Source organism: Apodemus sylvaticus, chromosome 1 (genome assembly GCF_947179515.1).
Source record: "Apodemus sylvaticus chromosome 1, mApoSyl1.1, whole genome shotgun sequence".
NCBI classification, from domain to species: domain Eukaryota; kingdom Metazoa; phylum Chordata; class Mammalia; order Rodentia; family Muridae; genus Apodemus; species Apodemus sylvaticus.
In genome coordinates this window covers 61,113,061-61,183,781 of record NC_067472.1, presented here as the reverse complement: position 1 = coordinate 61,183,781, position 70,721 = coordinate 61,113,061, and the positions used below count along the sequence as shown (strand labels likewise).

General features: G+C 47.6%; 2 protein-coding genes across 4 annotated transcripts; both read left to right on the top strand.

The window, feature by feature from the left end:
• Positions 1-2,877: 2,877 nt before the first annotated feature.
• Positions 2,878-20,728, top strand: Dhcr7 (7-dehydrocholesterol reductase). 3 transcript variants are annotated; one of them, XM_052194541.1, is made up of 9 exons: positions 2,878-3,055; positions 6,546-6,673; positions 9,500-9,591; positions 10,595-10,817; positions 12,999-13,089; positions 13,736-13,949; positions 15,782-15,986; positions 17,721-17,852; positions 19,356-20,728. In XM_052194541.1, exons 3-9 carry the CDS (start codon positions 9,506-9,508, stop codon positions 19,818-19,820), a joined length of 1,416 nt encoding a protein of 471 aa, XP_052050501.1. In that variant the 5' UTR covers positions 2,878-3,055; positions 6,546-6,673; positions 9,500-9,505; the 3' UTR covers positions 19,821-20,728. The 3 variants fall into 3 exon arrangements, with proteins under 3 accessions (XP_052050501.1, XP_052050516.1, XP_052050509.1); XM_052194556.1 differs by having other exon boundaries at positions 6,505-6,673; XM_052194549.1 differs by lacking the exon at positions 6,546-6,673.
• Positions 20,729-32,217: 11,489 nt separating this feature from the next.
• On the top strand, positions 32,218-61,026 carry LOC127677137 (uncharacterized). The gene is made up of 8 exons (XM_052172353.1): positions 32,218-32,334; positions 34,703-34,831; positions 45,656-45,766; positions 47,991-48,075; positions 55,047-55,208; positions 57,810-57,998; positions 59,999-60,180; positions 60,883-61,026. Exons 1-8 carry the CDS (start codon positions 32,218-32,220, stop codon positions 61,024-61,026), a joined length of 1,119 nt encoding a protein of 372 aa, XP_052028313.1.
• The last annotated feature ends 9,695 nt before the right edge of the window (positions 61,027-70,721 follow it).

Below are 70,721 nucleotides of genomic sequence, written 5' to 3'. Positions count from 1 at the left end.
CATCACAAAACAAAATAAAACTCCACAGATGCTGAGGAATGACACCCAAGGTTGCATTCCAGTCTACATGCATAGGAAACGCGTGCACGCACACGCGCATGTGTGAGCACACACACACACACACACACACACACCACCTCTTGACTGGCCTATCTGGGCCACCTTCTGCTATTGGGAGCCTGAAAACTCAAGCTACCAGCCTTTCTGAACATATGCATTTATAAAACCATGCTTTATGAATGCACACACAGGCCATAAGCCACTTCACCTCTGCCCTTTCCCCATGCCACTCACTGCCCTGTGTCCTACTCCATAAATATCTCTAAATCCTACCCTCCAGGGGTGGATTGAAGATCCAGTTACTCATCTCCACCCCCAGCTACCTTGCAAAACTTCTTTCAGTGATCTATCTATACACTGTATGGCAGACAATGAAGACCTAGTTTAGTACTGCTCTCAAAGAAGGCTAAGACATATTACTCAAAAGTAGGCATGTGACCAGTTAGTCTAGCCAATGGATGAGCTTCAGGTTCAATGAGAGACTCTGTCTCAAAGGACAAGATAGAAAGAGAGGAAGGTACCTGATATAGGTCTCTGGTCTCCACACATAAGGACACACAGGCATAAAGTCACACATACTCACATCCACATCTGCCCCTCACACACACACATACACAAACCCCCCCTACACAATCTAATTTGAAATGGCTTCACTGCTCATTTACAGGACTCTAGAATGCAGGGTCAGTAAAGGGAGAAAAAAAAAACAAAACACTTGTCCATCCTGATAAAAGTAAGTTAATGGTTTGGATTGGCAAGATGGTGCTGTAGGTAAAATACTTGCAGTGTAAACCTGGCTACCTGGGTTCAATTCCGGAAACTTACATAAAGATAGAAAGAGAAAAACATCTACACAAAATTGTTCTCTGATATCCACACATAGGTCACAGCATGTACACCTGACACCCCCCCCACACACACACAGTGAACATGCACACTCTACAGCAATGGTTCTCAACCTGTCAGCTGTAACCCCTTTGAGGTTGCATTTTAGATATCTTGCATATCAGATATTTACATTATGATTCATAGAAATAGCAAAATTACAGTTATGAAGTCGCAACAAGATAATTTTATGGTTGGGGTCACCACAACATGAAGAACTGTAGTGAAGGCTCACAGCATGAAGAAGGTTATGAACCGCAGCACTAGTCCGGTAGTGGGGGCACACGCCTTTACTCCCAGCACTTGGGATGCAGAGACAGGCAGATCTCTTGAGTTCTAGGCCAGCCTGGTCTACAGAGTGAGTTACAGGATAGACAGGGCTATACAGAGAAACCCTGCCTTGGGGGAGGGGGGGAAGAACCACATCATTATAGTAATAAATTTTTTCCTGGTTTTTTGAGACAGAGTTTCTATGTGTAGTTTTGTCTGTCCTGTAACTTGCTCTGTAGATCAGCCTGGCCTCAAACTCACAGAGGACTGCTTGTCTTTGCCTCCTGAGTGCTGGGATTGAAGGCATGTGCCACCACTGCCCAGCAGAATATTTTAAAGTTTATCAAAAGTTAAAGAGCTGAAGTTTTGATAGAAGACTATCAGCTATTAAGTTTTAGCTTAATAAGTTTGAAAGAATACTAAAATCAAGTCAGCTCTTCCTACCAAGAAGTATGGAAATGTCCCAAGTGTCCTCAATGAATGCTAAGTCATCAGGGTCAAAGGTTGTTTGGAAACATTGTATTTACCAGTCTCAAAATAACACTCAGCTCATTTACTTATTAATCAAGAGAAAGATGGGGGCAAAAGAGATGGCTGGGGGTTAAGAGCACTGACTTATCTCAATGAAGATCCAGGTTTGATTCCTAGCACCTGTGTGGCAGCTCATAACTTCAGTTCCAGGGGTGACCATGTATGTATGTATGTACATATGCATGTACATATGTAGGCATGCATGTCAAGAGCTCTAGATGCCTTGGGAATGGAAATACTGATAGTTGAGTAACCATGTGGATGCTGGGGGCTTGAACCTGGTCATCTGAATTGCAGCCAGTGCTCTGAACTACTGAACCATCTCTCCAGTCCCGACCATATATTCTGTATAACCTATTATTCTATCCAAATGTGTACCCTGACTGGATCCAGGGATTTGGAAAAAAGAGCAATAAAAGGCATTGTTGGGCATCTGAGGCACCAGCACGTGGACAGTAGCTAACAGCGTTGAAGTCACTTCCATTACCAGTTTGTTTCACTGTGGCTGCAGAGGAGACCCTCGTCAGGAGAGGGCGACTGTAACTAACGAATGTCAGGTGGCAGGGAGGAAAGAGGAGGAAAAGAGATGAAAAGAGTGAAACTATTCCCAGCTGCGTTGTTAAGGCTCAGCTAGCAGGAAGGCAGGCTGAGCTTTCCCCAAATACCCTTAGCGGACACGGAGGTGTGAGTGAGTCCTGCCCACCAGGGGACCCGTTTGGTTGTCAAGCTAGGGCCTCAGCTGCGTTCACAATCTGCTAGCTGTTTCTTCCTTATTGGTCTGGTCTTGTCTCGCGGTCTCGGCAATATCTGTCGTTCCGTGCACAAGATGCTCTCCTTCAGGTAGGAGCTCTGCAGCAGGATAAACTGAGGCACGGGAGCTTCAGGCTCGGAGCCTGCGCGGCAAAAATCCACATTTGCATCCTTTCTCCCACTTAGCGGAGTCAGTCCAAAGACCCCAGGGGCGTGGGCGGGGCGGGGCCGGTCCTGCTGTCAATCTCAAGCCTGCGGACGCCGACTGGCGGGCCTGGTGGGCTCCGAGTCAGCTCACTGCTTTCACCAATCACAGGGCGCGGCTCGCGAAATCCACTTCCGATTGGTTTTCTATGACCTCACGTCATTCGGGGCGGAGCTTCAGGCAGACACTTAGAGCGCTGTTTGGACAGCGTGGATCAGTCGCCTGGACCCCACATTCAGCTGAGTATTCTTGTGCACGGACCAGGCCTTTGTGCAGAAGGACGGTGCGCACAGACGTTGGAGGGGGAAAGCGTCGAGAGAGCAGAAGAGTGGGCTGTATGTACAAAAGAAGAGAGTGAGTATTCAGGAAGGAAGCAGTTTGTGAGATTGCGGGGGTGGGGGAGATGCGTATGTAGATGAGGGTATGCACGTTTGCACAGGTTTTAGGTAGATTGGCGAACAGATGTGCAGATTTAGAGGCACGTGCACAGGAGAGGTGGCTGTGTGCTCTGGTTTGGGGAGATGTGTGCTGAGAGAGGGGGCCTGAAGGCCAGGTAGGAGGGGAGATGCTTTGCCCAGATGGTCAGGTGCACCTGTGATCAGGTATGGAGGTGGACTTAGCTTAGCTGGGGCCTTTGGGCAGGAGAGGCAGCTATCTCCTGCGAGATGAGGGGCCAGCTCCCTGGAGGACCTCCGAATGCTGAGGTATAGAGGGGCAAATCTGAACTCACCCCTTGACCCATTCTCCTGTCCCAGAGCATATACAGCCTGGAGAATCTCTTCATTGGATTTGAATGATTCTGTTTGTTCTCAGGAGATAGATGGGTTGCCCACTGGCATGAGGATCATGGGACGCTCTAGGCATATCTCCAGGTTGTGGAGAGTCCCCTGTCCCCCTAAAGATCAAGATGGTTTTCAAAGGAAGAATTCAAACAACCGAACATCTTTAATATTTCAACTGCTTCTGATAGAATCTTCTTGAAATTGTTCTTTAAAACAAACAAAAAAGCAAAGTAGTTGATGGGTGTAGAGAGCCTGCAAGCTGCATGCTAGAAAGAGGTGCACCTAGTCATGTATGGTAAAATATACAACAAAAACCATTTGGACAGAAAGGAGGGACAGTAGATGTATGCAAATGAGAATTCGCGTAACAATCTGGAAGGGTAATGAGGCCTGGGGTGAACTTGAGGGAGGAGAAAACATTTTTTGTTTCACATCTGATAATAATTTGGAACTTCTGAAAGCAGAGCTCTTATAGCTTTGATTAGAACCAGAGATTATTCTAAAATTTTAGATCATTTCCTTCCTCATTGGGCTCATTTCTGGGGGCTTCAGGAATTGCTGTTCCTCCACAGGAACCTCAAACTTTCAAGATAAGTCAGTCCAAAGTTCTGTGTTTAGAGCATCAGAGGAGCCCCTGTGCAGAGCTCACCAGCTTTGGGTCACTCTGGAAGCCAGCCTCCCCAACCTGGGGAAAGTAGTGGGGCCCAGTGAACTCCCACATACCATTTAATTACAGAAGCTCTTTTGCAAGAAAAAGCGAGGATACCCCAACATGCCACCGTTTGTAATGCTTCTGGAGATCTAGAACCTCTAGTCTTCCACGTCCTTCCATGATACAGCAGGGAGGGGCTCGTCCTTGCTCACACCTGCAGAGCCGGCTCTTTCTAGCACTGGGTGCCAGAGCATCTGATTTCTTTGGTGATTGTCAGTGGGTGTGACATAAGTTTACGTGCCTATACAGAGCACTGCAGGAGGTTCTTGCGGCTGCCTGCTGCCACAGCCCCAAGTATTTTCCAGGATAAATTCCCATTGATACATGTAGGGGGATGTGCTTCTCGCCACACACCCATTTCCAGGAGTTCCTACCTTCCCATCTTAAAATCCAACCCAAGGCTAACAGATCTCCAGATTGGATACCCTACTGCTTCTGGAATATTCCAGCAACATAGATACTTCTCTATATGGAAGACCCCTGGAATCTGATATGCAAAGTTAGCCATGTCATCATTACTGTACGGCTTCCCTGTGTGCCACAGTGGAGCCCAGGCCCAGCCTTGTCTGGTAGGCCATGGGAGCAGTCACTGAATTGCCCTACCCTCTTCTTTTCCCAGTGTCTCATCTGTGAACATTATTCATTCTGGTGGGCTGGAAACCTGGCTCTTGGCAAATGCTGAATGGATTGTAGCTTCTGGCATCAGGTTGTGTCATCCTGTGAAAGCCTGCTCCAGCAGCTCTTATAGACATACCTTTTTGTTGTCCCTTTAGGGTGTGGAATGACTGAGCTATGGCCACTAGGGTCTGGTGATGTCTCTCATTCCTTCCAAGGAGAGATCCGAAAGGCTCACCTTCCCCAGCACTGTCCGTGTGAGTTTCTTACTGCCTTGAGGCCACCCATAAGCTAGGCCAAGCTAGCCCACTCGGGTCTGTGGGAAGAGTATCTACTCCCATGACACATCTTCACAAACTTCTGACCTACAGAAACCATGAGAAATGCTAAAAGGTTTGTTTAGATTTGCCATGCCCTGGCTTTGTGCTTTCTGCGGATTTAATAGCTGTCTCCTGACCTCCAAACATGCTCCCTTCCATAGGCTGGCTGGCTGGCTGGATAGATAAATAAATAAGTAAGTAAGTAAATAAATATTAGAAACCGACACATACATATAACCCCTAGTACATAGGAGATGAAGTCAGACGGGTTAGAAATTAAAGGTCCTTCTTGGCTACACAGCAAATTCAAGGCCACATGCCCCTGTGAAAGGAAGGGCCTGTCACCTTCCTCTGTGCTGGGTGTCACCCCTCAAGGCCACAGGTGTTCTGCTTTTAGAACCAATCACCCTGGCTGCAGCAGCTCCTGTTACAGGGTGTTTGCATCTCAGGCCATCTCAGGCCTTGGTGCCCCACACAACCCCTCCCTTTGAATCTACAGCCATCAGGTTCGAGGTGAGCACTGTTTGCTTTTTCTCTTCCTGAATTGTCACTGGAATCATCCCACCTCCTTAGGTGTGTTGAACAATTTTCCAGTTGCTGTGTGGCCATGCTGCCAATGGTGCCTTTGTCTGGTAGGCTGAACAAAGCCTTCAGTTTTCTTGACCCAAGTCATGTTATTTCCTTTTCCTTCCTTTTCTTGAGACAGGGTCTTACTTTTTTGCTCTGCTGACCCGGAACTCACTGTGTAGACCAGTTGGGCCTCAAACTCACAAAGATCTATCTGTCTCTGCCCCTCAGGTACTGGGATTAAAGATGAGAGTGCCACCATGCCTGGCCCATTGGTTTCTTTTAGCATATGGGGCATCGGTGAACCTTCCTCATCTCTCCTTTATAAAAATGACCACCACAAATCCTTAGGGACATAGACTTGGGGCCCCATCCATGGGGTATTCAGTAGGTCCCTGATTCTCTTGCATTCCCATGAAAACTGGTTCCCAGTCCAGGTTGTTCTCTGAGCTACTGTGTTCTTGGCATCTCAGTGGCTTCTAGTATGTTCTGGGGAAATGTGCCAGTTTCAGGGTGAATGCCAGAATGATTTTACATGTTGTGCATCTGCAGCTGTCAGCATCCCGGGAAAATCTGTTACTGCCAGGCCTACCTGTGCTGGCTCTAACACTCTTGAGCCTCTAGAAACTTCCATTCACATATCCCAGTGCAGCCCTTTTTGGCTTCTTCTGACATGGCTCAGTCACCCCTAGATGGACTCTGTTGAGTGTGCACCCCAAGCCCTGAGTCTGTCTCTTACTTGATATTAGCAATGACCTTGACATATAATGTGTGGATCCTTATCTACCGTTTACCTTGACATTTCAGTCTCCTGGGTGACGTTGGTGTTTTTGTGGCCTCTGTGGCAGGGTGTTGCCCAGCATACGGACGAGGATTGATCAGACCTTGGGGGACTTCTCAGCCTGGACATTTGGAGAGCCAGTTTTGAGGAAGACAAAGTCATTCTATTGTGAAACCTGTAGCCCAGAGGTCAAAGGTGGGTGTGTTGCCCACGGCTCCCTTAAGCATGGGCAGTAGAAGTGAGGCACTGTTTTAAAAGCTGAAGAGTAGGCTGGAGAGGTGACTGGGTGGCAGAAAGCACTGGCTGATCTCCCAGAGGGCCTGGGTTTCCCCAGTACCCACGTGGTGGCTCACAACTATCGGTAACTCACTCAGTTCCAGAGGATCTGATGTTTTCTTCTGCCCTCCATGAGTGGCGCACAGGCATACAAGCAGACAAAATCCCCTTGCACATAAGAGTAAAAAAATAAAATAAAATAAAGAAAAGCCACCCCCAAATGAAGGAAACAGTGTACCAGTCACATGTCAACTGTTGAGGGAGATTCCGGAGTGGAAGGGGATCCCCTCTCCCCAGCCACCACACATTTATATCTTTTTACAGAATCTGATGCCTGTGACAGAGGTATGACCAGATACCTGACCTCCATGTAAATTTAAAATAGTTACTTTTGTATTTTTTCAGGGGCTCATGTAGCCCTAGCTGGCCTTGAACTTTATGTGTAGTTTAAGATGGCCTTGAACTCCTGCTCCTCCTGCCTCCAAGTGCTGGGAACACAGGAGTGCACTCCCACACCTTTGGGCATGCTCCGCTCTGCCACCTCCACCAACAAAGCCACAGCACCAGCCCCACTTGTTCTTTTAATCACATTTCTGTACTTCTTTTAGAGGAGGAGTATGCCATAGGGCATGGAGGTCAGGTGGCAACCCATCAGAGTTGCTGCTTTCCCTCCGCCACAGGGGTAACCCGGGTTTGAACTCAGGTTGTCTGCCTCAGCAACAGGCACCTTTCCCTCCGGAGCCACCTTGCCAGTCTTTGTCTTTTTATTGTTTCATGGTGGGTCATACCTGTCATCTCAGGCATTGGGAGGGTGAGACAGGAAGATTGCTGTGAGTCCTGAGCCAGTCTAGGCTGCAGAATAAGTCCGTGACTCAAAAAAAAAATTTTTTTTTCCCAGAAAGCCTGTACTCTGGACAACGTGCTTTATGTTCTGGTGTATAGGTTGGAGGTTCTCTCCTCATGGGCTTGCATAATTTTCTAGCATCGTAGATTATCAGAAAGTAATGTTGGTGCCAAGCTTTGTATCCTTGGGGCTTATCTGTGAGTCAGGGCAAGAAGAATGCCAGTCCCCTCTTTTGAGACTCCTGGAAGGCATGTGGGCACGTGGCCCTGGGTTTACTGTGATTAGTGTAGACACTAGAGATCGGGGAGATAAAGGAACCTTTGGTAGTTGCGTGGGACTGTAAATGGGGCCCTACACCAGGCGCATTGTGTGTGCTGCTGGGCAAGAAGCAGTGTGATAGTTTTCAGTGGGTGGGGGTTGGGGCAGGGTGAGGATGGGGGAGTCAGGGGTGTGGCTGTCAAAAGCAGGTTGATATCCAGGCAGCACGGCTCTGAGGCCAGGACTCCTGGAGAACAAAGACTTCTTAGTGGTAGATCTCTCCTGTGCCCCCTTTCCATTTTTTGTGTGTGCGTGCAGGCGTGTGTGCGTAATATGTGGGTGGGTGAACTTGTGCCATGGTGAGTGTGAGTGGAGGTGAGAAGTCAACTTTTGAGAGTTAATTTTCCTCTGCCTTGTAGTCCTGGGGATCAGATTCAGGTTGTCAAATTTGGTGGCAGGGCATCCTAACCTGCTAAATTCTGCCAGCCCTGCTTGCTATAGCACCATTTCACTGATGGTGTGTGTGTGTGTGTATGTGTTTGAGTGTGTGTGTGTGTGTGTGTGTGTGTGTGGTGTGAGTGTATGTGTGTGTGGTGTGTGTGTATGTGTGTGGTGTGAGTGTATGTGGTGTGTGTGTGTGTGTATATGTGTGTGTGTATGTGTGTGTATGTGTGTGTGGTATGAGTGTGTGTGTGTGTGTGTGTGTGTGTGTGTGTGTGTGTGGTATGAGTGTGTGTGTGTGTGCACGGAGGCCACCGATGGTCAAGTGTCCTCCTTACTCTGTCTCCACCTTAGCTTTTCAGGCAGCATCTGTTATAGCTGAACTCTTGGCTGGCTGATTTGGCTAGACTGCCTGCCAGAGAACCTCAGAGCCGCTCTTTCCCTTCTAGCACTGGGGTTCCAAGACCTGTGCTGCTGAGCCTGGCTGGCTTTTTAACATGGGTGACTTCAGGTCCTTATGCTTGCATAGTTAATGCTTTACTGAGCCTTCTCCACTGGCACTCTGAGGACTTCTAAGATATCATTTAAATCCTTGATATTTTAAATTTTGCAAGCAAGACTTGTTTTTTTGGGGGGGGAAGTGCTGGGGTGGGGAGACCACCTTATCTATGAAGTGTGCCCTCCTTCCTCCAAGGCCCTGGACGGGATGAATAGTGAGATTCTTCTGCTGGAGGGAGAGGGACAGCACACATGAGTGCACACTCAAAACATGCCTGTGCAGTGAGCAGAGTTCTAGAGGGAAGCCACTTGCCATTAGCTGGTCACAGTCTACTGAGGAGGGGACCCGGGACCTTTTACACCAGTGCTATACAGGGACATCTGTAAACATACTCCGAGAAGTAGTGTGTACTACCAGGAAGGCTGAAAGCCCTATTCAAAGATGGTGAAGATCCTGCGGTCTGGAGGAGCAGGGCTGTGGCAGGCAGAGCTCGTCCACAGCTAGGGAAGATATTAATGAGCAAGGAGAGGAGGTTGGGTGGGAGGGCGCATAGGCTCAGCAAGCACCTTCTTTCCTTCTCCCAGAATCTATTGTGGGTAATCAGGTACTGAGAAACCTACAAAGGTTGTCTGCTCAGTCAGCACTTGAGTCCTGGTGAGATCTAGCTTTCTGGGAGGATCTGAGCCTCTCTTCCTTCCCTCAGGGCCTGATGGCTTCGAAATCCCAGCACAACGCTCCCAAAACCAAGAGTCCCAACGGCAAGGCTGCATCTCAAGGACAGTGGGGCCGTGCCTGGTAAGAGCCTTACCTGTTTACTAGCAAGAGGGTGAAGGCGACTCTCAAGGGTTTCAGCCTCAGGGATGATATGGATCTAGAAAAAAAATATTATTTTATAAAGACCAATAAAAGGTAAGCTGTTTCCCATTCCACAAAATAAAGAATTGGAAAGAAGAGCTTAGAAACTATTTTGGGTATGCTGTCCCTTATCCGAAGTGCTTGGGGATGGAAATAAATCTCATTTCTGACATGTGTGCGCATGTGAGCACACACACAGACACACACACACATTGAGATATGTGTGTGTATGTATTCTGATATGTCTTAGGGAGAGGATTATAAAAACCCCATGCTCGTTACATGAAGGTAACCTATTTTCATCATGCCTATGTTTCTAATGCAACTTATCACATGCGAGCAGGTGTGAAACTTTCCACTGTCTTCCCCTGCCAGGAATTTAGGTCTTTCAGATGGCCTAAGAGTCATCTGGAGCACAGCTACCAACCCAGGAAATCTGGGTTGGTGTCATGGTGTTTTCTCTGCCATTGAGCAATGGGAATACACGAAGTGTATTAAGTGGGTGGGGACTGGGGGAGCCACTGGCCCTGAGAGTCAGGAAGAGCCCCCTGCACTCATATACTGGTGTGTAGGTTTTTCGTTGGTGGTCACAGATAGGACACCTTCTGGTGCTGCCACAAGCAGCATGAGTGATCCACCCTGGCTGGAGGGATGTCTGAGCTGATACCCTTTCCCACCAGGTTCTAACTGGTGTGAAGGAGAGGGCCCATGTGGCCCAAGGGGATCGCAGGGCATGTCAGAGAGCCCTGTGGGGCTCAAGGGACAAATGAGAGTCTCCCAGGGACAAAAGAGTGTCTTAGGCATCCCCCCATCGGGCTTGAGGGGCAAAAGGGAATCTCAGAGTCCTCCATGGGGCCCAAGGAATGGGACATTTCTGTCCAAGGAACAGGAGGAGCTTGAGAACAAGAGCCCTCATGGTAACCACCCTCTGTCCTCTTCTCAGGGAAGTGGACTGGTTCTCCCTGGCCAGCGTCATTTTCCTGCTGCTCTTCGCTCCATTCATTGTGTACTACTTCATCATGGCGTGTGACCAGTACAGCTGCTCGCTGACTGCCCCCGTGTTGGATGTGGTTACAGGTCGAGCTAGTCTGGCAGACATTTGGGCCAAGACACCGCCTGTGACTGCTAAAGCTGCCCAACTGTACGCCTTGTGGGTCAGCTTCCAGGTCAGTCCACTGCCTTGGGGCTGGGGTGCAGTGGATGGAGTAGGGGGTTCCGCTGCCAGGGTCCTGTCTGACATGCAGGCTTCTGACCCAGAATGATGCTCAAGTCAGGATGTCACAGTTACCTAGAAGCAGATACACAGAGCAGGAAGCACCTTTGTATCCTTCATGGTCCATGTTGTGTTGTCCCTGTGCCACTCCCCCTTCTGGCTGTAGCTCAACAGCATGCCTGACTGGGCAGTGAACAGGGCTGCCAGTGGGAGGGGATAGGGTTCCTGAGAGAGTTCCTTCACACAGCTGGAATCTTTCACAGTAGCTTCTGGGAGGAGTTGTCCTAGACTCTATTGCTTCCACAGGTTTCCAAATAGTCCTGGTTGTGAGTGTCATTGTGATATAACCTCTCAGACATGAAAACTAGGAGGTCACACTAGGCAGGAGCAGTCTTCACAGGTGGGATGTTGGACACAGATGTAAGTCTATACCTTGGACAGGTTAGGGAGCCACATGGGAATCAGGTCACCTTCCCCGCCCCCCCCCCCCCCAAGGCAGAATCTTGCTTTGAGAGTTGTCTTTCCCAGGGCCCAAGCTTTTGTACTCCGGGGTCTTCATCTTTTTCATTACCTCCATCCTCTGGGTGAAGGGTAGCGTGAGTTGTGGTTGCTAAAACATGGCAAAGCCCAGATGTCCAGTCAAGGACTGGATAAACAATACATGGTCTGTCCATAAGTAGAATGCTACTGGACCATAAAAAGGATGGGCCTTTGGTATAGGCTACCCTTTGGGCCAGTGTTGGAAATAGATGCCAAGTGGAAGATGCCAAGACCAGTTGGAGCAATTGTATTCATGTGAAATGTCCAGATCACATTCACACACTGGAAAGATTGGCTGCTCCCAGGGACTTCGGGAGAAGATGATTTAACAGTTGACAATGGGAACAGGGTTCCCCCTGTTTAAACAACAAAAAGTATTTGGGAGTGGGGGTTGAGACAGGATTTCTTTGTGTAGCCCTGACTGTTCTGGAACTTGATCTGTAGACCAGACTGGCCTTAAACTCAAGAGATCTGCCTCTCTCTGCTTTCCGAGTGCTGATGTTAAAGGCATGCACCACTACCACTTAAAAAGTATTTTTTTAAAGATATATTTATTTTATGTGTATGGATGTTTTTCCTATATACATATATGTGCACTGTGTGTTTTCAATGCCCAGTGGAGGCCAGAAGAGGAAATAGGATCTCCTGGAACTGGAGTTACAGACAGGTGTAAGCCGCTATGTATGTCAGCATCATTGGCTGACAGACAGGTGTCAGCTGCTGATGCTTGGAATCTAACCCATGACCTCTGGATGAGTAGCAATTGCTTTTAACAGCTGTGAACAGACGCCATGACCAAGGCTACTCTTATAAGGACAACATTTAATTGGGGCTGGCTTACACATTCAGAGGTTCAGTCCAGTATCATCAAGGCAGGAACATGGTAGCATCCAGGCAGGCATGGTGCAGGAGGAGCTGAGAGTTCTACACCTTCATCTGAAGGCTGCTAGCAGAATACTGGCTTTCAGGCAGCTTGGATGAGGGTCTACCTACAGTGACACAACTACTCCAACAAGGACATACCTACTCCAGCAGGGCTATACTTTCTAATAGTGCCACTCCCTGGGCCAAACATAAATAATCACAAGTGTCCTAGAAACAGATTGTGGTGATGGCTACCTAGCCTTGTGAGCCTATTACATGTTCCTGAGCCATGATGTTGAAAGGCCTGAAAACCAGGCTTTTTAGAAATTACTGATTTTTATTTCATGTGTATTGCTATTTTGCCTGCGCATATATCTGTGTGAAGTGTCAGAACTCCTGGAGCTGGAGTTACAGGCAGTAGTGAGCTGCTCTGTGGGTGCTGGGAGTTGAACCTGAGCCCTCAGGAAGAGGAGCCAGTGCTTTTAACCACTGAGCCATCTCTCCCACCTTCATCTCAATGTTTTTAAATGACTTTGAAAAGGGGTTGGGAGGGCCCATGTGTCCTGGGAAACCTGCCCAGCTCCTGGAGTGCTAAGCTCTGGAAGAACAATAGTTGTTTTCGTATCTGTCCAGTAAAACCAGGTGAGGCGAAATCACACAGCTACCCCCACCCCCCCCCCACACACACACACACAGGCTGCCAGTTTCTCTACCTACAATTCTATTTCAGGTGCTGCTTTACTCCTGGCTTCCTGACTTCTGCCACAGATTTCTGCCAGGTTATGTGGGAGGCGTCCAAGAAGGTGCCATAACTCCAGCAGGTAACCCTTGCCTCTTGAGTTGGTAGGTGTCTTGCCCTTCCCAGTCTTTGTCTCTGGTCCCTGGAATGGCTCTCCCACACTGCAGCTGCATCCCAAATAAGAACCAATTTAGTTTGGATGCTGTCCACCGGGCCTCAAGGTTCTCGTAGACGTGGCATGTTCAACACTCAGGAATGCGGTCCCTGACTGCTGGCTTTCACTCCTACTGCATCACGGCAGTGGGAATGACCCCGGCTTCACGCTGCTAATAGCACGGGGTTGGAATCCCACCTGTGTCCCCAGCAGAGATCTCCCAGGCACTGCAGCAAACACAAGGGGAACCCGGGAAGAGAACATAGGGTTGACTTCGTCTTACCTGCTGCATGATCGGCCTTGCTCACACCTCCTAGTCCTGTCCTCAAGGACTAAATAACGAGGGTAAGAGGCAACACGGAGTAGCCACAGCCTCACAGTGTGAAAGGTGCTGCTAGCCTTTAAGTCTGGGTATGAAACAGGAGACACCCCCAACGCCACCCCCTGGGTCCTTTGGAATGGTACCTGGAAACTCTAGCCAGGGTCTACAGCAACAGAGACCAAGGTGTGAGGCAGGTACATGGTCAGGCTAGGTGATCCAACCAGAGTACTCTGTCTGATTGTCTCTCTGCAGGGATTGTAAACAAGTATGAAGTGAACGGGCTGCAGGCCTGGCTCATTACCCACCTCCTCTGGTTTGCGAACGCTTACCTCCTATCCTGGTTCTCCCCCACCATCATCTTTGACAACTGGATCCCATTACTATGGTGTGCCAACATCCTGGGCTATGCCGTGTCCACCTTCGCAATGATCAAGGGCTACCTGTTCCCCACCAATGCCGAAGACTGGTAAGTTTCTTAGTGTCCGAGCAAGCCTAGAATGGATGGTAGATACTTCTAACCAGGGCCTGGCAAAGAAAGTTGAGAAGTGAGATCTGCCTTTTGGATACCTGGATTTTCTTGCTTGAAGAACTGCTAGCGGTAGCCAAGGCTACCATGGGAGCAGTTAAACTAGAAGGTCAACTTCTGCTGGAGGAGGAGGAGGAGGAGGGAGATCTTTGCCTCTTTCTTTGGATTATTTCTTATGAAAGAACCTTAGAGAGACTCTTGTTGTCTCAGCAGCTTGACCTTAGCTGCTTCCTAGGAGAGCCCCTGCTTGCTTACAGCGTTTTCATGGAAACTTTGGGTTGGAGATCAACTATCCAGTCCATTCCATCTACCCATCGACTCCTCCATCCACCCAACCACCCACCAATATCTGCTTACTCACCCATCTGCCCACCCACTTATCTGTCCATTTACTTATCTGCTCACAATCTACCCATCTACTCATCCTTCTATCCACACATCCATTTTCCTCACATCTGTCTACTCATCTACCTCTTTACCCACACAGCTACTCATTGTCTACCATCTAACCATCCATTCGCTTCCCACATACCCACCCATAAACCTATCTTATCTATCAGCGTATTTGCCAACTTATCCATTCCTCCATCCATATACCCACCATACACCCATCCGTCTACTTATACATCTGCCTGTCTACCTGCCTATCTACCCATATACCCATTTATCTACCTATCCACTTATCCATTTATCCACCCATATACTCATCCACTTATCCATCTATCTACCTATGTACGCATCTAGCCACCCACTCATCATCCATCTATTCATCCATTCATCCATCTGTCCATCCATCCATCTATCCATCCATCTATCCATCCATCATCCATCCACTCACCCACGAACAGATAACTGGTGAATTCTTCTGAAGTTCTTAATTTCGTCTGGGATACAGATGAAAACAGAACATCTCTCCCTTAACTGTTGGCTTTGGCTTTGGGCAATGAGCCTCAGATGAGAATGTTGGATGGCTTGTGTTACCCTTGTTTACTGCCCTACTGCCTTTTATGACTCCCAGAGTCATTGCTGATTTTGTAGATAGAATCTTTGGTTCTTTCTGCTTAGACTGACTATGGGAACTAGGCATGAGAACCTGCTGTCCCAGCTAGCAATAATCCCTGTGCATGCAGAGTAGGCTATACCTAGGAATGGTCTTCACCTCAATTATCTCAGCTGATTCTCTCCCCTAGTTTCAGACGAAGGGTTTATTGTGGGGTAGGTGACCAAGACCATGAACTTGGTCACTGAACTGTGGAACAGGGAGAAACATGAAGGCTGTGAGCACAGGATGGTTGCCTCGTAATCCATGTGTCCCCGTGTCCTGTGTCTCTGCTGAGCATTAGCACAGTGTACTCTGAATGCAGATATGGGTCTGATTGCAGGGCTGCAGTGCTCTCCCCTGCGTGGACACTTTAAGGTCACAGCTGCAACCAGGCTACCTCCTTCCACATTGGTGTCCACAAAGCTGGATGAGCTATGTGTGACAAGATGTGCCAGTTGATTAAATGTGTTCTTGGAGAGCAGGGACTATGGCTCATTGGTTAAGAAGAACACTGGCTGCTCTTGCAAAGGACCTGGCTTCAGTACCCAGCACTCACATGGCAGCTCACAACTTTCTGTAACCCCAGATCCAGGGGATCCAGTTCCCTATTCTGGCCTCTGAGGGCCCTGTACCCACGTGGTACACAGACAAGCATGCAGATAAAACACATAAAATACACATAAAATAAATCTGACCCAAAATTTTAATGTGTCCTCCTTCCGTTTTTAAGCAAATTCACAGGCAATTTCTTCTACAACTATATGATGGGAATTGAGTTTAACCCCCGCATCGGAAAGTGGTTTGACTTCAAGCTGTTCTTCAATGGCCGGCCGGGGATTGTGGCCTGGACCCTTATCAACCTGTCCTTTGCTGCCAAGCAGCAGGAGCTTTATGGCCATGTGACCAACTCCATGATTTTGGTCAATATCTTGCAGGTAACTTGGTGTGCTTGCAGCCAGGGAGGGTGGGGCACCACTCCTGCTGGACTCCGAGAGAGATCCCAGCATGCCAACCTGTATAGAGCTGGCCCTTCCAGGTCACAGTGAGTGCATGCTGAAAATCTACCATTACATAGATGCCATTGTGCCAGCCCCCAAAGGGACACCATGCAGTCTGGCCTGGTCCAAGGATGACTCCCTTAGGTGCTGCCCTCAGATCTGAGAGTATATGAGCTTCTGTTCACCAGCTAGAGAAGAGAGGTGGCAGGCACACTCTGGGTTCAAGGAGTGACCTGTGTAGTCTTCAGAGTGGGAGAGGCTGAGACCCTGAGGAAGGTCCTCTGGCCCGAGCAGCCAGAACTAGGAAGCTCGTGGCCAGGTGGGATCAACATGGGGACCCTTTTGGAGGTTTCCATCCTTTGGTTAAAGGCAGTTGTCACTCAGGAGGCTGTGGCAGGAGTTCAAAACTGGCTGGGGGTACATATTAAGTTTGAGAGTAGCCTGGACTACAGGGTGAGACACTATTTCAAGAACAACAGTAAGACCAGGGAGAGGGCTCTGTGGCTAAGGAAGCTTGCCCTGAGAGCATGAAGGCCAGAGTTCACAACCATCTGTAATGGGAACTGATGCCCTCTTCTGGTGTGTCTGAAGACAGCTATAGTGTACTCAAATACATAAAATAAACAAATAAATCTTTTTAAAAAGGCCAAAGTTCGGATCCCCAGAACCTGTGTAACTCCATCCTTAAAAGACAGAGGCAGGGGAATCCCCAAAGCAGGCACAGTGGTGCTGGGGTGTGGCCTGGGTCTGGTGTGTCCAGCAGGGCTGCTGGATGCCAGGGAAGAGTAACTGTAGATGAGGAAGAGGCCACCGGCATAGCTCAGGCTGACTGACTGTGAGCTGGGTGGGGCCAGACTGTAGGTAAATGACTGGATGGAGTAAGTCGCTGACGCTCACCAGGTCTCATCATGTGGACCTGTGGACCAGAGGAATGGACCTTTGGCAGGGATCTATGGTCCTCCATAATGCTCCTTCTGTGCTGGGGCATGGAGATAGATGGAGAAGAGACCTACAGAGCACTGGGGTCTGGGCTCCTTAGGTCAGCTTCCTGAGCTGGGACTACTGTGTGTAAGTGTCATAGGCAAATCCCAGCATGCCTGAGTAATGTACCCCTTGTGCGGTATAAAGGACTGCCTCAGGCAGGGTGAGCATTGCCACTCTTGCAACTGTGACTAACACACTTAGCACCCTAGTGATAAATCTAGAGTCTCTGAAAGGCTCTCTGTGTCCCCACTTATAGCCCCATGTAGGCTCCCTGGAGGTGGGAAGTGACAAGCAAGGCCTTTGATTGTGTCCATCTCTGAATGGACCTCAGTCTCCTTGTATACCTCGTGTGTGTCATGGTTCTGATGGGCAGCTGACGGGCCAGCGCTGGGGCATTCACCATATGGATGTCCATGCTGGTGTCTACCATGGGACTCAGCACCAGCGTCCCAGGGACAGTCCCTGAGCTCCTCCATCATGAGCTACCCCTGCTCAGCTCCACATCTCATGTCAACTGTGGGAGCTATAGCTGGGAGCCCTTCCTGCTGATGACAGTGTCCCCTCCACCCCTCCAATGTTCCCAGCCCCACAGTAACTTAAGTTACTTAGCAACACCCCAACTGCCGGACTCCTATCCCTCCCTTGCATGGGGGCTGTGATGGTAACAGTGTTGTCTCTGTCTTGCAGGCCATCTATGTGTTAGACTTCTTCTGGAATGAAACCTGGTACTTGAAGACTATTGACATCTGCCATGACCACTTTGGGTGGTACCTGGGCTGGGGAGATTGCGTGTGGCTGCCCTACCTCTACACGCTGCAGGTGAGGTGGAGCAAAGGGGTGGGGCACGGTGTTACCAGCTTTGTGGGCATTGGCTATGTGGTCTTTAGGTGCTTCAGACTGACCTTGAGCTTGCCAAGGTGTTAGTCCTTGGGGTTCACTGGGTCAATGTCTTCTCCCGAGAGGGGAAAGCTCCTTGCATCACAGATATTTTTTTGACCCAGGATGGGATTTGGTTCCTACTCCACCCATCCTACAGTGAAAGTACCAAAAGTAGAAAGTGTACTTAACACACTCGGTCTACCAACTGTAGGTCACCCTTGCCTTTCCTAATGCACACATGGGCAAAGTCATCCACAAAAGGCTTGGAGGGCTGCTGAGAACTGTATTGAAATGGAACAGCAGATTGTGTGGAAAGGTTTTCACACTGTCTCAGGCTGATTCATGTAGCCACCTGTAGTTGGGCAGTGACTTCAGCTGGGCTCTATGTCTTTATTCCCACCCACTTGGATATGTTGGCCCCGTGGTGGCAGCGGGCCTGCTCATCAGCCCCTGCTGCTGCCTGGAGAGTCTGGAAGGAGCTCAGAGGCTGTTGGCCTCTCCAGGCGGGAATCAGTAAGGCGGGCCTCTGTTGGCTGGCCACATAGCTGATGGGGACGTGGGTTGTGGAAGTGGTCTGGTTCCCTGTGCAAGGGCGCTGGGAAAGCACATGGTCCCAGCAGAGAGGAGCGGGGAGATGGCCTCGGACTGGTGTCCACCCCAGACTCACACTGTGAGTCCTCAGCAGCCATAAGCAGCTCACATGGTTGGGCACCACCTGGGCACAGGCTCATGGGGTTCCTCATTGTGTCTGTAGTGCTAGTATGTGAACTGATGACAGAGACCACACTTACACGGGTCTTTCTATCCGGCAAGCCTCATTTCAGCCTCAGGATACAGTGGCCTCTATATTAAGGAGTCCACAGATTAAACCAAACATGCATTGGAAGTAATTTAAAAAAAAAAAAAGATTTATTTATTGTTACATGTAAGTATTCTGAAGCTGTCTTCAGACAGAAGAGGGCGTCTGATCTCATTATGGATGGTTGTGAGCCACCATGTGGCTGCTGGGATTTGAACTCAGGACCTTTGGAAGAGCAGTCAGTGTTCTTAACCACTGAGCCATCTCTCCAGCCCCTGGAAGTAATTTTTTAAAAACTTGGCTGCCAGGCCTAGGTGGCACACACATGTAATCCCAGCTTTTGGGAAGTTGAGGTAGGAGGGTGGAGCGTGTTCAGTCCCCCTCAGCTGCATAGCAAGTTTGAGGTGAACTTGGGCTAAGTGAGACCATCTCAAAAAAAAAAAATACCTGAGTTCTGGGATTACAGATGTGTGCCCTCATGCCCCTTCATGCCCCCCTGTATCTTACTTAACAGAAAAGGAAGCTGGTGTGAGGAGTCTGGGCCAGGGCCAGGGTCTACACTTCTCACCCGACACTGATGCTCTGACCCTGCTCCGCGATGGGGTGGCCCTTCACCTTTCTTCCCTAACCCTCTCTCCCGACAGGGCCTGTACTTGGTGTACCACCCTGTGCAGCTCTCCACCCCCAGTGCCTTGGGCATCCTCCTGCTTGGCCTGGTGGGCTACTATATCTTCCGAATGACCAACCATCAGAAGGACCTGTTCCGCAGGACAGATGGGCGCTGCCTTATCTGGGGCAAGAAGCCCAAGGCCATCGAGTGCTCCTATACATCAGCTGACGGGCTAAAGCACCACAGCAAGCTGTTGGTCTCAGGCTTCTGGGGTGTGGCCCGCCACTTCAACTATACTGGTGACCTGATGGGCAGCCTCGCCTACTGCCTGGCTTGTGGCGGTGGCCACCTCCTCCCCTACTTTTACATCATCTATATGACTATCCTGCTCACCCACCGCTGCCTCCGTGATGAACACCGCTGTGCCAACAAGTATGGCCGTGATTGGGAGCGCTACACAGCCGTTGTGCCCTACCGCCTGCTGCCTGGGATCTTCTGAAGGCCTTCCTGGGGAGCATAGAGAGGTGTCATTGAGTGTGTGGAGTTGGGTGCATGGGGGCCAGTATCTGGCTTTCCCCTGCAGGGGCCTCCTCTGTCTGCTCTTCTGGAGAATGGAGAGCCTGGTGCCCCACAGCGGCTGTGGGCAGCTGGAGAACTGAGTTCACACTGATGCCCCAGCAGAATGACTTGTGCTCTCTGTTCAGCATCCTGAGGCCAGAGGACCTTTCATGTCTGTCTGTTGGGGAACCCACCATCTATGCTGTCTGGATAGCTTAGGCTTATCAGATGTCTCCCATGATTGGGCCAGCCTGATAAACTGGAGACAATGTACGATCTAAAGAGTTGGGCAGTGTCGTCAGCCCCCACCTGCCCTGGCAGGCTAGGCCCCATTTTTGTCTGTAGCATGTGCAGTGTTAATTGATCAGCCAAGGGTTCAGGGTCCATTGAAGGAGGAAGGATTTTTGTTTTAGATTATCATTTGTTTTTAGTTTTTACCCCAGGAATGCCAGGCAGTGGACTGGGATATCCAGGGGGCACTGCCCATAGATAGCACAGTCCCTGGCTGACTTGATAAACAGGGTTCTGACATATGAGACAGGGTTCCCAGGACTCCTTGAGTACTCACCCAGCAGCTTATCCACCTGCCCTCTTCCGGAAGGTGCTTCTTGTTTACCCCTGAGACTTGGCTCAAAGGTGAACAGGCTTGGCTTAGACAACCCAGAATGTATCACCCGTCAGTGACCTTAGCCACACCTTCCCCAGCAGGAGACCCAGTGTTGGGGAAGGAACCCATTCTCATTAGGGACACTGCCTCCCCCTCCAAAACTCAGGGTATTCTGTGAATCTAGATAGGCTCATCTTAGCCTTGCAGGCAGTTCTGTGTATTAAATCTGCCTTGTTAAATGAGTCGTGTTGTGCTGTCTCCTGAATGGGCCTGACCAGTACCAGGGGTGGGGATCGGTGTGGGAGTGAGGACTGTTACATGATCTAGGATGGAACCCCAGGAAGTATTAGAGCTAATGACTAGGGCACTATCAAAACTTCATGTGCAATTGAGTATTGGGGTGAACTGTACGCCATCTGCTGTAATTCCTCTATCAGTCCAGAACTCTGCTGGGCCATTTGCTTGCCGGAGGTGAGGAGTTCATTCCGTTTGCCAGTAATAGGAAGTCACACAGTGAGTGGAGAAGTCACACAGCTGGGCCTGGACTTTTCTTATTTCTGGAGAAGTAGAGGGGAACAAGAGGTGAGTGGTGCCCACAGCCAGGGCACAACTGGTCTGCTTCCAGTTAGAGCTTGTTGAACATTGAACAAAGGATTTCAGGTATCTCTGTTAGTCACTGTCGCCCCTTCATTTCTCCCTAGGACAAAGTCCTTTTAAGGAGGCTGGGTGTGGTGGATATAACCTTAGACACCAGGTTCCACTGTTCACGTGTGAACTCTGGCTGTGCCTTCTGAAGGCTGCTATCAGTACCCTCATTTGTCTGTGCTAAAGGCCAGTCTTCTGCTCTTCCTACATCGCTGGAGAAAGACATTCAAGCACGTGGTAGGAGGTTCCCGTGTTACTAGTGCTTGCCAGTTGGCTATGTTTCTTGTCTGTTTTAGCCTGGGAGCCTAGTTAGTTTGGTGCGTGGTGCCCTCATTCCTGGAGCTCAATGTCTGCTGGGCTGCTGTTCCCTGCTCTCTGCCAGCTGTGGGCCTCCTGTCTGCCACCAGCAGATGAAGCCCACTCTCCCCTCTCTGGGGTAAAGAACCACAGAGTCCTGGACTGTGGACTGTGTTAGTCTCTGCCGGTCACCTTCTGCAGTTCTCTGTGCAGTTTCATCCCAGGCTTTTCACAGCCCTTCCAAAGTGGGGCCAGCTGAACTGTGCTCTGTGTGGAGCCACCCTGACAGTCTCCTCATACCTCATCAGACAGATCTAGATGGAGTGCTAGAAACATGAACACCTTCAGAGTGGCAGGAAGGGTCCTTTGTCCTGTGTCCCTGGAGTAAAAAGAGGATCTACCCCGTTGGTTCTAGCAACAGGGTAGACACCTTTAGAACACAACTCCACAGTCAGAGTAACACCTCCGACCTGGCCCTTAGTTACTCATACCTTCTGTGACAACATTGGGTGATTGAGACAAATGAATCTAGGGGATGAGGGCATGGAAACAACTTGCCTGGAAGAATGTGCCGACCAGGTTTAAAAGTGGGTGTCTTCTTTCCAGCCCCAGTGCAAGGGAAGGGCCCGGGGACCCGGGGCACAGTGCATGTAGTGCTCACACACAGGAGATCTGTCTCGCAGCATGGAAGCCATCATTGTTAATACGCTGTTTTCCCTTGTTAGTTTGGTTTTGTTTGTTTGTTTTGTTGTTTTTTTTTTTTAATCAGGGTTGGCCCAGAATCTGTGGCAACCTCAGCCCCCAATTCCAGAGGTTACAGATGTGTACCCTCATGCTTACCTGGGTTCTGGATTGAAAATACTTTTTAAAGTTGTTTTAGAATTTTCTATGTGTACGAGAGTTTTGCCAGTATATATGTAAGTGCATCTATACTGGTGCCCAGAGGCCAGAGAGGGAAAAGGAGCCCCTGAAACCAGAGTTACAGATGGATTTGAGCCGCCATGTGGGTTCTGGGAACTGAACCCCAGCCTTCTGGAAGAGGGGCCAGTGCTCATAAGTTGTTTGTTCAGCCCCTGGTTTAAAATATGTTTAAAAGTATTTTTTTCTTTTTCTTTTAGATTTATTTATTATATCTAAGTACACTGTAGCTGTCTTCAGACATACCAGAAGAGAGCATCAGATCTCATTACAGATGGTTGTGAGCCCTCCTCTCTCTCTCTCTCTCTCTCTCTCTCTCTCTCTCTCTCTCTCTCTCTCTCTCTCACACACACACACACACACACACACAAGAAAAAAAGGATGATTTGACTTAACCATACATAGGTGCCTGTTGTTCCCGCCCTTGGAGTCTCAGGGATTGCAACCACTTGTTTCCTCCTCAGCCTCCTCCACAAACCACATGTATTAGCAGAAAGCTGCCTTGCTCCTTGCTTTGCTTTGAGTAATACTGTTTTTGGAGAAGCCCAGGCCTCTGCCTTCCCAGGCAGACTGGCAGGCAGCCAGGTGTAAGCCAGAGGTCACAGATGCCACATCTAAGGCACCGAGATCAACTATGCACCATGCCTTCCAATTCCCTTGTTCTCAGCTGTTCTTGCCACAGTTCTGTTTTGCAATCATGCTCTCTGCCTCCAGCACCTGTGGCTGAGAACTCTCCCGGGACTGGGCTAAGAAGCCAGAAGCTGGGAGCTTCGAGCTAGGAGCCAGAAGGAACTTTGAGACATTGAGAACCCTGATCCCAATCCTACCCCCTCAGTAGAAGGTAACCGGAGTCCGTTCCTGGTCTCTCCTCAGTGAACCTTCCTAAGTCTCCTCCTTGCTCTGGACTCATCTGTAGCAGCAGCAGCAACCTCCAAGATGGCACCCTAAGACTACCTGCAGGCAATCCTGTAATCTGACGGACTCTCCACACAGAAGAGCACCAACCTGTGTAACCAACAGACTATAGTAACACCAAATGGAGCCTGTCTTCCAGATGTGCATGGAGGTCATAGTACTTCAGCTTGTGGTCTCCGGGCCCATGTGGTTTATGGGGAGGCATCATCATATTCTAAGGACCTTCACCAGGCTGGGCAGAGGCTTCCCACCCATAGCCACATCTGGGTACCAAACCTTGTGTACCTTGGAAGCAGGGTCCCTGTCCCTGTGGGGTTTTCAGATGGGATGGCAAAGGGGTACCTGTTATAGCCTCACAAGGCAGCTCAGGCTGGGGCTACCCATCCTGTGCTTCTGGACTCCCTCACCTCAGGGACAGAGTGATACACGAGAAGATGGTCAATGGTGGGTTTGGCTTGTTACATTGGAGGGTAAATCAAAGGCCCAGGGAAGTGAGAGATAATGGCTAGGGATGTCTAGCAATGGCTTTATGACTCAGGGACTGTAGGGAAACCGAGTGGGACCCGCACCCATATAGGGATGGTGGGCGCCTGTGTACCTGCAGAGGGAGGCTGCCCGGCTAGCAGGGAGGTCCTTGCCCAGAATGTAGAGCTGTTCTGGCGTGGGCCCCATGTACCTGTAGAGGAAGCCTGGCCATGCAGGGAAGTCCTGGGTCCTTTCTGGCAGCTGAAGACACTGAGGTCTGTTCCATTGCTCCTACATGGTGGATTTTGATAAGAAGAGGCAGCCCATGGTTTTAAAGCTTTATAGAAAAGTAGAAGAAGGAAAGGAGATAGAGAAGTAAAGAGAAAAAAGATAGAGGGGTGAGAGCTGGCCATGACCACATGGAAAGAGGGGAGAAGAATGGGGAGAGAGGGGGAATGGGGACAATAGAGAGACGGGGAGAGAGAGAGGGAACAGGGTGACAAGAAAGAGACAAGAGAGAATGGGCAAAAGAGGAAGCAAGAGAGAGGAGAGGCCAAGCAGTCCCTCTTATAGTGGACTGTTGCCAGGTAACTCTGTGTGTAGGGGAACCTGACTGTAGCCAGGTGACTCTGGGGGTGGAGTCCAGCCAGAACACTAGGGGCCTGGCCCTGCGTGACTGATGGCCACAGGATTATGGAGGAGTCAGGAATATGGAGTTGGTGTCAGGAGCCTAAGTATCTGGGAGCATGGCTCACGTTCTGCCCCTTGTAGAATATTTTACAGGGTCTCTGGAGTAAGCAAGCCTTGCTCAACCAGGCCACAGACTGCCTTTCACAGTCCCACAATGAAAGTTCTGTTGGAAAGCCTTTCATTTGGTTCCATCCGGTTTCATGCCTTGGTGTCTTAGGGTTTCTGTTGCTATGAAAAAACACTAAGAACCACAGTAAAGGAAAGTGTTCAATTGGAGACGGGCTTACAGGTGGGAGGTTTAGTCCATTATCATGCTAGAAGCATGGTGGCATGTAGGCAGACATAGTCTGGAGAAGTAACTGAGACTAATACATCCTAAGTGACAGTGGGATTGGCATGAACATTGGAAACCTCAGAGCCCATCCCTAGTGCCAGGCTTCCTCCTATTCCTACAAGGCCACACCTCCTAAGTGCCACTCCCTATGGGCCAATGGGGACCATTTTCATTCACACCATCACACTTGACTTCTGTGTATGTCTCTTTCAACCATAACCTTGGACAGAATCCACTGCAGGTATTGTTGCTTGGGGCTGTAAGAAATAATGTTTTCCAAAGTGCTCTGAGGCCTTGTTAAACATAAATAAAATCTCTGGACGCCAGCTAGTCCATTGTGGCACCTCTTGTCCCTGTCCTGACTCACCAAGGCAACAATGAAAGGTCTCGGAGGAAGCCCAGTTAGTTTCAAGTCTCAATTCTCATTTCTTCTTTCTTTGAGACTTAATAGCCCAGGCTGGCCTCCAACTTGCTATATATATAGTTCCTGCCTCTACCTTCCAACCTTCCAAGTGCTGAAATGAGGTACAGGTACTGACAAAACCCACAGCCCCCACATGCTAGGCAAGCAAGTCCTCTGCTGAGCTACACTGCCTGGCCGCTCCCTTCTGGAATGGTGTTTGTGAAGTGTTGACTTTATACAGTGGTTCCAGAGCTGGTACTGGAGTGTTCTCCCATATACCAAATGTACCAGGGCCTTTCCCTGACATTCCCTTGGCCCTGCCTGAAGCCCCGAGTTCCTCCTTTAACCCTGTATATAGAGTATCCCTCTTGATTTCCCATCATGCCCTGGATCACCAACCCAGGGCCCAAGGCTGACTTGGCAGTGACTCTACAGGAGTCCAGGTCTCTTTGATTTTGGGGTCCCTTGTCATTCCAGATGGAGGCCTTGGTTTTCCTGAGGTCCCACAGAAGGCCAGAAATCTAGAGGGACACACAACAAAAGTAAACCTAGGGACAATGAGGACTCAGTGTAAAACCCAGAAGCCTCTCTTACAAGATCATTTCAAGCAAGGGCTGATAGCCTTGCCTGGGTGAGGCCCTGAAGTCACAGCTGCATCACAATGTCCAAATGTCCCAGCAGAAGGGAAAGGCCCACGATTCCCTGAGGGGCCCACCACCCCTTGTAGAGAAGGAGGGGGAGGAGGAAGACTGTGGCCTCCCTCAGACACCAGTAAGTTCCGTTTTCCACCACCTTTGTGATTTGGTTCAAGGGAGGGGGCCCTCTCCCTGATGGAATGCATGGCTCTCAGGTTTGGCCTGGGTGTCCCTGCTGCTTAACTTAAGTCTCTTGGAGACTTCTTCTTCTTCTTCTTCATTTTTTTTTTTAATGAGGAAAGGGACATGTTCAAGCTAGATCAACTGATCCTGAAGAAACACACTTGGGATCGGCCACAGACACCCAGACTGTCACCAGGGAGCACGCAAACCTTGAGAGACTGGAGCCTCCCTCCCACCCTGCTGTTTCCAGAACCCTGAGCCAGGTGAGACTGGTGAGCTTCTGGTTTCTCAAGAGCAACAGTCAATGTTTTTGTGCTTGTCTGCTTGCCCCACTCTGCTGTGGGGGAAAGATTTCCATCTAGGTGGAAAGGGAGCCAGGCCTTGTTTCTTCTCTGGGCCCTGGTTTATTCTCTGAAAGCAGAAAACCCCATGACTTCCACAAGCAACTTGTAACATATGCAAAAATCTTCCTGGCTAGAAATAGGAGTTACACAGTTTTGGGTGTTTCATTTGTTTGTTTGTTTGTCGTTGTTGTTGGTGGTGGTGGTCGTGGTGGTTGTGGGGTGTGTGTGTGTGTGTGTGTGTAGTTTGGATGGGTCTCTCTATGTAGTCCTGAATAACCTGGAACTCACTGTGTAGCCCAGGCAGTGCTTGAACTCAGAGAGATCCTCCTGCCTCTGCCTCCTCAGAGCTGCTATTAAAGGTGTGAGTCCCTATGCCCAACCACAAACATTTGTTTTAAATGAAAGACCAGAGACAAGTCAAGCTTGTTCTGAGGTTGACAATAATGCCTGACTCCTGTCATGGGTTTTCAGTGGCTAATCCTTCCAGCAGAGGGGCAACTTTTGGAAGGGCCGGATGGTTCAACATACCAGCTGCACCAGTAGGAGCATGGGAAAATCCCTAGGCCTTGGATGCTCTCTGAGGACATTCTTGTTTTGGGCTTGGTGGATGTTGTCTGCTAAGTTAATTGTTTCGAAAGGCTTCCTTCACTGCAGAGTCACAGGGATAAGCCAGACGTTGATGGCTATTTAAGGGCTCACAATAGTCCAAAGATAATTTGACTCTGGGTCTGCAACACTCCAGATCTCCACAATCATGACATTCTAGTCCAGCGGTTCTTAACTCGGGGATCTCAATCCCACAGGGATCACATAGCAGATAGCCTGCTTATCAGATAGTTACATTACAATCCATAGCAGTAGCAAAATTCTAGCTATGAAGCAGCCACAAAATAATTTTATGGTTGGGGGTCACCACATCATGAGGAACTGTTTTAAAAGGCAGAAGCATTAGGAAGGCTGAGAGCCATATAAGTCAGCCTTGTGCAGTCTTGAACACGGGTGTGGCTTTTTTGTCTGGGAACTTATTTCACCGTGGAAAGGTGAGGCCATATGTGGCTTTGAAACCCAGGGGCAGTTGGGGCAGATGCAGCTGGTGATGCTATGTGGGAATGGATGCTGTAGTCTTTCTTTCCTTCAGAAACTCTCAGTGCCTAGAAGATGATGCTAACTCTCTTCATCTGTGCTCTGTTGAGGCCAGTGGCTTCACAGGCATACATGTGAATTTTGAAAGTCTACCCAGGTTCACATCTGTAATCCCAGCACTCGGGAGGAGACTGAGTCAGGATTGCTGTTAATCAGAGTCTAGCCTGGGCTACAGAGTAAGACCGACATCTGGTGTTGATAAGATGCAATCATGAGGCACCACACACTAGGGAGAGATTGCTCATGGAAGGAAGAGCTGGGTAACATGGAGTCTGTTCTTATTTTTAAGAAGTTTCCACAGTCATTTCGGCTTCTAGCAGCCACTGCCTGCTCAGTTGTCACTGTCATCCCAGAGGCAGGATCCCCACCAGAAAAAGATGGTTCCCCAAAGCCTTGGAGAACGCTGAAAGTGCTAATTACTCTCTTTTTTTTTTTTTTTTTAATTATTTTATATATATAATGAATACACTATAGCTGTCTTCAGACACACCAGAAGAGGGCATCAGATCTATTACAGATGGTTGTGAACCACCATGCGGTTGCTGGGAATTGAAGTCAGGACCTCTGGAAGAGCAGTCGCTGCTCTTAACCACTGAGACATCTCTCCAGCCTGCTAATTACCCTCTTAACTCTGGTTTACTGCTGTATCTTTGAGAGGAACCCAGTGTCTCTAAGGTGTTGGGCATCTACACAGTGGAGCACAAATACTATACAAGGGGGGATAAGGGGCAACAGTCACCCCTAGCACTGTGGCAGGATCTCCAGAAGAGGAACAAAATAAGCCAACAACAGAGTTCTCAGGTGTGGGCTCTGACGGGACACTGAGGTGGATCGATGTGGGTGTGTTTATTAGGATTGCTAAGGACCTGGGCAGACATAACAGCATGCTCCGGGGCTCTAAAGAGAGAAATCAGGCCCCACAGGCAGGCCTCTTAGTACAGCTCTCTGGGAAGAGGATGTTTCCACAGCTGGCACCTGCAGGTTCTCTGATAGGAGACAGGAGAGGTGGAGTGGCTATGTTACCCTCCATACCTCTGTTGATAGAACTTACTCTCTATGTGAGACTCTGAACTAGAGATGCACAGACAACATCTCAGTAGGAAGGGCCTGGTGTCTGAGTGGAGAAGGAGCGATGCAGGTCTTGTGGGATAGAGATTCTGTGAGAGGCCCAGCAGCGCTGACCAAGATGCCCCTGTGTTCCCTTCAGCTCCTGGGGTTCCGGGTGAGGTAGAAATTACATACATGGGACCCCTGTTGTAGTTGTTCTGCTGTTGTTTATATTTTGATACTAACTTCACTTCCTCGAGAGGGCCTGTCTCAGATGTGGAGTGAATCGTGTACTCAGGTGACTTCATGTGAACCCTCTCCCCATTTTAACTTGTAAAATAAAGGTTATAGACAGTGATTGGGCAGTGGAAGGAAAGGTGAAGCTAAGAGTTTTAGAGGGGGGGAGAGGAAGGAGGAGGGAAGACAAGGAGAGGAAGGAGAGAGAGGAAGACAGAAGAAAAGGAAGTGGAAGCAAAATGGAACAAAAACACATGGCCCAGAGAAACTGCTAGTTGCAAGGGATTTCACAGCTGAGGAATATAGTAGTGTAGAGGTAGATCCACCGGATCTTGGCACTCAGCTCAGCTTATATTCATATTAATTGAGTTGTGTTTTCCTTACATGGGCTTATTTGGGTTAGAGATTTACCACAACAGGCCCTAACCTCATTTCTTGCCCAACTGTAATCTTTATGATAGAAGAGGAGTTATTTTAAAGATTATTTTTATGTCTGTGTGAGTATATCTCTATGAATGTATATGTACCACAAGTCTATAGCTACCTATAGAAGTCAGAGGAGGTCACCAGTCTCCTTGGAGTACAGGTGGTTGTGAGCTGTCAGTGTGGGCACTCGGGGCATCTTAACTTCTGAGATGTCTCTTCAGCCCCAGGAGGAGATCTTTTAGGATCAGTTGTGTTATGAACCCACTAAACAACAGAGCCTACGGCATTGGATCGCCCCAGGAGTCCCACACTAGGGAGGGAAGAGCTGAAGTTTGGAGCCAGACAGAGAGGGGAGCTTGTCTCCCAGAGACCTCACACAGGGCTGAGAACGTGTCAGACCATCTCTCAGGAAAGACTGGAGCTGAGACAGTGATGGGTCAGTGACGGACAGGACCACACCCTGACCAGGGCTCTTAGCTGTGTGCTCCTCCTGCCCTCTGTTGAAGCCTGAGCCTCGTGTCCAGACCCTGAAGAGGGACTTGGGGATAAATGGACCTCCTTATCCCTCTTCCCAATGTGGTCATCTTGAATAAATCTTTCTCTGTTTTTCACTGTTGGTTTTTAAGATGATATACTGGGGACAAGTGACTGAGCCTGGCTTTTTGGGAACGCCAAGGCCCAGGCTTTTGCAGTGTAATATGTTAACATATCCAGCGTGCCCAGCTTCCTGAGCCCTGAGCCTGCCTAGCTGTGCAGCCACAGCAACTCCTGTGTCCTTACATGCTGGTAAGCAGCTGCCCCATCCCGCTCACACGCACAGTGCTCTCCTCAGGAAGGCCTGGCCGTGTCCATACCACAGGGTTTATCCTGTAGCTGCCCGCAGCCACATGTAAACCGGGTTACCTGTTGAGAGAATTTTGGGGTCATAGGGAAGAGGGGCGAAAAGAACGTGCGGCCAAGTCAATGTTCACTGATCAAAGCCGTAAACTTTAATGGCGCCAGACCTTTTAACAGTTCGGGCAAACCCTTCCCCCCAGACTCTAGGCTGAGTTCCGGTGGAAGTTGTCTAGCTTCTCTTGGAGGTCTTCGTCTTGACTGCTCCGGCAGCCGGGTGGGTCACTTGCTTAATTCAGGAATCTCTATACCTGGAGGAACAATGAACTTAACCTTTACTACGAGCGCTCCACCCTAGGTGGAGCAGGATCCTGGCTAACTGGGAGAAGTTAACCTTGACCAAAGTCAAACTCTGACCAAGTGCAAGACTGTCCCAATATGGCTCTGTACATGTCCTCCCTTTTTTTATTAATTTGAACACGAGGAGGTAGAAAACAAGTGGATAAATATCTTTCATAAGAAGGCGGGCCTTAACCAGGAGGGGAAGCATTGACCGTAATTCTTCTTAAATATTGTATAACGTCTTTTTCAGAGGAGGGGTAATAGGCTCCCTTATTATTTTAAGGACAGCCTCTCGACGTTAACCCCTATGTAATTAGGTGTACTTCCTGGGGACTCAGAAGCAGAAATTCACCTCCCCATGTAGTGCTTTGCCTCGCACGTCTCGCTGGTACCCATGTTTGTTCAAAAACAAACACACATAGATCTGAGTTCTATGTGGCTCTCTCTTTGGAGATCTACTTGTGTAAGTTTTGAAGCCAGGGGGGTCTGCAAGTGTCTTTAACAGACATGTAATCTCTCCATCCAGGTGAGCCTGGGTGGAGACAGCCAGTCTGCTTAACAGACAAGGTCAAGAGTTAAAGGTGGAATAGGATTAACTTGTCCCTGAAGTATCTAATTCAGTTGTAAATTAACAACTTTAAGGACCCAAGGCTTGGCCTCTGAGATGGGAGAGGTAGCCTTGTGAATCAAGAAATAAGCTGTTACTTCTCAGGAAAAGTGGAGACTATATGTTAAATTAACACAGCTGGCTGAAGATTGTTAGCCATCTTCAAAGTTGGAATCTTCAATATTGGAATTATTTCTAGACTAGTCTATGGTTAAGTCAGCTGAACACAATAAGGAGAAGAGTCATTTTAACTCTTCTTTAGATTAATTTTTCCTAAGCTAGCTTAACAGTCTCTATTTTCTGTCCCACAAAGTCTAAAAGCTTGAAGCTAGGCAATTTATCTAACCTGGGACATTTAACAATTGAGGTAAGTCAAGAACATATACCCAATATAGCTCTTATGTTATCATGGTCTGGGCATTCAGCAAGCACACAGTCAGCATATCTTCTGTAGCATTCTGTGGAAAAAACAGAGGACATGCCTTCTCCCCCAATATTAAATCAGGATCATGGCATATGTTAGTAAGTGAATTTCTTCATTTCACCTAGACATCAATATGTCTAATTACAAGATGTCATATACAATTAGCAAGGAGTTTCTTGGCATCTAAATTTTAAAATTTTCTTAAAAACATGCAAGCATAATTTAAATTATATGCACAGGGACACAATTTCCCCTCTCTTCTTTCTTCCAAGAAGATATTGTTTTATTAATTTAAGTTGGAACACAAAGTATAAACTATAACATAGGCAATAACTATGTAATTATATAAAATATAGTTGTTTTTTCTGTTAGAGTAGTTGTAACTAGACAGCCTAAAAATGAATCAGTTTGTCCACACCACAGGTTTCAGAGATGATGTTTCAGAGGTGGCATTTCTTTAGTGTTGAACCTAGGGCAAACCAGGCAGACCCACAGTGAGGCTCACACCCAGACAGGAATGGTTTCTTTGTGACCGATTTGTGGCCTAAGCACTCCAAATACAACTTTCTGTAAATGCTTCACTTGTTTTGGAAGGAGCATCTGAAGCAGATGAAGGCACAAAACTACAGCCCAGGAGAGGCTCAGGCTGCGGGTCTGCAGGAGGACTGGGTGCACAGAGCTGTTTAATGCTCTCTGTTCCTAAACAGCACCTGCAGAGTGACTCTTTTGCTCAGGCCAACCTTGCTCTAGGTACACAGAGCACATGTTCTGCTGTTGGCATAGTACCTGCTAAGGGATGATGTGGTCTCTCCCCACAGGCGAGTCTAGGTCACCACAGCACGATGGACAAAACCCCCCTCATCTGTGACTATGGTTCTGGCTTTAGTAAGGTGGGCTTTGCAGGAACTCAGGCCCCTCAGGCTGTCTTCCCCACCATCCTCGGGAAAATGAAACATACCGTGAGTAGCCCCTGGCTCCATCCTCCAGCCTCCTCTGCTGCTCTTGCTGTGACTGTCATAGTTCCCAATGCTCTGACTTCCATACTGCCTGCTCCCTGTCAGATGACTCAAGAAGGTGGCCTTAGGGACAGAGGAGAGGCCATGTGCCTCTGGGTGCAGCTTCTCTTTATCTCTAGTAACTCTCCCTCTAGCAATACAACTTGGGTTTCAACTGGAGCCTCTGGCAGCCTTCTCCTCCCACTTCAGGGACCCCTTCTCTGAGCTTGATTGGCAGTGCCCCTCCACACAGAGAGTGACTCCTGCCCTGTCATTCTGATAGCTACCAGCTTCCTCTGAAGTGCAGTTGCTGGCTCTCTGTAGTGTAAGGTCTTAATGTAGGCTGTACCTGAAGTCATCCCATAGCCCCACAGGGAGGGGAAGCAAACATACATTAACAGTACCCTGGAGCTTCTTATTTATGGGCATGTCCAGAGAACCTCAGTAGACGCCTGGTACACTGGAGAGTCCTGATCTCCGTAGACTCTTACCCAGATCTATGTAACATGTGAGTTATAAACCATATACCCATGTTCAGTACTGGAGAGAGAGAGAGAGAGAGGCTGTGTGAGTGTGGCAGACAGTCATGGCGGATGATGTTTGCAGAACCACGGCCAGGAGGGAGCATTGTGGGGGCCAACCATGCTCGTGGCCGGTTATGTGGCATGAGGCAGAGGGTCATAGCATGGGAAAAGTCAATTCACCATGAAGACCATAAACAGGGTTTTCTACTCAGCCTGTCCCTTCCCTCTTCTTCAAGCTTGCCTTCCCTTAGCCATGTTCCCTGTCAGCCTTGCCCCAGCCCTGGGCAGCAGGAGTGACTCCTATGTTCAGGAGAGTCTGCTTCCTTTTCTTCTTCAGGCGAGAGACTCAGCTGTACTCTAGGCCTCTGATGCTGATCTCTACCCAAGGCTAGTGACTGGCAGTAAAGGTGGTGGGGTGTTTGGTGGGAAACCTGGAGGGGACAGAGAGGCTGGACAAGGACAAAGTCATTCTTTCCATTGCAGTCCTGACCCACAGGCCACTAGGCCAGTAAATGGTAGCTTCAAAGCTGGGTTTGATCAGGTCTCAGACATGACCCCCACACTCACACAACCACACTCTGAAAAGCATTCGAGGAGGCACAGCATTGACTGTGCCACGTCCCCCTGGTCTGCCGTCTGTGAGGCCTCACTCCACATGCTCCCAGCAGTGCATGGGCTCCACAGGGCACTGAGGGAATTGTTCCCACTTGACAGAAAAGGGGATGGAAGCTTGGGGAGGTGAACAGCTCACCTGAGGTCTTGATTGGTGGTTCTCAGATCAAGGCCAAAGCTATAGAAAGGGCAAGATGGCTGAGAACAAGCTGTGGGCAGTGGGGCCTTGAGCACAGGCCTGTAAACTCACTATACTGCAGCATGCCTGCAGCATCCCTGAGATGCTTCACTGCAGCAAGGTATCATTGCACCACGTACTGTGCACCACTGCAGCATAGTTCCTCCACATAGCTGCATGATAACAGATGGTACCATGCACCCATGCAGCATTGCCACAGCCCAGCATTGCATCATTGCCCAGCCCTATGACTGTCCTGTCACACTTGCACCTTGTCACTCTTCCCTGTTGTCCCACTACTCCATGCACATGGCTTCCATCTAACTTAAGCATTAGCTTATCCCGGAGTCCCTGATCTCCTCTGATGAGTAAGTATGACTCAGGGGTTCCTCCACGGTCTCATTGAGCCAGCCTTCCATATAGAATGGGGCACCCACTTTCCCTGTTTCCTTCTTTCTGTTCTCAGACATGAGCATAGCCTAATGTCTCTTCAGTCTTTGTCCTTTCTGGGATTCCTGCCCCTTCATCCAGCTAGCCCTGCTAAGTCTTCACAGCTCTGATCCTAATGTTGGTTTTTGTTTGTTTGTTTGTTTGTTTTTGGTGGAATGAGGTAGATGCCCAGTCCCTCTTACAACATGGAAAGTTCAATCCACCTGAAACCCAGGAGCTGCAGGTCCTTTTCCAGCAAGCCTTCCAGACCAAGTGTGTAGGATGTGTCCCCATGCCTTCCCTCTGATAGTTTTCTTTGTTGGCCTCCATTTCTACACATGCAGTGTGATTGTCCTCATAGTGACCCTCAGCAGCCCTGGACCTTGAAGGCAAGTGCCCCATTTGCTAGTAACCACTGCTGAAAGTGTGTATGGTTGGAGAGCCTCCTCCATATTCAGGCTGGTGACCAATACCAGTTCCCAGCAGCCTCAGGGCACTGGCTCAAGCTCACACATGAAATCCATGTACAGTGGGCCTAGTCCCAGCATGCCACTCTCAGGGGCTGTCCTGTTCTGCCTGTGTTTTTCAGAATGTGCTAGAGGGGTTGGAAGAAAAAGACTGGTTCATTGGAGCTGAGACCCAGAGTAATCGAACAGAGCTGAATATGTATCACCCCATCTCCCGGGGAGCCATCACCAACTGGGACAATGTAGAGAAGGTGAGCTACAACTTCTTGGGGAGGGGCCAGTCATGCCCCAGCCACTGCCCTTGGCACTGAGGAATGGTGTTTGTGTGGGTTATTGGGGGGGGGGGGAACACTGCTTTATTTATTGAGTTCTTATATCTATCACCCTTCCAACCTTTATTCTACCCTAATCCCTTCCAATTCCACAAAACTACATAGGAGAGAAAGGAGATTAGAGGGGAAAGGGAGAATAAACCTCTTTAGTCTATTCCCTGCTAGGTGGCATGGGTTTCTTAGGGCAAGTCCAATCTTTGTAGTTAGCATAGCTCCAATTTCTTCTTCTAGTCTCTTTGTGTATTACTATTTGACAAACCTACAGCACCAGGAACCACCAGCAGCAGCCTCCTCATAGTACATGCTGGATCCTCTGGTATTTATACCCTTTTGAAAGTTCCAAGAATTCCAAATGTCACACACTTACAGAAACTATCCGCAGCAGGCAAAACCACACTCCTGCTAGAGCAGGAGGCAAATGATAATCACCTGCTGTGAAGCAGTCTCTGACCCTGCACCTGGGATTAAAACAAAACATTCACATAACATAACTGGGTGTTTAAAGAAACCAAAGTTAATGCTATGGGAAGGACCTGCTGGTTGGGTCTAGCTCTGTTGCTGCTCAATACCTCCACAGTCATAGCCTCAGGGGTCCAAGTCAGGAGACCAGAGTTCCAGTCCTCTACTTATTGCCCACACCTCCAGGACAAGGCATGTCCTCTGGGACCCTCTGGGACAAGGATGCCTTGTCTATAAGGTGATATGATTATTCCTATGCTATTGCAGCTGAGAAGGAATGATGGATAAGAAGTCATTAGCCTTAGGGAAGTAAAACTTGAGTTGAACTAGTCATCAGTGACACCTGCACTTGAGGGCGTGTTGCTTATGATCTGAGCCCTGAGGCAGCCATGATGAAGCTCCACAACCACAGATTTAAGCCTCAGACATCTGTTGTCTCATAGCCCTCATGGTCAAGGTGTTGGTATAGGACTGCTGCTTAGGACTGTGAGGGAGAGCCTGCCTCAGGCTGTTCCCTAGTTTCTGGAAGCCTTTTGGACAATCTTTGGGGGCTCCTTCACTTGTACAGTATTACTTCAGTCTCTACTCTCCTGTTTGCAGGGCATCTTCCCTGTGTGTCTTTAGTTCAGATTATCCCCTTTTATCAGTGTAGTAAGAGTTAGATTAGAGACATACCATTCCAGTATAAACTCTTGTCAGTGTCATCAGTGATTCCTGCTGGGAACAGAATCTTGGTCTTCTGCAAGAGCAGACAGTACTCTTAACCACTGAGACAACCAGCCCAAGACATGGCCATTAAAGCTGAGCTGTACACCAGGCAGTGGTGGCACATGCCTTTAATCCCAGCACTTGGGTGGCAGAGGCAGGTGGATTTCTGAGTTCAAGGCCAGCTTGGTCTACAGAGTGAGTTCCAGGACAGCCAGAGATACACAGAGAAACCCTGTCTCAAAAAATAAATAAATAAAGGTGAGCTGTGTGGAGGTATTCTTTTTCCATCTCAGCTCCATGGTGGCAGAAGCAGGAGATTCTGGAGTTCAAGGCCAGCTTAGACTACTAGGCCCTGGATCAAAACAAAAAGGTAACCAAATTATAATGAGGCCTCTACAGTGGATCCTAATTCATGTGACTGTGGCCTAAGAAAAGATCAGGCCATGGATTTACAGAGCATGACCCTGTGAGAAGATGACAAAGAGACAGGCCTTCAGAGGAGCAATCCGTGACATCTCCATCTCAGATCTCCAGCTTAGGTGTGAATGCCAACCTGCTCCCAAGGTTCTAAGGACATACAAAAGTTCACCCTGTGGGAACCAATGAGTTTACTGGTCTGACTTACACAACCTAGGGGATGGGTTATGAAAAGGAGCATAGAGGACCCCAAAACAGACACATTGGAATGTCTTCAGTCAGCATGGATGATGGCTTCCCCATTGTATTAGGGTTCTCTAGAGTATCAGAACTTAATAAATCTCTCTATATATGTAGAAAGGGGATTTGTTAGAATGACTTACAGGCTGTGTGGTCCAGCTAATCCAACAAAGGCTGCCCGTGAACAGAAAGTCCAAGAATCCAGTAGTTGTTCAGCCCATGAGGCTGGATGTCTCAGCTGGTCTTCAGAATACTCTGGGATCCTGAATGGCTTTAATGCCAGTGAAGGAATGGACCTGATAGTGAGACAAGAACAAGTGGGCCAGAGCAAAAGCTTCCTTCTTCCATGTCCTTAGGCCACCAGCAGAAAGTGTGGCCCAGATTAGAGGTGTGTCATCCTACCTCAAAAAATCTGGAACAGAAGTGGATGTTAGTTCAAAGGGTCTAACTAAGCAAAAATCCCTCATGGTTGTGCACAGCCATTTTTGGATTTGAGTTAATTCCAGATATAGTTGAGTTGACAAGCAAGGACAGCCATCACGTGAAGCTGTGCCCCAGCCATCCTAGTCCCTCTAGAACTGACAAGGCTACATGCAACTAGGGAAGAATGTTGTAGAAATGGCTGGGAGGAGAAGCTGTGTACTCTGACAAGAATACAATGACCCTACCCATCCTCTCCTGGGAGGGAATGTCAACAGTGTACAGGCTGGTCCTGTAGATTTACAAGCAGGCATCACCTGTGTAGTGAAGATAATGGCTCAGAGGCTAGCACCTTACAGCAGGAATGGAGAGTTAGCATCCTTGGCAACCCTGTCACCTAAGGCCCACACTCCTCAATATGGTGGGTGGTCTCTTCTATTTGAAAGATGAGTATGGAGACTTGTATTATATAACTAGTTAAATTATCCAGTATTTATACCAATAAAACATGGGACGTATAAAATGAGGTAAAATCCTGCTGGTTCAGTGAGTTATTTTAAATGAACTATATACAAAATATTTTTACTAGCCTGATTCTACAGCTAAACTCCTAGCTCTATAGAAATCTCTTTCTATCTGTGTCACTCTACCTGACTAGTCTACCTTTCTCTTGAGCTCTTTCAAACCCTAGAGGGATCCTTAGCTCTCTTTCTAGAATCCTGTTCTACCTGTTGTTCCTGCAAGCCCAAGGAGAAAATCCCTATCTCTTACCTGGAGCTCCTTCCTTGAAGGCTCTTCTAAGCCAAGAGAGACAGAGCCTATCAAAAGTCCAATTGCTTATCAAAGAACTCTCTAGCTCCTCCTCTATATCCTTGGCAGGCTGAACCTTGTCACCTTCATGGTAGTGGCTCCAAGTCAAGTCAGTAGGAGCCATTTCACCTTTACAATCAGGTAGCTTAAGGTCATTCAGTTAATTTTGCCTCAGGTTGCCCGATGTCATTTGTACCAGGGAGCTGGGTGACTCCACAGCCTTCTGTGCACAGCCCGCCAGGAGAGAGTGACAGGCCCACAAGAGGGAAAAGCTACAGCCAAAGAAAGCAAGACCAATTACCACCAGAGATAACCAGATGGCGAAAGGCAAGCACAAGAACCCTACCAACAGAAACCAAGGCTACTTGGCAACATCAGAACCCAGTTCTCCCACCACAGAAAAGTCCTGTAGGACCTCCTTTTGAGGAGACCCCCACTCCATTCTCGGGATAGCGTACACCCAAGGAAACACGAGAGACCGACTTGATGCAAATGCATGAGGTAATTTGTTATCAGAGCTCTGGGCCTACACGTATCTCACACAAGAGAAGAGGAGTCGACCCTGAGGCTCAAAAGTTAGGGGTTTATATAGGGAAGTCAGGGGGGCTTTCAGAGGGGGGGTTGGCGCGATTACACATGACTTACTGATTCAAACATTGGCAGGGAATTCTGGCGCGCAGGGTGGGTTTTTTGGGCATACATGCAGATCAGGCCGTCAGCAATGTAGGAGGGCGGTTTATTTTTGTTAGCAGGAAAGTCACTTTGATATTAGTAAACTGCATCCAAGGGACAGGAGACAGAAGACTCCAGTCCAGATAGTGTATGACCCATAGGAGTTTTCCCAGGCATGCCCCTTATCTTTTATGGCTGGTCTGTTTGTAGAATGACTCAACCACAACCTTGCTTCAAGCTTGTCTGGCATGCCCGGGCTCTAAGTCTGCTTGCTGCCTCAACTATGCATTCTGAAAAGTCCCAACTCCCTTCAGTTCCAGATACCCCAACACACTGGAAAAGCAAGAGTTGGATTTAAAATTGTATCTCGTGATGCTGATAGAGGGCTTCAAGAAGGACTTAAATAACTCCCTTAAAGAAATATAGGAGAACATCTGTCAACAGGTAAAAGCCCTTAAAGAGGAAACACAAAAATCCCTTAAAGAATTACAGGAAAACACAAACAATCAAATGAAGAAACTGAACAAAACCATCCAGGATCTAAAAGTGGAAGTAGAAACAATAAAGGAATCACAAAGTGAGACATCTCTGGATATAGAAAACCTTGGAAAAAATCCAGGAGTCATAGATGCAAGCCAAGCATCAACAACAGAACACAAGAGATACAAGAAAGAATCTCAGGTGCTGAAGATACCATAGAAAACATTGACTCAACAGTCAATGGAAATGCAAAATGCATAAAGCTTGTAACCCAAAACATCCAGGAAATCCAGGACACAATGAGAAGACCAAACCTAAGGATTATAGGTATGGAAGAGAGTGAAGATTTACAACTTAAAGAGCCAGTAAATATCTTCAACAAAATTATAGAAGAAAACTGCTCTAACCTAAAGAAAGAGATGCCCATGAACATACAAGTAGCCTACAGAACTCCAAACAGACTGGGCCAGAACAGAAACTCCTCCAAGCACATAATAATCAAAGCACCAAATACACTAAACAAAGAATGTTAAAAGCAGTAAGGGGAAAAGGGCAAGTAACTTACAAAGGCAGACCTATCAGAATTACACCAGACTTCTCACCTGGGACGATGAAAGGTAGAAGATCCCGGGCAGATCTCATACAGACCCTAAGAGAACACAAATGCCAGCCCAGGCTACTATACCCAGCAAAACTCTCACAACCATAGATGGAGAAACCAAGATATTCCATGATAAAACCAAATTTACAAATATCTTCCCACAAATCCAGCCCTACAAAGGATAATAGATGGAAAAACATCAACACAAGGAAGGAAACTATACCCTAGAAAAAGCAAGAAATTAATCTTCCAACAAACCCAAAAGAAGATAACCACACAAACATAAAATTAACATAAAAAATAACAGGAAGCAACAATCACTGTTTCTTAATATCTCTTAACATCAATGGACTCAATTCCCCAATAAAAAGACAGACTAACAAATATTTTTTGTGTAAATCTTCAATTTTATCAGAAAATGTTTGTAATTCCTCTTTCAATTAATTTAGTATTTTTGTGTCTACCATTTTATCTGCATTATTTTTCATGATCTTCAATTTTAACATGTTTTTCTATATATTTCTCCTGCTTTATCAAATGTTTTCCATGTAAATCTCTGATTTTATCACAAAATGTTTGTAATTCTACCTTCAATTAATTTAGAAAGGTTTGTTATGTCTATAATTTTATCTGTAAAATTTTCCATGAAATAGTCAATTTTAATGTGCTTTTCTATATATTTCTTGAATTTTATCAGAAATATTTTCCATTTAAATCTTCAATTTTACCTGAAAATGTTTATAATTCCACTTTCAATCAACTTAGAATCATTTTATGCCTACCATTTTATCTGTATAATTTTCCATGATAATCTTCAATTTTAACATGTTTTCTGTATTTTCTACAATTTTATCAGAAATATTTTCCACATAAATCTTCAATTCTATCATAAAATGTTTCTATTTCCTTTTTCAATTAATTTAGCAGTGTTTTTATGTCTACCACTTTACTCTCTAATTTTCCATGAAAATTGTCAAATTTAATGTGTTTTTCTATATACCTCTTCTTTTTTATCAGAAATATTTTCCATGTAAATCTTCAATTTTATCATAAAATGTTTTTACTTCCTTTTTCAATAAAAGAACATGCTTTTCAAAAAAAAAAAAAAAAAAACAAACCTTTGCCTCAGGTCATAGAACAAAAACTAGAAGACTTCTCCCAAAGGACTTCTCTTAAAATAGGCAGGAACCTTCCATCTTTCAGCATTCTTATCTATGGAGTCTTTTAGAGCCGCACACAAACTGTGTTTCTACAGGACACACCTAACTGCATCTGACAAAAGCAATATCTATTCAAGTTTGTATATTTTGCTAACAATTAGGTTTTCTACGTACAATAATCAAATATCCTGTAACAGAGGGCTCACTAAGGTCACCTGATGGTCTTGAGTAGGTACATATTGTGTGGCAAACTTCTTTATTGCTGGGTTTTCTCTGTGATACTCAAACGACTTGAATTTCCACCTCACCCCTGAATTTTGGTGCATGCATCTGTCACCCATTAAGACCCTAGAAAGCCTTTAAACAGCGTTGGGCCTGTCAACCCCTGCCAGCCCCATTCCGTAACTTCAGGCCTGGTGTGTCATTGGAGTCTGGGTCACACTGCATCTTTCCTTGATGGTGAACCAGAGGTGCTGGGTACAGTTCAGCCGTTCTTTGGAATTATGGAGTCTTGTCCAGGGCCTTTTCAGACATTGAGATCCCTGGAGATCCCTGGATTACTGTGTGCAATAGCAGCACTTGCAGGATGCCAACCAAATCCTTCCATAAGTTCCATGTTATCTCTAGGTTAAAAAATCTCAGTGTTGTCACCACACCAATTGAAGAATAGTGACAAGAAATCTGAGTATTTCCTCTGCAGGCACAGCTTTGACTTGCTATGTAGTTTAAGATGGCCTTGAACTTTTGACCCTGTTGGATCTATGAGGCAGGATCCATAAAGTTACATATGACAGCTCAAATGTGGGAGGAGGTTTATTTAGGGAGATGGGGAGGGATACAGAGGCTGCCTCCGGGTGGAGGGAAGAAAAAAAGGGGGGAGGGGAGGAAGAACGGGACTTTTTATCAGGGATGTGGAAAATGTGCAGGAGGACATTGAACAGGACAGTGGGAATGGGTAGCAGCCTATCTGCAGCTAGTAATGCCTTGTCCTGCTGTCACTGGGCCCCTCGGGCTGGCCGTGGAGCTGCCTCATTGCTAACATTCCTCCCTTTTGTTTATTATAAAGAGGAGGAACCAGAAGGGGAGTGATGGTGAGGCTAAGGATGTAGGCTCTCAGGCCACTTCCTGCCGACTGGGGACAATGTCATCTCTGGGGACCCTAAGAAAATCAAGATGCTGGCCAAGTTCTGGGAGAGCTGGCTGGTTAATTGCTGTCCAGGATCTGTTGGATCATCTGTGGCTAGGAAAGCACAGGCCTAGTTGAAATGTTCTGCAAGGGTGGACCAGAGCACCTTCTCTGGAGCTGTCCTGGGTGCAGGTTCTGAGTAAACACCTAAACTTGGCAGGATTCTGGAACACATGTTCATATTAGGGGTAGAAGATCAAGTTAAGTAGGTTCAGGAGAAAAAAATTTTCTTAGGTGTACACTTGAAACTCTTAGGCTCATGGTCTTGATAGTTGAGGGGAGGGAAGTTCCCAAACCAGGGAACAGAGGAGGAAGTAAAACTTTTTCTTAGGTATAGACTTAAAACTTTTTGGCCATGGTCTTGGTAGGTTGTGGAGCGGAGTCCCAAAACTAGGGAAAGAGGAAGGAATTCTGCCCTCTGGGATAAGCAATAGGTGGGAAAATTAGTCTGTTGATTGACAGAGTTACTTGTCCAGAGTCCATTTGACCCATGGGAGGTGGATCTGAGTGGATTTCCTGAAGTTTACAAGAATCTATTTTAAGTTTACAGAAAGAGATAAATTTTAGACATGTTAAATTGTGATCTGTACTGAAATCCATATTGTAGAAAAGGGTAGTAGATAGCATATTTGTGTCACAGTAGAGGCTTGGTAAACAATGTTTTGTTAAAAGCATACGTGCTCCTTAAGGTGAGCTCAGGGAAGACAGAAATCTTCCATGAAGCATAAAGGCCAAGGGGGGGGGGACTTCTTCCCTCTATCCAGAAGGCTGGATGTACAGAAATTTAGCATAATAAATACCTGTAAGTCTATATTTAAAAGGCAACCAAAGGAAACATAAAATCTTGAACTGCTAACTGTGATAGTGGATCATATAGTGGAAGTGGTCATTGTTAGAACTCTGAACTTTCAAAGTCCTAATATAACAGTAGTGAGGGGAAGAAATCGGAAGCAGTTTTTATTCCTTTTATATACCTTAAGTCATCTCATTACCATCTAGGCTTTCATTCGTACTTATCAACCCTAAAACACCTTGTAGACCCTAAAGTACTTTCTTAGATCCTCATAACTTAAGGTTCTAGATCTTCATACCTTACATAAACTTTATATTTTCCTATCTAACCATTTGCTATGAAACACAGGTGGTGAATCACTGAGAGTAGTCATTGTAAAGGGAGTCGAGGGTTAGTACCTACTAAGCATATCTGAGTTTAATAACGTGTCTTTCATTATCTGCTCTAAACTGTGTCTTGTGAGCATAAAACAAGTTAAATAAAGTTTAATCTTGTAATTAACTGCATCGGTTCTTTACATCACTTCAAATATATTTCTAAACATATTAAAGGATTTAACCATGTATAAGGTTATAGACTTAGCTTTCATGAGACTAGGACTGTTACACTAGCTTTTGACATTAGAACCTGCAGGAGGGGGAGGGGTGTGCAGGTTCACCAGGGTAGGCTGAGGCCTTGGGGGGTATGGACAAAGAAAAAGTTCCCCTGAGTGAGGAAAGAGTCACAGGCCATGGCCCAAGGTGTCCCAAGGACATAGGTAGGTATGTCCTAGAACCAGTTGGTACAAGTCGGAGAGCCAGGCCATTCTGGGGCTAGTCAGGGATGGGGCAAAGAGCCCAAGCAAGGCAAAATGCTTGAGCAGACACGGCTCATCCAATACCAGGATTTATAGAGAAAAATAGCAACTGTGCCAGTAAAAGAGTGAAGCTTTGCCTGAGGCAAAAGTTCTGTGGTGAGGGTTGGCAAGAAGGGTCAACTATAGCCCTAAAGGCAGAGGAACTGGGGTTCATATGCTCCCAAGGACGCCAGAGGGGTGCCAGATGCTTAGAGGTCACTCCCTTAGATCCAGGAAAGCATTTATGCCAACCAGGAAGGGAAAACTCACCAGTTGGTCGGTGTTGGATATGCAGAAGTCCAGCAATCAGGTGGAGGAAAGCAAGCCTGTTGCAAATGGACTGGGGATAGGGTCCCAACTGGTGCCTTCATCCCCACTGTGGGATGCACAAGCCCCGGAGAATCCCTGTCCAAGTTCTGGCACCAAATGATGGATTTATATGGCAGGATCCATAAAGTCACAATTTGGTAGGTGTTCTCACCTAGGAGGTTTCTTTAGGGAGGTGGGGAGAGATGTAGAGGCTGCCTCTGGGTAGAGGAAAGAAGAAAAGGGGGGAAGGGAGGAGGAACAGACCTTTTATCGGGGGTGTGCGACACATGTAGGAGGAGGACATGACACATGAGGGGACACTGGGAATGTGCAGCCTCTTCGCAGCTACAGTAATGCCATGTCTTGCTGGCCATGGAGGTGCCTGATTGCTAACAGACCCTCCTGCCTCCCAGTCTCTTTGAGTGCTGGGATTTCAGGTGTGCATTACCTGCCTGGTTCATGCGGTGCTGGGATGGAGACTAGAGGCTAGGGCCTTGTGTATGCTAGGGAAACATTCTAGCAGCTGAGTGCTCCCCACATTTTTTTTTCCAAACATTTTTGATTCTTGGTTGGCTAAATCTTCGGAATCCGTAGATCTGGAGCTCAGGTGTACTCATCAGAGAGAGGACAGCTAGGTAATAAATGACAGCAGAGATGTTAGATAGGCGATAGATGATTGATAGGTACACAGTGAACGGGAAAAAAATAAAAAGGAAGGACATGACTGCTCCTAGGTATGGTGGAGGGGAAGCTTACTATAAAAGGGAGAGAAAAGCCAGAGGCAGGGATAGCTGGCAGAGTCCAGAGTAGACATGGCCAGATTGAGCTAGGTCATGTGAGGAGAGGGGTTGGGGAAGAGGAAAGGGAAGAGCCAGTCTGAGAGACCAGGACAGTAAAGGCTAGACAAAAGAGCCAGATAGCCAAAATGATGGATTAATGAGCAGCTAAGGTAAGGACAGCCCAGCCCCAAGGCTGGAGAAGTTTAGGGTGGAAGATGGTGTATGCCAGCCATGCCCTGTAACAGGTAGGCACTGAGGAATGCTGGGAAAACCTGGTGGTCAGGTACACTTTGATGTGTTAAATAGGCACCTCAGCCCTTTGTCCCAAATTTAGACCTAATTGATAAATGATAAATAGCAGATTGTACACTTAGGAGGCAGAGGCAGGAGGATTTCTGAGTTCAAGGCCAGCCTGGTCTACAGAGTGAGTTCCAGGACAGCCAGGGCTACACAGAAAAACCCTGTCTCAAAAAATCAAAAGAAAAAAAAAGATAACAGATGGCAGATTGATGTTGACCACAGAGACATGCAGAAGAGACAAGACAGACAAACATATAATAGACAATAAACAAGTAGTGAGATGAACACATAGGTGGCAGGTATAGGTAGGTGTTAGATTTTGCACACACACACACACACACACACACACACACACACACACACACACACAGAGAGAGAGAGAGAGAGAGAGAGAGAGAGAGAGAGAGGAGAGAGAGAGGAGAGAGAGGAGAGACTAGATGGTAAACAGAAGACAGAAAGATGATTTAGATGCCCAATAGATGTATCAGATACTTAGATCAATAGATAGGTGATGGATAATAGTCAGCATGTCCTTGGACAGCAAACAGCTCACTTAACGTCCTCTCTCCTGCAGATTTGGCATTACTCCTTCTACCACACCCTCCGCATTGCCCCTGAGCAGCACCCTATCTTGATAACAGAGCCACCGTTAACAAGCAAGGAAGCTAAAACCAGAATGACTCAGGTAATGCATTGGGCCTGGAGCCCTGCAAGGCAGGCAGGGAGGTTCCTGTCCCGACGTGAAAGTTCCCTGTTTCTGCTTTGGGCCTCATCCTGGTTCTTTCCGCAATGATGGGGTTGGTGGTGGGCTAAGGGAGTTTAAGGGTGGATCCCAATCTGTGAGTGCTCCCGGTAAAGCCAGATGAGAGTCGGCCTTAGGCTGCAGTGGGGCTAGCTGCAGTGGCTGCAGGAAGCAGCACCCCACCCCAACTGTCAAAGTCCTCATCCCAAGGCTCAGCTTCTCCCAAAGAATTAATCAGGTGGCCTTGCTGGCCCATGCGGCTAGCAGTGCATAGTCCTCCCCCCCAAATGCAGGCACAGGGTCAAGGCATGATCTGCACATCTCAAAGGCCACTTAGATCTGGAAACAGCAATTCAACCCACCATGGTGCAGGTATGAGCTCACATCAAGCCAGCCCCAAAGCTGATGTGGACACGCACCCACCCCACCCCCAGTGTAGACAATCAGAGCATGGAAATGGCCACAGCTGGCTCCCCTGAGACCTGGGCGTGGCTTGCTCCACTCAAAAAGCATCCAAAGTTCATGAAGGTTTCAGCAAACTAGAATGAGAAAAGAGAGACGAGAGAGACCAGCTCACCTGCCTGGGACACTCCTCAACTACAGGGGACAATGGAGTAAGGTGTGTGCTCGCCGGGGAGGAGGCCTATGAGGAAGTGTGCAGGCAGGCTGAACAGCTAAGCTCTGCTTCTACCTGCTGGATTCTGTGGGGGCAGCTCTGGGTGGAGCCCAACAGAACAATGACACAAAGAGATGAAGGTTCAAATCTAGTCCAAAAGCAAAAAAGCAGATGATTGGCTCCCATGGCTGGGGTTTTCCCTTCCAGTCTCCTCCTCCTTGGACTGCTCTCCTCAGCCCCTGACTGAATACCACTCGTCTATACAGACATTTACAGGTATACTCACAGCAAAGTGACTCCTACAAAAAGGTTCAAGCACCCCTCTCTAGGGGCCACGCCTTCAGACATGAAGGTGATCAGCGGTGATCTTTGGTACAATTGTTACAAGTGTTAATCCTTCGATTTGACAGGTAAAAAAGAAACACTCAACTCTACCGTTTTGAGGAAAATTTAAAGCAAGCATTTATTAAATATTACATACTTACCAAGATATGGACTTTGCTCAGGACCATGCCTCGGAATTTCCCATTTGGAATGGCCTCAAGCCATGTGTTTTTGGGGCTTTTAAGAGCAAACTTATAGGCCACTGTATTTTCCCATGAGACTTTGTTATTTCCTAAGAACTACAATTCACAACCTTCCAGGAAGTTAGCTGGTTCCTGGGTAGGTGGGGTTTGCAGGTTAATTTGGGGAAATACACAAGGTGTATGTGGAGTGTTCAAAATGCTGAGACAAGGCAAGAGCTTGGTCAAACTAGCTATTTGACAGTCAAAAACAAGCAGGAAGAGTGTCCAAGAAACCCTAATTAGTGACAGGAAGATACACTCCAAAGCATGCTGACAATCTGAACTCAGACCTTATCATAACACTAACTCATTTCACAGTGCTGATACCTAGCCAGCAGCCAGAGAGAGGCAGGGCCCCCGGTGGCAATCACCATTAAGTCCTGACCCAACCAGTCTTTCCACAATCCATTATAGAAGTATCTAGAGGGAGCCATAGAGCTAGTGTCCTAATTAGCATTAACTGTTAATTTGATACAGCCTAGAGTCACATAAAAAAAGTCTCAATTAATTGCCATTATCAGATTAGCCTGTGGGCATGTATGTGGGGGGTTGTCTTCATTGTTAATGGACTAGGAGGGCCCAGCCACTGGGGGTGGCAGCATCGTTCGCACAGGTTGTATGAAATCTAGAAAGCTAAGTTGACTCTGAGCCTTTGAGTGAGCCAGCAAACATTGTTCCTCCCTGGTTCCTGCCCTGGTGTGTGGCTCGTCATGAACTCCCTTCAGTGGTGAACGATGACCAGCGAGTATTCACCAATAAAACTCTTTCCCCACCCCCACTCCCCAAACTGCTTTGGTCAGAGTGTCTTTATCACAGCCACAGAATGAAGCTAGAACAGCCAGTCCACAGCAGAGCCAGCTGGAGATGGGTGTTGCCCAGCCCAGGCTCAGTCTCCTTGGATCCACAGCCTGTTGCAAGATGTACTTGTGAGCACGGGGGCAGTGTGTGCCACCTGGCCAGCCAGCATGCCAATCTTCCTCCCCAGATCCTATTTGAAACCTTCAACTTCCCCGCCATGTACACGGCTAATCAAGCGGTCCTCTCCCTTTACGCTACTGGCAGAACCTCTGGTGAGTGACCCTAGGAAATCCCATCCTTCCCAGACACGCTGTCTAGTTCTTGGGGTTGGGGACACTCACCACAGCAATGCAATCTCTCCCTAAAAAAAAAATAAAATAAAAGCATAAGAGGCCTATGGATGGCCATATAGGTCACTAGGTAAAGGAGCTTGCTGCCAAGCCTAATGACCCAAGTTCAGTCCCCACAGTGGAAAGAGAGAACTGACTCCTGAAGATTGTCCTCTGACCCCCACATATATACAGATGTGAGTGAACACACACACACACACACACACACACACACTGCACACATCCTTGAGGTGTTTATTTAAAAAAAAAAAAAAGCAAAGAATACTCTTCAAGGCTCATAGTGATCCTCACTTCATAATAAGAGCCCTGAAAAAAATGCAGAGTGAGGCAAAACAGCTGGCGAGATAAGTTGGCACAAAATTGTGGTCTTTGTTTTTGTTTTTTTAAGAATTATTTTTTTAAGTGTGTGTGTGTGTGTGTGTGTGTGTGTTTGCACAGGCGCGCACATTGGTCTTAGAAAGCAGAGGCATGGCTCCCCTGGCCCTGGAGTTAGAAGCATTTGTAACGCCCCTGTCAGGTCCTCTGTTTTTAACTGCTCTAGGCTCCAAGCCATGGTTTATATGGTCCCTGATTGCACAAACACCACTGCCCTCTATTTCCCATTAGCTGGTTATTCAGAGTTAAAATCTTCCCCACCGTGCCTCCCTAACTCCCCATCCTCTTGGGGCTCCAGATGCCCCTCCCCTTTCCAGATATCGGGGCTCAGTCACCTGGAAGTTCATAACATTTAAACCTGAGATTAAACTGAAAATTGGCATTTGCCAGCTGCTAGCTGGGGAAGACACGGCCCTGGTGCTTCCTTATTTGCAGTCCTCTGGTGAGCTCTAAACACACTACTGAAAATGGACAATAATGAATTATATCTACACAAACCTGGCTCTTGTCCTGACTCCTTCCCTTCCTTATCCTGCTGACACAGAACGCTTCCAGAATGCTGGATTTGTTTGTTTTTTCTTAACTGATCTCCTAAGGTATACTGAATGAAATTAACAGCATTAATGAGCTCTGACACATGGGCGAGCTCTCAAAACAATCACAGCCACACCCGAGGATCCCATTGCACCACCCTGCCCATCACTCCATTTTCTATTGTTTGTGGATGAAGCTGTGCAGCTAGCATGTGGGCATCGATGGTTTGTCACCCTGTTCACTATGTGGGGGTTCTTCCAGGCTGTCTCTGGCATCAATCGATCGATCAATAGCTTCTTGCTAAGCCCCGTGGTAGTGTTGTTCTACGTCAGGAATGTGCCAAGCTTTTGTCTACTTATCTGTGGCTGCCCCTTTGGGGGTGTTTCAGATTTGGAGAGTTATGATGAATCTGCTATGAACATTTACAAGTCTCTTCCTGTAGCATGTGGAACAGCGTGTGGCCCTTCATGGTTGGTTACCCTTCTACTGTATGTGACAACATGCTAGACAGAAGCAGCTTAAGGAGGGAAGGGGGGGTTTGGCTCACACCTTGAAGGTATTGTGGCTACAGGGGAGGCATGGGAGTAGGAATGTCATGTTGGCCACACTGCAGACAGAGATGAACCCTGGTGCTCAGCTCACTTTCTTCTCTGTATTCAGCCCAGGACCCCAGCCTACAAGATGGCGCCACCAATATTCAGGGTGGGTCCTCCCTCCTCAATGAACCCAACTGGAAGCTTCATCACAGACATGAATGGTGTCTAGTTGACAATACCGATTATCCCAACTGCCAACTCTTGGGATGGCCAGTTTTCTTATTATGGCCATTTTCATAGAAGTTCAATAACATCTCCTGTTTTTAGTTGGTGCTTCCCTCATGGCCAAGGGCACTGAGCATATTCTCTTGTGTTTATTGGCTGTCCATGTCTACTTCAGTAACAGAGTTGCTTTCAGGTGTTTTACCAGATTCTCATGAGTTCACCTGTGTATTTTGACGACTCTCTTTCCAGTCATGCTCAGAGGGCATTTATCAGATTGGAGTTATGCAGGGCAGTGCTCCTACCCAGGTTCCACGTCTTCTGTCTACAGTCTTTGCAAGAACAGGTTTTCATTTCTACAGAGTCCCATTTATCAATGTTTTATGTTTGGTGCCACACCCAAAAATCATTTACTGGATCCAAAGTTTTTCTGATTTCTTCTAGACATCTACAGAGTCTAGTTTAACAGTCAGTTCTGTGGTCCACTTGATTGATTGTTTGGATTGTTAATGCATACCATAAGATGGGAATGAAACATGTATGCTGCTAGTTCTGATCCCTTTTAGCTATGGACAATGGATGGGTGCTAAGGCAGGGAGGGTCACTCTCCTTTGGGATGCCAACAACAGCAACAACAACAACAACAACAACACCCACAGCTCTCACCTTAAAGGCTTATTGTGGAGACATTTTACGTGACAATGGCCAGGAACATAGGTTACCCCAACTTCCATCTTCCAGTGTAGAAGCAGTTTTATAGATCAAAGAAAGTAAAATCAAGGCAAATTTAAAACACCTTGGTGGATACATCAGAGAAGCAGCTACAGTGAGATGGGGGATGCTTTTCTATATGCAGTCTGATGGCATTCTCTCTTTCTATCCTCTCTCTCATGGCATTCTTAGCTTTTGGGTTGGTGGAAGCTAGTGCATCTGCTAAAGTAGTAGATTCCAATTGTTTTTAAATCTATTAGTCACAGGACTTTAGTCCCAACACAGAGGTGGGCCAGGAAAGGCTATTCCAGGGGCTAAAGCCAGCCTGAGATAAGGTAATCCAGTCACTGAACCCGCAACCTTCCGCTCTCTCCATAGTAACGAAGTTCTGATCAGTCAATCATCATCTGCAGACACAGCTTTCCAGACATTCTCATTCACAAGGGGATATGGCTGCTAGCAGGTCTCCAGTCCCTCCGTGCATACCCTACACCCATGGGCATATGGGCAGCACTAACTGGACTCAGAGTTATCAATAACAAAAACAATGTGAATGGCAAGAAGTTGGAAAGGAAAGAGGGTGAGCTACTAGGAGAACTGGAGATACGTGACAAGAGAGACGATGGAAGTGCATTGTGTTAATGCACACTTGCAAAGAATAAATACAAATATTAGGAAAAGAAAGTAGGGGAAAGTCGAGGCAAAGATGCCTCAACAATTAAGAGCACAGGCTGCTCTGTCAAAGGACCTAGGTTCAATTCCCAGCACCCTCACGGAAGCTCACAACTACCTTCAGTTCTAGAGGATCTGAGTCCTCCTAAACTCCTAGGAAAGTCACCAAGCAGGCACGTGGTGCACACACACATGCACATGCACAGGCAAAACACATACACACAAGATAAAAATACAGAAGAGGCTTATTGGGGACCAGGGACCAGAGACAAGAGGACAGGAGGGACTGGACCAAGCTAGCAAGTGCAGAATCAGCTCAGTGAAGCCTCTTATTTTGTGCCATTATTAAATGCCAGAATAAATAAATAAGTAAATCACATTTATTCCATTTCCTTCCCTTGAAAAGCCCATGTGCTTTTTGAAGAGGAGCTTCCGTGTGCACCAGCTGACTTCCGAGCCCATGGCCTGTTCCATTCATCCTTTTTTTGTTATTTGTTTTCTTTCTGATTCTAGTCAATACCAGATGTTGTTGATAGCATGGCTCATACTGAGTCTTTCAAAGAGGTGAAGTTTGTCTTACCCTCTCGATGGCCTGATTCAGAGATGTAGGCTCTGCTAGGTCTTTAGCATTCCTGTATAGATTTTAGAATCAGGTTGTCAGTTTCTTAAAACAAGTGAAACCAAAAACTAAGGGAACAAAAACTCTCAGTGCCACACCCTATAGTATCCCTCAGTGCCTCACCCCTACACAAACCCTTAGCACCACACCCCTACTAAAACTCTCAGATCCACACCCCTACTAAAGCCCTCATCCACACCCCTACAAAAGCCCTCAGTGTCACACCTCTGCAAAATCCCTTAGTACCACGTCTTTGGGTTCTGCTTGGGGAATGTGTTGAAAATGTTGTCAACTTTAAAAAGAGCCAGAATCTTACAGGCTTCTAGTAAACCCTGGCAAGTCTTCAGGGTCTCTGGGTCCCTCTTGGCACTGTGACGGGACTTTGGGTGTCCAGGCCATGTCTGTCTGTTGTCAGTCTGTCACACAGGTTCTGATGCTGTTGAAAGTTGCACTACTTGTTACAGTTTGAGTGTGAAATGTCCCCAGCAGGCTTGAGTTCCTGTGGGATTGTCAGCTGATGGGGTTTGGGCAGTATCTGGGAGGTGATGGGTGCTGAAATTGGGGTCTGGTTGGAGGGTGTAGGTCATGGTGGCATACCCTTACAGGGTCTGTCTGTCCCCTGCTTTTGTTTCCTCTATTTCTTGTCCGCCATTTATGAGAGCATCTTCTCTACTAGCCTGTGCTCCTGGCAGGTGCTAAGCCTCTTGACAGTGGGGCTAGCTGCATGGACCATCAGTCAAAACTTCATCCTCCTTTTAAATGATTTCTCTCCAACAATTGTCACAAGGATGAAAAGACTAACATATCTTGATAGAAAGCAAATGTGTCTGTGTGTGTTTGGAGAGCACATGCATCTCTCTCTCTCTCTCTCTCTCTCTCTGTGTGTGTGTGTGTGTGTGTGTGTACTTATACATGTGCATGTGAAGAATAGAGGTTGATACTGAAAGTCTTCCTCAGTAACTTTCTGCCTTATTTTACTTTTTAAAAGACACTGTCTTGGCTCACTGGACTTCTTGACCATACTGGCTGACCAGTGCACTCCAGGAGCCAACTTGTCTCTGTCCCTCATCCCCAACCACCCAGAGCTAGGGTTACAGATTGTGTCCCCATCCTCAGGAGTTACATGGGTGCTGGGATCTGAACTCAGATCCTCAGGCCCGTGCTACAGGCTCTGGCCAACTTCATTGTCTCCTTTCTGCTTGTTTATTGCTATTGCAGACAGTTGATTTTTCCACATTGATATTGTACCCTTAATACTCAAAATAAACTATTTTTTATAGATTTTTGTAAGATATGTTACTTGGCAAATATTCTTTGCTTGTTTTGTTCTATTTTCCAGACAGGGTTTCTCTGTGTAGCCCTGGCTATCCTGGAACTTGCTTTGTTGACCAGGCTGCCCTTAAACTCAGAGATCCATCTGCCTCTGCCTCTAAGGAGCTGGGATTAAAGGTGTATGCCACCATTGCCTGGCAAATGTATATTCTTTGAAAAATTAAATTACATTAATTTATTTATTGTATGTGTGCTATAGTGTAAGTGTGAAAATGAGAGGACAATATTTGGGAGTTGATTTTCTCCTAAGAGCATGCAGCTTCCAGGAATTGGACCCAGGTCAACAGGCTTGGTGGCAAGTGCCTAAGCCTGCTAAGCCATCTGGCCAGCCCTGTGGCAAATATATTTTTGACAAATAACATTTACTTTATTATTTCCAAGCCAGGTGGGGTTTTTTGTTTGTATTTGTTTTTAGTTTCATTCTTTTCCATTGGCTGCCTTGGTCTCACTGTTCTGAGTGGAGGTTGTGAGGATACAAATCCCTAGTTTTAGAGGGAAGTCATTCAGCCTTACAATGTTAAGCTGTGGGTTTCATATTTCTTCACCAATTGAAGAAATTGTGTGTTGTCTTGTGTTCTTGTCTACTGAGAAATTCTTTTAACTGGGACTAAATATATTGGATTTTGTCAAAATGCAATTTATGCAAAGTGATGTTAGTTTGACAATTTGCTGCAATGTGGCATCCCTTGGAGCTAGAGTCTCAGTGAGGGTCTACCTTAGGTTAGCCTGTGGGTGTCTCTGTGGGGGTTATCTTAATTAAGTTAATTGATATGGGGAAGCCCAGCCCACTGTAGGTGGCACCATTCCCTAGGCAGGCTGTCCTGAACTGTATGAATGGGAAGTTGGGACTGAGCATAAGCAAGCAAGCAAGCAAGCGAGCGTGCGTGCCTTTGTTTCTCTCTGGTTTTGACTGTGGCTGTGATCTCACTAGGTGTCTGAGGCTCCTGCCTTAAACCCCCTCCCCATATGGTGGACTGCTACCTGGAATTATAAACTCTTTTTATAAACCTCTTTTTCTCTTAAGCGCTTCTGTCAGGGTGGTTTTATCACAGCAACAGAAAGGAAGCTAGAACCTGTTTTCATTGGTATAATCATATGGCTTCTTTCCTCCTCTTTAAAATGAAGAATTAATATTGATTTTGAGTTGTGGAATAAAGGCCATTTAATTCTTTTTAAACCAATGTTGTTGAAATCAATTTGCCAAAATTTCAGTTTGGAGTTTTGTGTCTGTGGTCATGAGTGACAGTGGTCTACTTGTATTCTTCCCCCATCTTCCAGAGACCATAGTGTATGCGTGCATGATGGCCAAGGTCTTGGGAAGAGACTGTCATATTTAGCTGTTGCACCTGAGAGGGGACCAGCTCTGTCACAAGCTGGAATGGGAGGGCCCCTAGACTTAACCTTGCTTAATTGAAGTGTGCAGTTCTTGATCTCCAGGCTCAACAAGGAAGAGAACCACTCAGACCCCAGTCAGTCCCAGAAGCTACGGTGCCCCCTTAGCATGTCATGGCCTCTCTGAACTAGCAAACCTGAAACCCTTGCTAACTAAGGCACACACCTCTGCCATCATGTCCAAACTTTCCCAATGCAGGGGGCGACTCCCAGAGAGTCTTAGTGCCTATTCACGCACGGGCAACACTTCTTCTTTTATCTCTTTAGGCAGCTATTGGTAAAATTGCATGTTTGACTTAGTAAGGAAACAGACAGGATTATATCCAAAGCTGGTGGTCAGCTTTCATTCTAGTTCATATCCTTTGGGAGGAAGCTGGCTTCTTGGCTCCTCTCCCTTCCCTTCTGTTATTTCCCCTCCACCACCGCTCTTTTGAGAAGTAACACTCACCAAGGCATGCCGCGCACCCTGCATCATAACAACAGAGTGTTCTCTTATGTAGGCACAACTGTTGAGTCTGGAGACGGGATGACCTACTTCGTGCCTGTCATTAATGGCTATCCTTTGCACCTGTCAACCACCAAGCTGGACATAGCTGGCCAAGACCTGACTCTGTACCTCATGAAACTGCTGTCAAACAATGGAAATGTGTTAGAGACCATAGGTAGGAGACAACTATTCTCAGACACATAAGCCTGGTTTGTGTATAAGGTCCTTCCCTTTCAGTGCATATGTGTATAGGTGTATTTGGAGACTTAAGGACAACCTCAAGTGTCAGCCTTAAGAATGCCACCCACCTCTTTTGAGACAGGGTCCTGTTGGCTTAGTGTTTGCTATGAGGATATGTATGATTATTTTATTGCAGAGGAGAGTTGTCTGGTACCCCAGAGGCAGCAAGGGCCTAAGGCCTTTCACTAGGGCTTAGACAGGGTTGTTACAGTTAAATCTCCAACCCAAATAAGCCCATGCAATGAAAACACGACTCAGTCAAAACAAATACAAGCTGTGTGCCTAGATTGGGCAGATCTTCACTACACTACTATATTCCCCAGCTATGAGATCCCTTATAACTTGCAGTTTCTCCAGGCCACGTGCTTCTGCTCCATTTCCCTTCTACCTCCTCTTCTGTCTTCCTCTCACTCCTTCCTATTCTGGTCTTCCCTCCTCCTTTCTCTCCCCCTCTCTAAAACTTTTTGTTCCGCCTTTCCCTCCCACTGCCCAATCACCGGCTCTAGCCTTTATTTTACAAGTTAAAATGGGGGAGAAGGTTCACATGAAGTCACCTGAGTACATGATTCACTCCTCATCTGAGGCAGCCCCTCTTGGGGAAGTGGATTTAGCATCAAAATACAAACAGCACCAGGGCAATCCACAACACAGGGCAATGCTTGTTCCCTTTGTGCCCACTTCCTGGGCTGGATTCTTAGCTTATACAATATGTATGACAATAGGCCACTGGCCTTTCTGGTCTTAGACAAGGAGCCCTAAAGAACCGTGTCAATTAGAGTGATGACAGGAACTGCTCAGGCTGGAGTCCTTGCATGTTCTTGGCTGCCTACTCTTAGAGTGTGCACCATGCATCTGTTCTCCCAGGTCACTCCCAAATGTTGATTATGCTCATCCTTGCAGATGAAGAAAAGTGGAAGTTTAAAAAGGATAATGAGAGAGAGAGCGAGAGAGAGAGAGAGAGAGAGAGAGAGAGAGAGAGAGAGAGAGAGAGAGAGAGAGAGAGAGGAGAATACTAAAAAGGGCAAAATGAAGAATAATTTGCCCAAATCTAAGTAAACAGCAGAGGTGAGATGTGACCTGTTTTCACCAAAACCCAAAACAGGTGAAGGAAGAAACATTAGGATACAGCAGAGTCCCTGAAGCCAGGGAAGGGAAGCCAGGGAAGGGAGAGGCAGACAGTGCCAAGACAGGAAGAAGGAACAGAGGAACCTCCAGGCTTTGAAAGAGGATGGAAGAGACATGGACAAGGAAGTTGGGTTAGGTCAGGAGTAGGAGATACATCTAATCATGGCACTAGAAGGTGGAGGCAGGAGGATTAGCATTCAAGAACATCTTCAGTTACAAGTGTGATGGGGCTATGAGACCCTGTTTCAGAAGAAGAGGAAGAGAGAAGGAGGAGGGAAGAAGTGGGTGATTGGCATAAAAGGAAGAGAGAAGAACGGGGAAGGGAGGAAGATCAAGGAGAGGAGAGGGAAGAAGGGGAGGAAGGGATTTGCAGCACCACAGGAGGAACAACAGTGTGAGCCACCCAGTACCCCAGACTCCCGGGGACTAAACCACCAACCAAAGAGTGCACATGGAGGGGCCCAGGGCTCCAGATGTATATGCAGCAGAGGATGGCCTTGTTGGACATCAAAGGGAGGAGAGGCCCATAGTTCTGAGAAGGCTAGATGCCCCAGTGTAGGGGAATTCCAGGACAGGGAAGTGGGAGTGGGTGGATTGGTGAACAGGGGGAGAGGGGTGGGTTAGGGGATTTTCAGGGGAGGGGTGGAACCAGGAAAGGGGACACTATTTGAAATGTAACTAAAGAATATATCTAATAAAAAAGTAGAAATATTGAAAAAAGTAATAGTAGGAAGGAAATGAGGAAGGAGAGTTGGAGGAGGACTTAGAGGAGGAGTTGGAGAAGATAGAAGATGGAGGAGGAGTTAGAGGAGGAAGGAGAGCAGGAGGAGATGAGCTGGAGGATGAAGTAGAGGACAGTGGTTTTCAAGTGGAAGTGGCAGCTGGCAGTCTGCAGGGCAGGTGGGCCAGCAAGCGAGCAGCGCAGGGAAGGAAGTCCCTTTTATTCAGAGCTCCATGACAACAGCAGATACTATGTGAAAGCCTGATCAAAAGCCACATCTGGCTTTCAAACCCGTTGTCAGAAACCTAGGTAGGAAAGGGTCATCGCTTGCCAGAGTTTTCTAAGCAAGGGTCCTCACCAGTTGTGGTCAGTCCTTCTGAGACCCCACAGGCATGGTTCTAGAATACCCAGGTAATGAATGTGAATTGGATTTTCTTGGCCCCACAAACCCCATACAAGGCAGGGCTATATCTTAGGGTATGCAGAAGATTCAGCTCTGTGCCTCTTGTGCAGAAGGGGCTACTTCCCCATGCTCTCTGGCCTTCTAAAGCCTGGCCCATAGCTGGCCAAGACCCCGCTGAAGGGGTTGCATGGACACAGCAGCTGCCTAAGAGTGGGCCATCTCCCTATGCCCACTCCCACAAGTAGCACCCTATATGCCCCTTCTTCTTGGTCTTCCTTGCCCTGCAGCTGACCTCGAGTATATCAGAGACCTGAAAGACAAATGCTGCTATGTGGCGCTGGACTATGACTTGGAAATGTCAAAAACTTCAGCACCCTCCTTCCAGAAGAAATTCACGTTGCCAGATGGCAAGGAAATCAGCCTAGGGCAGGAAGCTTTCATGTGCTCAGAGGCTCTCTTCAACACCAGCCTCCTGGGTGAGTCCAGGGTCGGGGGCAGCGGTCCAACGGACACTTGGCATAGAACATGGTCAGAAGGAAGGTGTGGTGGTGTGGCGGTGGGGCATTCTGCTTCAGGATTCTCCTGCTCTAAAGTTTCTCTGGTACCAGCTCCCACTCACCGAGCTGCCCCCATACCTCTCGACTCCTCCCCGGAAGTCTTAGTTCATTTGCAGATAGGATGGAGGGATGGAGGGATGGGGCGATGGAGGGAGGAAGGGAGGGATGGAGTTATGGAGGACAACCACAGCACTCTTCTTCCATAGCATGTTATTTATAACTCTGCCACTGTTTTGGATACTTTAGAATGGAACAATGAAACCAGTTAAGGTGGAAACACAATGCACAGATGTTTGCAAGAGCTTTAAGCTTCTGAATGGCCAGTGGGTTCTTATACTATTTATTATTATTATTATTACTATTACTACTACTACTACTACTATTTTGTATGTTTTTTTTTCTGAGACAGGGCTTCTTTGTGTAGCCCTGGCATCCTGCACCTCTCACTCTTTAGACCAGGCTGGCCTCAAATTCAGAGACCCATAGGCCTCTGCCTCCTGAGTGCTGGGATTAAAGGCATGTGCTACCACTGCCCTGCTCTAGAGTGTTTTTAATAACTGTTGGCTTGGATTGGTGTTAATTGGTCTTCTCATTGCTGTGGGAAAAATGCCTGGCAAAAGCAACTTAAGAAGTTTGATAGTTATTGTTGGTTATTGATAGTTATTGAAGGTTATTGTCTATCAGGAATGCGAGGTGGCTGGCCACACTGCATCCACAGGCAGGAAGTGGAGAGACTGCTGGTGCTTGGTTCCTTCCTCCTTTATACTGTGTCCAGGATCCCAGTTCATGGTGTTACCCACATTCAGGGTGGGTCTTCCCTTCTTAACCCAATCCAGAAACTCAGACTGCCTAGAGGCTTATCTCCATGGTGATTCTAGATCCTTCATGCAGACAGTATTAGCTCTCAGAGTCACCCTCTCTCTGGAATAGTGAGTGATAGCTCAGCCAGACAGTGGTGCACACTGGGATGCAGAAGCAGGAGGATGACCATGAGTTCATAGTCACTCTGGGCTACACAGTGAGCCGTTGTTTCAAAAATAGAAAAGGGCGGACCGTGAAATGCCCATGGAAAGGGAAGGCCACGGAAAGCCGACATTTCCTATGATCCAAGTCTTAGAGTCATTTGTGCCATATGTGAACATACTCTGGCTAGTGGGCTTAGCTTTCTATTCTGTGCTATATAGTGCAAAGTGTGAAGTCTTTCTATGCTTTTGGTTTTTGAGACAGGTTCTTGTTCTGTAGCCCAGGCTAGTCTAGAACGCATTATATAGCCTAGGCTTATCTTAAACTTGTGGCAAACTGCCTGCCTCAGTTTCTCAAGATATGGGATTGTGAGCATGGTAGACCACACAGTTTCTAAAGGTATAATGCATGCCAATGAGGAGAAGTCATCAAAGTCCTCCTCAGAGGCCAGGTGGATCCCAGGAAGGAATGAAGTCTCAGGTTCCTGATGTCAGCAGAGCCCTCTGCCAGGCACACCTGAAGCACTCCATTGTATTAGTTCTTCAGCCCTTAGCCCAGAGCCACCCTGTGCAAAGAGTGAGGGGTGCTGATTGGCATGCACTGCCTCCAGAAGCGTGAGCTACAGCTACATGGCGCCCATAGTTCAAGGGTGGTGTCTGTGGCTGGCTTATGGCACATGTGGCAAGTGAAAGCAGTTACTTAGTGGCTCTTTCCAAGGCTGAGATGGGACACTGCCCTACAAACACTCACAAAACAGGTGACACTAACCTTGCTTGAGCCACCGGAGGTCAACACTTGTCAGTGATAGTACCAAGCTTGTGACCTACTTGAAGTCCACGGGGCCTCAAGATTCCTGGTGGCACTTGGTTCTATCCAGAATCTGGAAGGTAGCCTTCCCTGAAATACTAAAAATGGGGAGCCTCTGATCCCAAAGCCCTCTTGTGCATTTTCCCCAGAGAGAACCAACCCAGGGATCCACATGCACGCCCAGGAGACCATCATGTCCTGTGAGAAATCCCACTTGAGGACTCTATTTGGTTATATCATACTGTCTGGTGGCACCGGGGCCTGTTCAGGCCTGCGATTCCGGCTGCAGAAGGAGCTAGGAAAGCTGGTCTCTCCAGACCTCTGTGTGAAGGTATTGGCCCAGAGCCCTCCGGGGGCCTTTGGGAGTTGACCCATGAGTAGTTCTAGAGTGATTAAGGTGTAGGAATTGCACCAATAAGCAAAAGTGACACAAGTCCCTTACATCAGAGAGAGAAGAGAGGAGGGGAGGGGGAGGGGAGGAAAGGGGGCAGAAAGAGAGAGGGGGGGAGAGAGAGAGTGAGGGAGGAGTGGTAGATGGGAAGGGGGATGCAGCCTGCAGGGTGGGCAGTGGCAGAGCTGGGTACTGAACATCTGATCAGAAGGTGGTGTCAGGGATGATGAGCTACGGGGGTCAAGATGAGCATGTAGTCTCCTCTTGCATTTTACATGAACATGTGTGTATGCTTGTGTACACAGACAGCATGTCCAGCTTTATACACAGGTTCTGAAGAGCTAAATTCAGGTCCTCACGCCTGAGCCTATCTATTTCCCTAGCCGCCTTCTGAAACAGATCTCACTCTGTAGCCCTGGCTGTTCAGGAACTTGCTGTGTTGATCAGCATGTTCTAGATCCTCCTGCCTCTGCCTCCTGAGTGTTAGAATCATAGGTATGTACCACCAAGGCTCCCATATTTCTTAATTTAAAAAGGTAGTTTTCTACCATGTGGGTCCTGGGAATGGGCAGGTGTATTTCCTGAATAGCTTTCTGATTAGCCCAGAGTGATGGCCTGATGTACTTCTTCTCCTCCTTCCAGGTGGTTACCTCTCCATATGCCAAGTATGGTGCCTGGGTAGGTGCCTCCATCTTGTGCTCTCTCCCTCTGTTCAAGGACATGTGGATCACACACCATGAGTATTTGGAATTTGGCCCTTCTGTCATATGTAGAAAAAGCTTATGACTGGTAGATTTCAGGTTCTATCACCTAGGCCAGCATCACCATGCCTAGGCTGAACCTTAGCCATACTGAGCAGGGCACAATCAAAACAAGCTCATAGCAAGGGCCCCTTTCTCCTGAAGGACAGTAAAAGCATGTAGCAAGGGCTGACTCTGCCTGGTGTCTGGGTGGCTCCTGTAGCATCCCAGCGCAGCAGGTGCTGCTTCTTCTGGTGTATTGGTCAGGATAAGTCAGTAATGCTGCATAGCAAGCACCCCCAGTTCCTGGTGCCACAGGGTGTTGTTTACCAGTCACCCTGCTGCCTGCACCCTGAATTAAGGGTCATCACCCTCACTTGTGACCTTCTGGTAAAGCAAACATCATGTGCAGCATTGTCACTCATGATGAGTTTCTTAGAACCATTTTTGTTGCTACAACAAAATACCTGATACTTGGTAACTTATAAAGAACAAGGGTTTATTTAGCTCACTGTCTCAGGGACATGACACTGGCCTCTGTGAAGGTGATGTTGCCTAATTAAAACATGGTGCAGAGCATTGTGAGCTGAGACAGTAACAGTAAGTTTGAGTCGCCTTCCTCTTCTTCTTCCTCTTTTTCTTTTTCTTTCTTTTTTTTTGTTATTAGGAGGCATTTTATTTTTTTTCTCCAAATAATTTTATTGATTGGGGATTTCACATCATGCACTTCAATCATACTCACTTTCCAGTCCTCCCACCTTTGTGACTTCCTTACCCCCCAAAAAAGAAGAAAGAAAAAAGGGAAAGGGTGCTCATACACTCACTGGAGCATGGTCAAACTCCCAGTGCCAGCTCCTTAAAGACAATTGAGTCTTCTCTACCTGCACTCCTGCCAGAAGCCGTCAACTGTGAAGAACTACATTTTAGCATCCTTAACACAATTTTTAAGAGTTCTCCTTGATGACTTCCTGTTAGGCTGTTACTTTTGTGTGTGTTTGGGTGGGGGTGGCAACAGGGGAGTCCTCTTCTCTTATCAAGGGGTCCCACTCTTGTAACTTCATTTAACCCCAGTCTCCTTCCAAATAGCATTAATATATAGAGTTGGGGACTTAGTTTCTCTAATAGTTTGAATAGGTTTGCCCCCCCCCCATAGATTCATGTGTTTGAATGATTAGAGAGTGGAAATATTAGGAGGTGGGGCCTTGTTGGAGTAGGTGTGGCCTTGTTGGAGGCAGTTTGTTGCTGTGGGAGTGGGCTTTGATGTCTCCTCTTATGCTCAAGCTCTGCCTAGTACAAATGATACCCTCTTCCTGGCTGCCTGCAGAAGACAGTCTCCTCCTGGCTGCTTTGGATCAAGATACAGAACTCTCAGCTCCTTCTCCAGCACCATGTCTGTCTGGATGCTGCTATGCTTCCCACCATGATGATAATGGCCTAAACCTTTGAAACTGCAAGCTAGCCCCAGCTGAATGTTTGCCTTTATTTGATCACGGTGTCTCTTTATAGTATCCCAAGAAATTCTAGCACCAGTGGCTGAACTTAGTCATTATCTTTTGGGTTTCACAGTTAATGAGGGGACATGGGGGTGTTTATTATAGTTAATAGACACAAGTCATACAAAGTCCCACTCCTACAGGAAGGAGGGGAGTTAGATGGCACAGGGACTAGGAGGATGCTAACATTCTATCCTGTGCAAGGGGTCTCAACCTTTCAGGGAATGTGGTCTTCCCGGGGCTTGCTGTGAGGCCAATTTCATCAGGTCTGACTATAAACACAGGAACTGAAGCCAAGGGAGACGGGATCAAGGCTGTGAACAGCAATGGAAAGTCCACACAGGGACTTGAAATCTGCAAATAAGTGAGTGGGAACGTTGGTGACTGAGAATGTAGACTGACACATGGTAAGGGAGACAACCCCAGGCCATAAGGAATGAGTCATTCCAGTGCAGTTTTCATCTGAGCTCGCAGATAATCAGCAGACACTAGGCCCTGTCTTCCCCAGCTGCCATCTGCTTGTTTAGACTCTCAGTTCATCCTAGGTTTGAGAAGTTACAGGCTGTCTGCTAGGTGACTGAGTCTACAGATCAAAAAGAAAGAAATCTTGTGTCCTGAGCTAACAGGGTGTGGCTCTGGGGAGAGGGTAGCACTAGATACAGGGAAGATCATGTCTCTATGAAGAACTCAGCCAGTTGGGGATTTAGGGAGCAGAGAAGTGCAATTAGGAATTTAAAAACGTGCATTTTGTGCCAGAAGCAATGTGCCAGCTGTTCCCCCCCCCCATCTTTTCTTTTTTAAAGCTGACACCCAACCCTGGAAGGTTAAAATAACAAACCTCTCCCTCCACGTTCACTCTCTGAGTCCCTGAGACCCTTATAGTGAAGTGATGCACTGTGGAATCTGACAGCAGGGAGCACAAGGTGGTTACTGTGACAGGGATCATCTTTAAATCAGGTGCCGGTGACCCAGTGTATAGCTGAGTCTGTCTAAGGCCCCTGTGCTGTGTCATGACACCCAGGTAGAGGCTCGGCACCACTGCAGCTCCTAGACAGTAGGTGATGCCGTCTGAGACTACTGGGCCTTCTAAAGCAGACTCAGAGGGCAGTGAGTCGGATGGCTCGGAGAACCAGACATGTGTGAAGAGATGGTGGCCACTGTTCTATCTTCACCCTAGGATTGAAGGTACTCCTAGGATGAACAATAAATGAACAAAGCCGCTACCTATTGACAAACAATGTTTGTTCATGAGATTCCTTTTAACTTTGACATCTAGGTGCTTCTTAACATTGATAGGCAGGTGTCCCGTAACCTTGACAACCACTCACCCTTTTGACCTTCACAGAGGTCCCTTTAACCTTGAATAGTGCATGATAGGGAGCCACTTGCTGTTGGTGCCTTCACAAGCCAGGTCTGTAAACCACGAGGGGACTGCATCACCACCTTTGAGAGTCTCTACCCTGCAGTAGTTCTGCCCAGCACCAGGTCCCCAGAGTCCATGGTTGGGCTCCAAACTTTTTTTTTATGGAGTTCAAGACCAAAACTCCCAAAACCTCAGGTGGGAACTGTCTGACATAGCCATGTCACCCCTGAACATTTCTGTTCAGGACCTCATAGGAGTGGCAGTGAAACTGGTGTCACTCGGAGGGCTGGGACACTGAACGCCATGTCGCAGAGGCACATCCCAGCAGCAGGACTCTGTGTGCTCCCTTGCTGAACTCTGGGTGTTCTGACCCATGCCTGGTGCTGTTCTCCCACAAATACTTGCAAATCTGCAGCAATGGGCTCTGTCCCACTGGGGCTCTCAAACCTGCAGCATCAGATCTCACACAGGTTTGTAGAAACACCCTGGCCCAGGCCATCATTCAGAGGAGGAAGAAGGACCTAAGAGTTTAGTCTCCAGAGGTTCTGTCCCTTGAGAAACCTTAAGGAATCCAAGTTGTCAATTTGGGCTGGAATCCCTGAATTTTAGAGCTGACCAGTAGATGTCATCCTAACACTGGTTGCAGATCTCATCCTGTCCTGGAAGGCTGGAAGTTTCAGAGGTTTCTTAGTGGGGATAGCAGGGATACCAGGGATCTCCTCTCAGTTTGCCTGCCCATGCCTCTGGGTGGTCAGCCTGCCTTGAAAGGGTTGGGATAGGGTAGGGGTGTGGGGTGGAGGGAGGTAAGGAGAGCACAGCTTGTGCTTGGCATTTGAGGGAGGGATCAGGCCGGGAGAGAGCTTGTCCTTGACAAATGTCCAAGGTCAGAACCTCCAAGAAGGAAGCTGTGCTAAAAGCTGAGGACTGGACCGGAGCCCCATCCCATCCCAGGCCCCAGTTTGCTCCTCCCACATTGTTGTGGGGTCTACTTCCTGCTCTTGAGAGATAACACCCTGACAAAATGCAACTTAGAGAAGGAAGTGTTGGTCTGGTGTGCAGTTCTAGGTTACAGTCCATCATTGCTGGGAAGACAAGGAGGCTGGAACTTGAAGCAACTGAACACATCACATCCACCAAGAGCAGAGGGAGGTGACTGCATGCTCAGGTACCTTTCTCAGCTTGCACAGTTCAGGACTTAAACCCAGGGAGTAGTGCCACCCATCTCCAGTCTGGGGCTTTCTGTGTCTATTAACACAACCAAGTCAGCCCACTCATGGTCCAGCCTGATCTAGCTAGATAACCCCTCATCGAGACCATATTTCCAGGTAAACTGCCAATTTGGCAATCAGAATGAACGGTCACACTAGGTGTCCTCAGGCAGACCTGCTCCATCAAACCTGGGCGTGGGACTCTACAGAGCCTACACCATTGACCCTCAGTTAATGGTATCTGCTGCTGCTGGTGGTACTGGGGTGGTGTGCACCTCTTACACAGCTAGCCTCAGTGCATACCTACTAAGTGTGAATCCTTGTGGTCAACCTGGAGCTGGAGACACAGCCCTCCCAGTTTAGGTCTTAGTGGGAAGCTGTTTGGGACATGAGTGACTATGTGAGGGGGTGTGTGTGGGGAGGCAGTGGCTCTCACTGCCCTCCTAATAGTCTTAAGGTGACCCCTGGGGGCTCTGAGGACCCAGCTCTCCAGGCACTGCTAGCACAGTCATACCACGGTCATGGCATGGGTGCTGGCTTCTTCCCCAGGCGCCTCTCAGGCATCTATAGAAAGCCCTTTCATGGCATCTGTACAAAGTCCCTTTAGATCGCAGATTCTGTTTCCTGTAAGGACTGAGATGGATCCAGTCTGCTGAGGAGTGATTTCCCTGGGGAGATAAGAACAAACACGTCTGTTCATCCACGTGATACAGCACAGACAAAACCATTCTTTACGTACATGGGTGTTTTCCATCACGGATGTCACTTACCATGTGAGCGCGTTGTGCCAGAGGAGGCCAGACGAGAATTTTGGATCCCACGGAACTAGAGTAACAGTGGTGAGCTGCCATTTTGGTAATGAGACTTGAACCAGGGTCCTCTGGAAGAACAGCCAGTGTTCTTAACTGCTGAGCCATCTCTCTAGCCCCAATTTTCTCCTTTTTATTCAGTCTAGGATACCAGTCACTCATATTTGGTGTGGGTCTTCCCGAATAATTAACCTAATCTAGAAACTCCCTTACGGACATGCCTAGATGTCTTTATGGTATTCTGCATCTTCTTAATTTGACAGTATTAACCAGCACTCTGTACTTATCAACAGCTTTCATACCAGCTTGGGGTAGGTTAGGGTGAGATGGAGGGTGGGAGACACAAGGGTAAGGCAGGAGAACAGGGAAGACCCATGGGCATAGTGCCAGCAGGGCGATGTCTGGGCCACCTGGAGCCTTCTTCGAACTCTTTGGGTCAGATAAACATTCAAAGAGCACAGTTAAATTCAGCAACTTTATACCCTTGGCATCCAGTGCCTTGCCCTTCCTCTGAAGACAGCAGCTTGTCTCAGTAGAGACCCATGAAATAAATGCATACTTACTGAAAAGTCACAGGGCAGCCAGGGACCCCAGGGACCCTCACCAGGGAGACCTCCCATGTGGCCCTGCCTTCAGCCCTGCAGTGGGTCCCATCTTCTGCCACACAGGTGTCTGGGTGGCTAGCTGATTTCCTCGAGCTGTTGCAGGGTAGAAGTGGAGATGTGGGAAGGAGGAAGCCCCTCGACCTGGGACCTGGCCCACCTTTCCTGATGACTGAGCATCATGACTCAAGAACTCAGCTGACCAAGCCAAAACTGCCTGCCGAATAATGCACATTTTCCTAAAGCCAACAGGCAAGGATGCTCAAACAACAGATGGACTGTGCTTGCCTCCAGCCCGAACACTCTGCTCTTGGGCTTCATGCTTACAATCTCATGTATAGATCTTTAGGAAAATAAGAAAGGCAGTGCATATATATTTACTTAAATTTTTTAGTTAAATATTAAGCTGGCCTTAGCCTTTAAACCTTGTAAATTGCATCCTTAGAGAGATATGAGTCAGAAAGATTCAGAAGCATGTAGAATAGCCTTTTTTAAAAAACATACTTAAGCAGGGTTCTCTTAAGAAGCCTGTGTGTGTGCCATCCTTTTCCTGTATATCTGTCTAGACAATACATTAATTAACTTGACTTTACTATGACTCATCTAGACATTCTTTTTCAAATATTTATTTTATCTTCTGTGCATGCATGTTGACAGAAGCCGTCTAGGAAAGGCTATGGCAAGCGAGTGAGTTTCCTGGAGATGGTCCACTATTTTGCATGGCTGCGATGGGTGCACTTTGGAGAGTCACAGCCCCAGAGCCTTCATCCCAGGATTGCTTCTTGCTGCTGATATGCCTTTCCTCCCATTATTACACAGCCCAGTGATTCCTGGGCATCAGTCCACACTATTGGGTAAATTTCCTGCAGATCAACTTGAAGATGAACATTCATGAATTAATGCTGTTTAGATGGATTAATTACTTTATAGCATTCCTGATTTGATTCAAATTAAGAAAGTTTAAGGAGATGGTTTTAGTTTTGCCAGAAAAATGTAATAAAGTTAGACTCAAGAATAGCATGTGCCCTCCTCATAGACTACTGAATAAAGGTGCATAATGAGGCCGATGAGCTTTCACAGTTGCACTAAGAAGAGAATTACACTTGGGACAAATTTGTGAAAGGAAAAATGTTCATCCGAGGTCAGGTCCAAGGATGAAGCCACAGATGTCCACTCTGATAGAGCAAGGCCATGTGAAACTTTGAACTTATGAGTTTATAGACTGAAACACTGCTTTTAATATCAGCATCCTTCTGTAACTCCCCTTTTGTGTAACATTTTATCTATAAGGTAATTTATAAAGAACTTTTGTCTAAGAAGGTATAAAAAGTCAGAAAGAGTAAATAAAGTGTGGCTTTTGGGGGCTCTGCTCCATCCACCAAATGTGTGTGTGTGTGTGTGTGTGTGTGTGTAGGTATATGTATATAAATATACATGTGCACTTGTAAAAATTGATAAATCAGGTGGTCAGGCTCAGCCAGTGTGTGTGTGTGTGTGTATAGCTGTGTGCCTGGTTTTCTTTTCTTCCTTTTCTTTTCTCTTGTCTCTGGCTCAGGAAGAGTTAATGAACTCTGAGCCTCTTGCCTGGCTAGCCAGGGGCCCTTGAGTCAGGAAGAAAAGATCCCAGGAAAGATTTTTTCTTAATTCCCTGCTGCTATAAGCAGGAGTTAAATTTCCAGAAGCCAGCAGCTTTTAGCCACAGAATAGCAAAGAGTTGAAGAAAGAGTTAAATTGCCAAAGTAAGCAGCTTTGGCCTTGTAATGGACTCCATACTCCCCTTTCACTGCCTTCTTCTGGGAACTGGGTGCTGGGAAGCCCCTGGCAGAGTGTTTGTCTGGATGTATCGCTATACACCATATAGGTGCAGTGCCCATCCAGGCCCCAAAACAATGTGACAGACCCCTGCAAATGGTGGTGAGCCATGATGCTGGGTACTAAACCTGGGTCCTCTGGAAGAGTAGCTGGTGCTCTTAACCCCTGAGCCATCTCTCTAGCACCATCTCTCTAGCATCTCTCTAGCACCTTGAAATGCTTTGTGTGTGTGCATGCATGTGTGTGCATGTGCATGTGGATGAGTGTGTGTGTGTGTGTGTAGGATAGAGTGGGTGTCAAGTGCCTTCCTCAGCCATTTTTTTTTTAATTTTTAAAGGTTTTATTTATTATATATAAGTACACTGTAGCTTTCTTCAGACACACCAGAAGAGGGCATCAGATCTCATTACAGATGGTTGTGAGTCACCATGTGGTTGCTGGGAATTGAACTCAGGACCTTCAGAAGAGCAGTCAGTGCTCTTAATCAATCGCCGAGCCATCTCTCCAGCTTCCATTTTCTTACTTTTTAAGATCTCTCTCTCTCTCTCTCTCTCTCTCTCTCTCTCTCTCTCTCTCTCTCTCTCTCTCCCTCCCTCCTCTCTCTCCCCCCTCTCCCTCTTCCTTTCTCTCCCCCCTTCTCTCTCTCTCTTTCCCTCCTCTCCCTCTCTCTCTCCCCTGTACCCTGTGTGCTCGAGCGAGCTTGCACACACACACACACACACACACACACACACCAGATGACACCAGTGAGAGGCAGTGGAAAGTGGCCAGGGTGGCTGTTTCAGGGACCTAAGTGGACATTAGCCTAGCTGACCCCTGGGCACCTCTGGACAAGTGAGGGTAATAGGCTTGACTTCAAAACCAGTGTCCTGCTGTCAGTAATATCCCTGTGACATTTAGCCACCAGCAACCATGTGCAGATGTCAGCTGTTGTATTTGATGGGGGAAGGGGTGGGCAGGAGATGGGTGAGTGCCACGTTCACAGTACAGGCACTGGATTTGTGTAACATCTTTGCTCCACAGTGGTAGGGGTCAGTTGAGAGCCCCCATGCTTGAGTGAGGCTATCTATGAGTGCAGATCTGAGGATGGCAACTGTGGTAGTTCCACTTGGTTGTCAACTGGGCACACTGAGAAGCAGGATCTTCAACTGAGGAATTACCTCCATTGGATTGGCTTGTGGGAATGTCTGGAACTTCTTTTTCTTTTTCTTTTCTGATGTGGAAAGGCTCAGTCCACTGTGAGTAGTGTCATGCCTGGTTAGGTGGTGGGTCTGGGCTATCAAGTCAGTAAGCAGTATTCCTCATGGCCTCTGCTTCAGTTCTTGCCTCCAGATTTCTGCCTTGTCTTCCCTTGATGATGGACCATAACCTGTAGGCCAAAGAAACCCTTTCCTTCCAAAGTTTCTTTGACCATGATGTTTTATCACAACAACAGATGCTAAACTCAGACAAGGACTCACTGAGGACCCAGAATTGCTGATCACAGTTCCAAGACAAGCCAACATAGACACCTGAGGTCCCATGAAATAGCTTTTTCTAGACCCCAACCCTGAGCATCCCCTCTTTGCAGAAGACTTGCAGGTAAAGTCCAGGTGCTATAGCCAGGGCACCCAGAGCAGGTTGCTCTAGTGAAGCCGGGCTGTGATGGTTCATGCATGGCCCTGAGGCAAACTTCACCTTGGGGCCTCACTGGTGAGTGGGGGATGGGTGAGATTATCCCACCAAGAGTGAGGGCCACACCAGAATTATACCATGGCTTGTGATATCTTACTGCTATTAGAGGAGTCTGGTTCAGGCTGAAAGACTCGACAGGGCTACTTGCTCCCACCCAACGGTAGCCCAGATCATCCTAAAGCCCATGGGTCGAAGTCCACTCTCCCAACCCCCACCCACTCCAGCTCAGGGCCAGAACTCGACGGGAGTCCACTCAGGAGTCTATAATGCTGGAACTAGGGACAAAGACTTTCAGATACCCAGATCACACTCCTCCATGAGTTAGGGCTCAGGGTCCCCAGGACTAGGCAGCCACTTAGGCCATAGAGGCAGGCAGAGCACCTCCTGCCCTGGCCATCTGCAGCCATGCGCCTCTGCACAGCTAAGTGCCTTTGGGAGCTAGAAGAGGGATGAGCAGAGGTCTACCATCTGTCCCTCTCTATCCATGGGGAAACTTCAAAGCTGCCAGCTAGGCCAGAATGTCCAGCTGTTCCCTTCTCAGGAGAGAGTCCAACACAATCTGTAGAGTTTGCTCCCACAGCTGTGATGAGGCCTTGAGGGACCTGTAGGCTTCTGGCTGATCTTTACTTTAGAAGATAAACATGCTGATCATGGAGAAAGGGAACATATGCCCTTCCTCCCTCCAGCCTGCCTCTGTTGGCAGAGCCATGCCTCTGAGCAGCTTCAGGCTGATGGGTGGCTAAGGAGGGTCTGGGGCAGGGTACCACAGCCCCTGTGTGC

Excerpts from the sequence above, each read along its gene's own strand:
- Dhcr7 (XM_052194549.1), top strand. The coding sequence starts at position 9,506 with ATGGCTTCGAAATCCCAGCACAACGCTCCCAAAACCAAGAGTCCCAAC. Across the intron at positions 13,090-13,735 it reads AGGTGCCATAACTCCAGCAG|GGATTGTAAACAAGTATGAA; the intron begins GTAACCCTTGCC and ends GTCTCTCTGCAG. Across the intron at positions 13,950-15,781 it reads CCCACCAATGCCGAAGACTG|CAAATTCACAGGCAATTTCT; the intron begins GTAAGTTTCTTA and ends TCCGTTTTTAAG.
- LOC127677137 (XM_052172353.1), top strand. The coding sequence starts at position 32,218 with ATGGACAAAACCCCCCTCATCTGTGACTATGGTTCTGGCTTTAGTAAG. Across the intron at positions 57,999-59,998 it reads CTTCAACACCAGCCTCCTGG|AGAGAACCAACCCAGGGATC; the intron begins GTGAGTCCAGGG and ends CATTTTCCCCAG. Across the intron at positions 60,181-60,882 it reads CTCCAGACCTCTGTGTGAAG|GTGGTTACCTCTCCATATGC; the intron begins GTATTGGCCCAG and ends TCCTCCTTCCAG.